General features: G+C 46.0%; 2 protein-coding genes across 2 annotated transcripts; both read right to left on the minus strand.

The window, feature by feature from the left end:
- Window positions 1-32,861: 32,861 nt before the first annotated feature.
- On the minus strand, window positions 32,862-33,767 carry LOC141147411 (taste receptor type 2 member 40-like). The gene has a single exon (XM_073634645.1). It carries the CDS (start codon window positions 33,765-33,767, stop codon window positions 32,862-32,864), a length of 906 nt encoding a protein of 301 aa, XP_073490746.1.
- A 27,883-nt stretch (window positions 33,768-61,650) lies between these two features.
- LOC141147412 (taste receptor type 2 member 7-like) lies at window positions 61,651-62,556 on the minus strand. The gene has a single exon (XM_073634646.1). The coding sequence runs from the start codon at window positions 62,554-62,556 to the stop codon at window positions 61,651-61,653; it is 906 nt and encodes a 301-aa protein (XP_073490747.1).
- Between the last annotated feature and the right edge of the window lie 9,533 nt (window positions 62,557-72,089).

Genomic DNA, 72,089 nt, shown 5'->3' on the forward strand with positions numbered 1-72,089 from the left:
TATAGTCCATATACAATTTACCTTGAGGGTATTGATTGCTTTGATTCCGTGGGGTATGAGGAGGTCTAGTTCCTCTATTATCTTTGTTGAAGCCTGAAGCCTGTGTTCTACCTGGATTTTTCCGATAATGATTATTAGGGGAATGTTGATAATAGTTATTTGAGGGGTCTGAATTGGTTTTCGGAGCTTTAATTAATCTCTTCACCTGATACGAAGAACGTTCTTTTCCCCCTTTCGGTGGTCCCATATCCCGGTGTGCAGGAGTCCGCAGCCCCATTTCCCCATTATTGTTATTTGAGAGAGGGAAAGAATGAGTCCCACCACTCGCCTCCATATTTTCAACCCCTTCCATATCATTAGTAGTGTTATCTTTATATAATTCTTGCCACTTAAAAACATTATTGGTCTTATAATCCTCAACGTCTCTGAGATATTTTTTCCTCTTTTTTATCCGTTGTTCCTCCTCTTCCTCTATCATAATCTCTCTAAGTTCTTTGATATAAACCTGATATATACCTTCTTTATTAAATGGCAAGAGTTTTTCCTTGATTTCGCTAATCTCTTGCTGTAATCTAGCAGCCTAATTCTGTTTTTTGGCTAACAAAAAATCCAAAAAAGTAAGACCCACACCATTAAAATAAAGAAACCATTCCTGGGGTTCCTGATCCCCTTTATCTGGATAAACATGCCACCGCAGGCTTCTAGGGATCATCTTCTCCTTCAAATATCTTTCCAAGAAGACTATATCCCAGGAGGCATGTAGTTCAGCAATCAAGACATTTTTATGTCTCATAAAGATACCTCTAATATTATCTGACTCCAGAGCAGTCTGATCAAAGACTTCCTCTGGGTTAATTTTCCTACTTTTATGGTATTCAAAGATATCCATAATGTGAAAAAAAATGATATATGTGTTAAGATGAGAACCACAACAAAAAACTTCACATATATGTGTATATGTGCTAGAAATGGAAAGCTGCCAAAAAAAAAGTGTATTTTAAAAAACAAGAAATATCGGAAAAGTGTATTTTGCGCTAACCATATATGCAATGAAAACACACAGTGCAGCTGCTCGTGTAAGCCCAAAATACAAAAAGACCCAAAACTGTCAAAAAATAGTATAAGCGTGCATCCGCAGGGGATATTTTGATACAAAAATGTTTTTTTCGCTATATACTGGGACTATTGTTTATTTATTTACATTTCATTTGTTTATATAATATTTTTTTTGAATCTATAATGTGATTTGTATCAATGTATTTCACATTACAATTGGTTACTTTTATTTTGTAAATATTTTTTCATTCATCACTTATCACGTCAAGATTTGTGTTTGCATATTTTATCTGATATAGCAACATTGTTGCTTATCCTTCACTTATACATTTACTGTGTCACATATACCTTTTTGTATCAAAATATCACCTGCGGATGCGCGCTTGTACTATTTTTTGACAATTTTGGGTATTTTGTTACTTTTTTGTATTTTGGGCTTACACGAGCAGCTGCACTGTGTGTTTTCATTGCATATATGGTTAGCGCAAAATACACTTTTCCGATATTTCTGGTGCCATAGTCGCATAGGTACTCATTGATGGCCCTCTGCTGCATGTGAAGCCGCTGCAGCATGGCCAACGTTGAGTTCTACCTGGTGGGCATGTCACAGATTAGGCGGTTCTTGGGCAGGTTAAATTCCTTTTGGAGGTCAGCCAGCTGAGCACTGGCATTATATGACCTGCAGAAATGCACACAGACTTTCCTGGCCTGCCTCAGGACATCCTGTAAGCCTGGGTACCTGCCCAAGAACCACTGCACCACCAAGTTAAGGACGTGAGCCAAACAGGGCACATGGGTCAGTTGTCCCTGTCGGAGGGTGGAGAGGAGGTTGGTGCCATTGTTGCAAACCACCATTCCTGCCTTAAGCTGGCATGGCGTCAACCACCTCTGAACCTGCCCCTGCAGAGCTGACAGAATCTCTTCCCCAGTGTGGCTCTTGTCCCCCAAGCACACCAGCTCAAGCACTGCATGGCATCTTTTTGCCTGCGTACTGGCGTAGCCCCTTGAACGCCTACGGAGCACCGCTGGTTCCGAGGACAAATCAGCACAGGAAGAGGCCATGGAGGAAGAAGAAGAGGAGGGGGTGGAGGAGAGAGGTGTGGCAGAATCACAACTAGTAGAATTTTGGAGGCGTGGTGGCGGAACAACCTCCAACACTACTACACCTTGTCCTGCATCCTTCCCAGCTGCCAGCAGAGTCACCCAGTGCGCAGTGAAAGATAGGTAAAGTCCCTGTCCATGCCTGCTGGACCATGAGTCAGGGGTAATATGCACCTTACCGCTGACCGCCCTGTCCAGCGAGGCCAAGACATTGCCTTCCACATGCCGGTAGAGAGCTGGAATCGCCTTCCGTGAGAAAAAGTGGCGTTTGGGAACCTGCCACTGAGGAACCGCACATTCCACAAACTCACGGAAGGGGGCAGAGTCTAACAACTGAAAAGGCAGCAGCTGAAGTGCTAGCAATTTTGCCAAGCTAGCATTCAACCGCTGGGCATGTGGATGGCTGGGAGCAAACTTCTTTCTGCGGTGCAGCAGCTGGGGCAGGGAAATTTGCCTGGTACAATCTGATGTTGGTGTACCGATAGCAGATTGCCTGCAAGTACTTGGCTGTGACACACCTAATTCTACACCTTCATTCCTCTCAGTGCAGGTCTCAGAGAGGACTGAAGGTATAGTGGGGTTGGAGATCCCAGCTGATGGGGAGCAAGGAGAGGTCCTCTTTGTTCTTTGGTGTGGGTCTTTTAGGTACGCTTGCCAATGAACTGCATGGCAGGTCAACATATGTCTGGTCAAGAATGTGGTGCCCAAGCGGGAGATGTTTTGCCACGCGAGATACGCTTGAGACATATGTTGCAAATAGCAGTGGTGGGATCTGATGCACTCGTCTCAAAAAAGGCCCACACCAAAAAACTTTTGGAATAACGCGCAGAGGCAGCAGCGCCCTGCACATGCAGAGCTTTGGGGTGTGATGCAGTCAGTGTGCTGCCCTTAGGCTGGCCCCTGGAGGGCATCCTGCCTCGTTGGGGATGTGCCTCCTCCTCCTCTCTGCTATCAGGCACCCATGTTGAGTAAGTGACCTCATCATCCCCTCCCTCCTCATCACTGGAGCAAACTTGGCAGTATGCTGCAGCAGGGGGAACACGACTGCCAGATTGCTGTCCTTCTTGGGCACCCCCTCTGTCTGGGCTCACGTTACTGCCTTCCTCTAGCTGAGTACCATCATCGGAGCCTTCAAAATGCTGGGCATCCTCCTGGAGCATGTACCCAACACTGTGGTCAAACAGTTCGGGGGACTCCTCAGGAGGACATGGTGTGGCTAGGGAAGGAGTCACTAATGCCATTGAGCCGAGGGAAGAGGCCGCTGCTTTCCCAGACAAAGTGCCCTGAGCCTGGGTGGGAGAGGATGAGGAGGATGAGGACAGCTTGGTCATCCACTCGACCAAGTCTTCCTCATGTTGTGGCTCAACACGGTCACATGCCAAAAAAAAGGCCAAGCATGTCCCATGGCCACGTGCTGATGAGGATGCACCGTGTCCACGACCAGCACTGTTGCCTCTAGACACAGAGCCTGCTTGCCCTCTTTTATTAGCTTGTGACTGTCTGCCTCTCCTTGTTGGCCTTCCAGACATACTATTGGCCTGCAGTGAGATGTAGCTGCACAAAACTGGGATGTATATATATATATATATATATATATATATATATATATATATATATACCGATTATACTGCAGCTAGCAGAATCAACTGCCTGCCTGTAGTATTATTAGTATGAGAACACCAGCACTTGTCTTCAGGTAGCTATACTGTAGGTGCAACTGTGCAGGGTACACAGTACAGTAACTGGAAATACTTTAAAAACACCTGCCTGCCTGTATATATATATATATATATACAACACCTGGGATGCATATGTATACACAATAATCTGTAAGTGCAGCTAACTGACTCGACCTGCCTACTCTATCTAACTTAAATCAAATGACACTGTCTCTCTGTCTATCTATCTCTCTCCAGTCTCCACCGCAACACACTACACAAGGCCGCCACAGAGGCGGCCTTATATAGTGTGGGGCGTGTACTAAACCCTCTGAGCCATAATTGGCTTTGGACAATTACGGCTCTCTGTACACACATTATGCATGCTTGGCCAATCATCAGCCAGCAATGCTCTGCGATGCAGCAGTGAATTATGGGCCGTGACGCGCCACTCGAATTTGGCGCGAACGGCCCATAACTTTCGTAATTCGGCGAACGACCAAACACACGATGTTCGAGTCGAACATGCATTCGATTTCAACACGAAGCTCATCCCTAATTAACACACATAAATGCTGCTTATGTAAACTTACATCCACAGCCACCACAAAACAGCAGATTGGTGGCGGGACCTCAGTCGTATATACTCACTTGCTCTAAACACAAATAAATGCTGCTAATGTAAATTTTTATCCACAGCTAGGGATGAGCCGAACACCCCCCGGTTCAGTTCGCACCAGAACCTGCGAACGGACCGAAAGTTCGCACGAACGTTAGAACCCCATTGACGTCTATGGGACTCGAACGTTCGAAATCAAAAGTGCTCATTTTAAAAACTAATTTGCATGGTATTGTCCTAAAAAGGGTTTGGGGACCCGGGTCCTACCCCAGGGGACATGTATCAATGCAAAAAAAACTTTTAAAAACGGACGTTTTTTCGGAAGCAGTGATTTTAATGATGCTTAAAGTAAAAAAAAAAAAAGTGAAATATTCCTTTAAATATCGTACCTGGGGGGTGTCTATAGTATGCCTGTAAAGTGACGCGTGTTTCCCATGTTTAGAACAGTCCCTGCACCAAATGTCATTTTTAAAGGAAAAAATCTCATTTAAAACTGCTTGCGGGTTTAATGTAATGTCGGGTCCTGGCAATATGGATGAAAATCAGTGAGACAAACGGCATGGGTACCCCCCAGTCCATTACCAGGCCCTTTGGGTCTTGTATGGATATTAAGGGGAACCCCGCACCCAAATTAAAATAAGGAAAGGTGTGGGGCCACCAGGCCCTATATACTCTGAACAGCAGTATACAGGCGGTGCAAACAAGACAGGGACTGTAGGTTTGTTGTTAAGTAGAATCTGTTTGTAATTTTGAACGGGTACATTTTTAACGTGTTTAGCTCCAGCCAAAAAAATCTTTTTTAAGCTTTTTGGAAAACATAGGGAAGGGTTATCACCCCTGTGACATTTGTTTTGCTGTCTTTCCTCCTCTTCAGAACATTTCACCTCACTTTTTGTCCCAATGGATTGGAAAGCATCAGTGGAAAGGAGAAATGTTTTTCCCATATTAACTCTTACAGGAGAGAATTTCCCTTCCTAGGGGTAGATTTCATCTCACTTCCTGTTGTCTCCTTCCGTTTGCAAGTAGGAGTCGTTTGTAAGTTAGTTGTTTGAAAGTAGGGTCCTGCCCTATATACTCAGCAGAAATTTGGGCCTTAGGTGTTGCTGTGGCCACAACACTGTAAGCCCTCACAGGCCCCTGCTGTGAAATATTAGATCAAGAATTGTAATTACATGCCCCTGTTGAACAGGAGCTGAAAAATTAGGCCTTAGGCACTGGTGCTGGTGCCACAACACTGCAACCCCTCACAGACACTCTAGTTGGAACGCAGGAACGAGCCCTGCTGCAAAGTATTACATCAAAAATTGTAATTACACGCCCCTGTTAAACAAGGGCTGAAAAATTGGGCCTTAGGCACTGGTGCTGGTGCCACAACACTGCAACCCCTCACAGACACTCTAGTTGGAACGCAGGATAGAGCCCTGCTGCAAAGTATTGCATCAAAAATTGTAATTACACGCCTCTGTTAAACAGGGGCAGAAAAAATGGGCCTTAGGCACTGGTGCTGGTGCCACAACACTGCAACCCCTCACAGACACTCTAGTTGGAATGCAGGAATGAGCCCTGCTGCAAAGTATTACATCAAAAATTGTAATTACACGCCCCTGTTAAACAGGGGCTGAAAAATTGTGCCTTAGGCACTGGTGGTGGCGCCCAGAACCAAAAATGTTCTTACAAGCTATCAGCGTGATGATTGAGGAGGAAGAGGATAATTACTCAGGGATAGTCACTCAGCATCAGCATAGGCAGTCTTTGAAGGGATCTGAGATTTCAAAAAAAATTATTCGGTTACATCAGCATCAGGTGCTTGGTAGCTGGTGGTGATCCAAGACTCATTCATTTTTATGAAGGTCAGTCGATCGACCGAGTCAGTGGACAGACGCACCCTGTGATCGGTTACCACGCCTCCAGCAGCACTGAATGTGCGTTCCGAAAGAACGCTGGATGCAGGACAGGCCAGTAGCTCAATTGCATACTGTGCAAGCTCTGGCCAGTGATCCATCCTCAAGACCCAGTAACCCAGAGGATTTTCGGTGGGAAAAGTGTCCAAGTCTGATCTTGCCCCTAGGTATTCCTGCACCATGTAAAACAGACGCTCGCGATGGTTGCTGGAACCAATCATACCTTGGGGCTGCGGACCAAAAAATTGTCTGAACGCATCGGTCAGACGGCCACCTTCTCCACCGCTCCTTCTTTGACTGACCGAAGCCTCAGCAACACGTTGTCCAGAAACAGGAGTTTGTAACCTCCCAGTCTCTGGAAACGCGTTGCACAGACCTTTCTGCAAGGCCTCCCGAAGATGTTTCATCCTCTGCTCCCTCTGCGATGGCAAGATAAGGTCCGCAACCTTACCCTTGTAACGTGGATCAAGGAGGGTTGCCAGCCAGTATTGGTCCTTCTCCTTGATACCACGAATACGAGGATCCTTACGCAGGCGTTGCAGGATCAGGGAGGCAATGCAGCGTAGGTTTGCTGAGGCATTCGGTCCGGAGTCCTCTGGGTCACTAAGGACAACATGGTCCGCAGCCACCTCCTCCCAGCCACGTACAAGTCCATGTGTTTCTTGGGACTGATCCCTTAAAGACTGCTGCTGATGCTGAGTGCCAGGCTCCACCTCCATACTGACACAATCTTCCTCCTCCTCCTCCTCCTCCTCATCCTCTTCCTGTGTGATCGGCGGGCACACAGGAACACTGTCTGGATAAAGGGGGCCTTGAGAGCTAAGGAAGTCCTCCTCTTCCTGCCTCTGTTCTGCCTCAAGTGCCCTATCCATTATTCCACGCAGCGTGTGCTCCAACAGGTGGACAAGGGGGACAGTGTCACTGATGCATGCACTGTCACTGCTCACCATCCTCGTGGCCTCCTCAAATGGTGACAGGACAGTGCATGCATCCCTGATCATGGCCCACTGGTGTGGGGAAAAAAAACCAAGCTCCCTTGACCCTGTCCTGGTGCCATAGTCGCACAGGTACTCATTGATGGCCCTCTGCTGCATGTGCAGCCGCTGCAGCATGGCCAACGTTGAGTTCCACCTGGTGGGCATGTCACAGATTAGGCGGTTCTTGGGCAGGTTAAACTCCTTTTGGAGGTCCGTCAGCCGAGCACTGGCATTATATGACCGGCGGAAATGCACACAGACTTTCCTGGCCTGCCTCAGGACATCCTGTAAGCCCGGGTACCTGCCCAAGAACCGCTGCACCACCAAGTTAAGGACGTGAGCCAAACAGGGCACATGGGTCAATTGTCCCTGTCGGAGGGCAGAGAGGAGGTTGGTGCCATTGTCGCAAACCACCATTCCTGCCTTAAGTTGGCGTGGCGTCAACCACCTCTGAACCTGCCCCTGCAGAGCTGACAGAACCTCTGCCCCAGTGTGGCTCCTGTCCCCCAAGCACACCAGCTCAAGCACCGCATGGCATCTTTTGGCCTGCGTACTTGCGTAGCCCCTTGAACGACTACGGAGCACCGCTGGTTCTGAGGAAGAGGCCATGGAGGAAGAAGAAGAGGAGGGGGTGGAGGAGAGAGGTGTGTCATAATCATTAGCATTTTGGAGGCGTGGTGGCGGAACAACCTCCAACACTACTGCACCTTGTCCTGCATCCTTCCCAGCTGCCAGCAGAGTCACCCAATGCGCCGTGAAACTTAGGTAACGTCCCTGTCCATGCCTGCTGGACCATGAGTCAGCGGTAATATGCACCTTACCGCTGACCGCTAGGGATGAGCCGAACACCCCCCGGTTCGGTTCGCACCAGAACCTGCGAACGGACCGAAAGTTCGCACGAACGTTAGAACCCCATTGACGTCTATGGGACTCGAACGTTTGAAATCAAAAGTGCTAATTTTAAAGGCTAATTTGCATGGTATTATCCTAAAAAGGGTTTGGGGACCCGGGTCCTACCCCAGGGGACATGTATCAATGCAAAAAAAACTTTTGAAAACGGCCGTTTTTTCGGGAGCAGTGATTTTAATGATGCTTAAAGTAAAAAAAAAAAAAGTGAAATATTCCTTTAAATATGGTACCTGAGGGGTGTCTATAGTATGCCTGTAAAGTGACGCGTGTTTCCCGTGTTTAGAACAGTCCCTGCACCAAATGTAATTTTTAAAGAAAAAAATCTCATTTAAAACTGCTTGCGGGTTTAATGTAATGTCGGGTCCTGGCAATATGGATGAAAATCAGTGAGACAAACAGCATGGGTACCCCCCAGTCCATTACCAGGCCCTTTGGGTCTTGTATGGATATTAAGGGGAACCCCGCACCCAAATTAAAATAAGGAAAGGTGTGGGGCCACCAGGCCCTATATACTCTGAACAGCAGTATACAGGCTGTAGGTTTGTTGTTAAGTAGAATCTCTTTGTAATTTTGAACGGGTACATTTTTAACATGTTTAGCTCCAGCCAAAAAATCTTTTTTAAGCTTTTTGGAAAACATAGGGAAGGGTTATCACCCCTGTGACATTTGTTTTGCTGTCTTTCCTCCTCTTCAGAAGATTTCACCTCACTTTTTGTCCCAATGGATTGGAAAGCATCAGTGGAAAGGAGAAATGTTTTTCCCATATTAACTCTTACAGGAGAGAATTTCCCTTCCTAGGGGTAGATTTATTCTCACTTCCTGTTGTCTCCTTCCGTTTGCAAGTAGGAGTCGTTTGTAAGTTAGTTGTTTGAAAGTAGGGTCCTGCCCTATATACTCAGCAGAAATTTGGGCCTTAGGTGTTGCTGTGGCCACAACACTGTAAGCCCTCACAGGGCTCTGCTGTGAAATATTAGATCAAGAATTGTAATTACATGCCCCTGTTGAACAGGAGCTGAAAAATTAGGCCTTAGGCACTGGTGCTGGTGCCACAACACTGCAACCCCTCACAGACACTCTAATTGGAATGCAGGAACGAGCCCTGCTGCAAAGTATTGCATCAAAAATTGTAATTACACGCCCCTGTTAAACAAGGGCTGAAAAATTGGGCCTTAGGCACTGGTGGTGGCACCCAGAACCAAAAATGTTCTTACAAGCTATCAGCGTGATGATTGAGGAGGAAGAGGATAATTACTCAGGGATAGTCACTCAGCATCAGCATAGGCAGTCTTTGAAGGGATCTGAGATTTCAAAAAAAATTATTCAGTTACATCAGCATCAGGTGCTTGGTAGCTGGTGGTGATCCAAGACTCATTCATTTTTATGAAGGTCAGTCGATCGACCGAGTCAGTGGACAGACGCACCCTGTGATCGGTTACCACGCCTCCAGCAGCACTGAATGTGCGTTCCGAAAGAACGCTGGATGCAGGACAGGCCAGTAGCTCAATTGCATACTGTGCAAGCTCTGGCCAGTGATCCATCCTCAAGACCCAGTAACCCAGAGGATTTTCGGTGGGAAAGGTGTCCAAGTCTGATCTTGCCCCTAGGTATTCCTGCACCATGTAAAACAGACGCTCACGATGGTTGCTGGAACCGATCATACCTTGGGGCTGCGGACCAAAAAATTGTCTGAACGCATCGGTCAGACGGCCACCTTCTCCACCGCTCCTTCTTTGACTGACCGAAGCCTCAGCAACACGTTGTCCAGAAACAGGAGTTTGTAACCTCCCAGTCTCTGGAAACGCGTTGCACAGACATTTCTGCAAGGCCTCCCGAAGATGTTTCATCCTCTGCGATGGCAAGATAAGGTCCGCAACCTTACCCTTGTAACGTGGATAAAGGAGGGTTGCCAGCCAGTATTGGTCCTTCTCCTTGATACTACGAATACGAGGATCCTTACGCAGGCTTTGCAGGATCAGGGAGGCCATGCAGCGTAGGTTTGCTGAGGCATTCGGTCCGGAGTCCTCTGGGTCACTAAGGACAACATGGTCCGCAGCCACCTCCTCCCAGCCACGTACAAGTCCATGTGTTTCTTGGGACTGATCCCTTAAAGACTGCTGCTGATGCTGAGTGCCAGGCTCCACCTCCATACTGACACAATCTTCCTCCTCCTCCTCCTCCTCCTCATCCTCTTCCTGTGTGATCGGCGGGCACGCAGGAACACTGTCTGGATAAAGGGGGCCTTGAGAGCTAAGGAAGTCCTCCTCTTCCTGCCTCTGTTCTGCCTCAAGTGCCCTGTCCATTATTCCACGCAGCGTGTGCTCCAACAGGTGGACAAGGGGGACAGTGTCACTGATGCATGCACTGTCACTGCTCACCATCCTCGTGGCCTCCTCAAATGGTGACAGGACAGTGCATGCATCCCTGATCATGGCCCACTGGCGTGGGGAAAAAAAACCAAGCTCCCCTGACCCTGTCCTGGTGCCATAGTCGCACAGGTACTCATTGATGGCCCTCTGCTGCGTGTGCAGCCGCTGCAGCATGGCCAACGTTGAGTTCCACCTGGTGGGCATGTCACAGATTAGGCGGTTCTTGGGCAGGTTAAACTCCTTTTGGAGGTCCGTCAGCCGAGCCCTGGCATTATATGACCGGCGGAAATGCACACAGACTTTCCTGGCCTGCCTCAGGACATCCTGTAAGCCCGAGTACCTGCCCAAGAACCGCTGCACCACCAAGTTAAGGATGTGAGCCAAACAGGGCACATGGGTCATTTGTCCCTGTCGGAGGGCAGAGAGGAGGTTGGTGCCATTGTCGCAAACCACCATTCCTGCCTTAAGTTGGCGTGGCGTCAACCACCTCTGAACCTGCCCCTGCAGAGCTGACAGAACCTCTGCCCCAGTGTGGCTCCTGTCCCCCAAGCACACCAGCTCAAGCACCGCATGGCATCTTTTGGCCTGCGTACTTGCGTAGCCCCTTGAACGACTACGGAGCACCGCTGGTTCCGAGGAAGAGGCCATGGAGGAAGAAGAAGAGGAGGGGGTGGAGGAGAGAGGTGTGTCACAATCATTAGCATTTTGGAGGCGTGGTGGCGGAACAACCTCCAACACTACTGCACCTTGTCCTGCATCCTTCCCAGCTGCCAGCAGAGTCACCCAATGCGCCGTGAAACTTAGGTAACGTCCCTGTCCATGCCTGCTGGACCATGAGTCAGCGGTAATATGCACCTTACCGCTGACCGCCCTGTCCAGCGAGGCATGGACATTGCCTTCCACATGCTGGTAGAGAGCTGGAATCGCCTTCCGTGAGAAAAAGTGGTGTTTGGGTACCTGCCACTGAGGAACCGCACATTCCACAAACTCACGGAAGGGGGCAGAGTCTACCAACTGAAAAGGCAGCAGTTGAAGTGCTAGCAATTTTGCCAAGCTAGCATTCAACCGGCATGTGGATGGCTGGGAGCAAACTTCTTTCGGCGGTGCAGCAGCTGGGGCAGGGAAATTTGCCTGGTACAATCTGACGTCGGTGTACCAAAATCAGATTGCCCACAAGTACGTGGCTGTGACACACCTAATTCTACACCTTCATTCCTCTCAGTGCAGGTCTCAGAGAGGACTGAAGGTCTAGTGGGGTTGGAAATCTCAGCTGATGAGGAGCAAGCAGAGGTCCTCTTTGTTCTTTGGTGTGGGTCTTTTAGATACGCTTGCCAACGAACTGCATGGCAGGTCAACATATGTCTGGTCAAGCATGTGGTACCCAAGCGAGAGATGTTTTGGCCACGCGAGATACGCTTGAGACATATGTTGCAAATAGCAGCGGTGCGATCTGATGCACTCGTCTCAAAAAAGGCCCACACCAAAGAACTTTTTGAATAACGCGCAGAGACTGCAGCGCCCTGCACATGTGGAGTTTTGGGGTGTGATGCAGTCAATGTGCTGCCCTTAGGCTGGCCCCTGGAGGGCATCCTGCCTCGTTGGTGATGTGCCGCCTCCTCCTCCTCCTCCTCCTCTCTCCTATCAGGCACCTACGTTGAGTCAGTGACCTCATCATCCCCTCCCTCCTCATCACTGGAGCAAACCTGGCAGTATGCTGCAGCAGGGGGAGCATGACTGCCAGATTGCTGTCCTTCTTGGGCACCCCCTCTGTCTGTGCTCGTGTTACTGCCTTCATCGAGCTCAGTATCATCATCAGAGCCTTCCAGACGCTGGGCATCCTCCTGGAGCATGTACCCAACACTGTGGTCAAACAGTTCGAGGGACTCCTCAGGAGGACATGGTGGGGCTAGGGAAGGAGTCACTGATGACATTGAGCCGAGGGAAGAGGCCGCTGCTTTGCCAGACAAAGTACCCTGGGCATGGGTGAGAGAGGATGAGGAGGATGAGGACGGCTTGGTCATCCACTCGACCAAGTTTTCCACATGTTGCGGCTAAACATGGCCAGCTGCCGAAAAAAAGGCCAAGCGTGTCCCATGGCCACGTGCTGATGAGGATGCACCGTCTCCACGACCAGCACTAGACACAGAGCCTGCTTGCCCTCTCTTATTGGCTTGTGACTGTCTGCCTCTCCTTCTTGGCCTTCCAGACATACTAATGGCCTGTAGCTGCACTAAGCTGGGATATATATATATATATATATATATATATATATATATATATATATATATGTACTGATACTGCAGCTAGCAAAATCAACTGCCTGCCTGTAGTATGAGAACACCACCAACCTTCTACAGGTAGCTTTAGCTGAACACTGTGAGGTGGACGCACCTCACTAACTTGTAGGTTTAGCAGAACACTGTGAGCAGGACGCACTGCACTAACTGTAAATAGTCTAGCTGCCTGACTGTGGTAGTAATAGGATCAAAAGAACATCAGTAATTTTCTTTAAAATACTGTAACAAGACAAGCCTGCCTGTCAGTAAGAAGATAACAGGAACGGATCTAGCTGAACACTGTGAGCAGGACGCACCCCACTAGCTTGTAGGTTTAGCTGAACACTGTGAGGTGGACGCACCCCACTAACTTGTAGGTTTAGCTGAACACTGTGAGCAGGACGCACTGCACTAACTGTAAATAGTCTAGCTGCCTGACTGTGGTACTAATAGGATCAAAAGAACACCAGTAATTTTCTTTAAAATACTGTAACAAGACAAGCCTGCCTGTCAGTAAGAAGATAACAGGAACGGATCTAGCTGAACACTGTGAGCAGGACGCACTGCACTAAATGTAAATAGTCTAGAAGATAACAGGAACGGATCTAGCTAAACTGAATACAGTGTATATATATATATATATATATATATATGCAACACCTAGGATGCATATATATACACAATACACTTTAAGTGCAGCTAACTGACTGACTGTCCTGCCTAATCTAGCTAACTCAAATGAAATGACACTGTCTCTCTCTCTCTCTATTTCTCAGCACACCGGAACACACTGCACAGGGCCGCCGTGCAGGCGGCCTTATATAGTGTGGGGCGTGTACTAAATCCCCTGAGCCATAATTGGCCAAAGCCTCCTTGGCTTTGGCCAATTATGGCTCTCTGTTAAGGCGGCGCTGTGATTGGCCAAGCATGCGGGTCATAGTGCATGCTTGGCCAATCATCAGCAAGCAATGCACTGCGATGCCGCAGTGAATTATGGGCCGTGACGCGCCACACGAATTTGGCGCGAACGGCCCATATCGTTCGCAATTCGGCGAATGATCGAACACCTGATGTTCGAGTCGAACATGGGTTCGAATCGAACACGAAGCTCATCCCTACTGACCGCCCTGTCCAGCGAGGCATGGACATTGCCTTCCACATGCTGGTAGAGAGCCGGAATCGCCTTCCGTGAGAAAAAGTGGCGTTTGGGTGCCTGCCACTGAGGAACCGCACATTCCACAAACTCACGGAAGGGGGCAGAGTCTACCAACTGAAAAGGCAGCAGTTGAAGTGCTAGCAATTTTGCCAAGCTAGCATTCAACCGCTGGGCATGTGGATGGCTGGGAGCAAACTTCTTTCTGCGGTGCAGCAGCTGGGGCAGGGAAATTTGCCTGGTACAATCTGACGTCGGTGTACCAAAATCAGATTGCCCACAAGTACTTGGCTGTGACACACCTAATTCTACACCTTCATTCCTCTCAGTGCAGGTCTCAGAGAGGACTGAAGGTCTAGTGGGGTTGGAAATCTCAGCTGATGAGGAGCAAGGAGAGGTCCTCTTTGTTCTTTGGTGTGGGTCTTTTAGATACACTTGCCAACGAACTGCATGGCAGGTCAACATATGTCTGGTCAAGCATATGGTACCCAAGCGGGAGATGTTTTGGCCACGCGAGATACGCCTGAGACATATGTTGCAAATAGCAGCGGTGCGATCTGATGCACTCGTCTCAAAAAAGGCCCACACCAAAGAACTTTTTGAATAACGCGCAGAGACTGCAGCGCCCTGCACATGTGGAGCTTTGGGGTGTGATGCAGTCAATGTGCTGCCCTTAGGCTGGCCCCTGGAGGGCATCCTGCCTCGTTGGTGATGTGCCGCCTCCTCCTCCTCCTCCTCTCTCCTATCAGGCACCCACGTTGAGTCAGTGACCTCATCATCCCCTCCCTCCTCATCACTGGAGCAAACCTGGCAGTATGCTGCAGCAGGGGGAGCATGACTGCCAGATTGCTGTCCTTCTTGGGCACCCCCTCTGTCCGTGCTCATGTTACTGCCTTCATCGAGCTCAGTATCATCATCAGAGCCTTCCAAACGCTGGGCATCCTCCTGGAGCATGTACCCAACACTGTGGTCAAACAGTTCGAGGGACTCCTCAGGAGGACATGGTGGGGCTAGGGAAGGAGTCACTGATGACATTGAGCCGAGGGAAGAGGCCACTGCTTTGCCAGACAAAGTACCCTGGGCATGGGTGAGAGAGGATGAGGAGGATGAGGACGGCTTGGTCATCCACTCGACCAAGTCTTCCGCATGTTGCGGCTCAACATGGCCAGCTGCCGAAAAAAAGGCCAAGCATGTCCCATGGCCACGTGCTGATGAGGATGCACCGTCTCCACGACCAGCACTAGACACAGAGCCTGCTTGCCCTCTCTTATTGGCTTGTGACTGTCTGCCTCTCCTTCTTGGCCTTCCAGACATACTAATGGCCTGTAGCTGCACTAAGCTGGGATATATATATTGTGACAGCAGGCAGGTAAAATCACCTGGTTGCATCCAGGATGGAAAATATGTATGCCCTAGATTCAGGCTTTATGCTGACTTATACCACTAGGGGGAGTGCTGGGAGTCCTGCAGGGGAAGAGTTAATGAGCCCAGCTGAAGTAAGTGGGCTCATTAAGACCTATAGAAAACACCCCAGCAGGCTTAGGGAGATGCTCCATCCTGGAACCAGTTCTGTGATTGTGTAGACTGGGGAGTGTGGTATCTGAGCTTTGCGGTGAGTTAACGCCTGTGTGGCAAAACTTCTCAAAGAGAGATAGGGTCTGGGGCAGCACAAGGCTGCACCCAGTTGTTAGTTAGGGACACTACGTGTGTAGTAAGCGGTCAAGCTGACCAGGATTTCTTTTCATGTTTCTTTTGTTTTTCTGTTAATTTTTTTCAATGCATCTAGTCTGAATAAACCGCACCTTTGTTTTTGTTTCACCTACCAAGCTGTCTGCTGTGCCTGATTTTGTGTGGTGAACCCATCCAGGGGGTCACACACACCCGCTGCCGAGCTAACCCCTCACAGTTGGTGGAGAAGCAGGGGCAGTTTTTTTTAAAGGCCAGCATGGAGGAGATACTGAGACAGCTGGTTCTAGCAAATGCAAATCAGCAGCAGACAAATGCAGGTTTGCAAAAGAGCCTTGCAGCTCAACAACAAAGCCAGCAGCAGATAAATGCAACTTTTCAGCAGAGTCTGGAAGCTCAGCAGAAAGCTCAACTGCAGAGTCTGGACGCTCAGCAACAAGCCCAGCAGCAATCTGAGGCCCGCTTCATAGAGCTGTTACAAAAGCAAGAGCAGAGACTCCAACAACAAATCGAGACATTAATGCAGCAACGGCCGCAGACCAGGGAGGCAAGTGGTTCCACTAATACTGCATCCTTTGGTGTGAGCCGTTTACTGACAAAAATGACTGGAGAGGATGATCCGGAGGTGTTTTTGACCACATTTGAAAGGACTGCTGAAAGGGAAAAGTGGCCTAAGGAGCAGTGGGCTGGACTTGTGGCCCCTCTGTTAACAGGGGAATCGCAGAAAGCCTATTATGACCTAGAGCCGGACCAAGCAAAAGACTATGTGGTGCTAAAAACAGAAATATTGGCACGGCTGGGTGTCACCCTGGCCGTCCGGGCTCAGCGTGTACATAACTGGACTTTCCGGCTTGGAAAACCCCCCAGGTCTCAAATGTATGATCTCATTCACCTGAGCAGGAGGTGGCTGCAGCCAGAGACTTTGACCGCACCAAACATTGTGGAACGTGTTGTTATGGATCGTTTCCTGAGAGCTCTTCCTACTGCCATCCAAAAGTGGGTAAGCCATGGAGACCCAGAAACTGCAGATAAGCTTGTGGATCTGGTTGAGAGGTACTTGGCTACAGAGAACCTGACCACCTCTTCCAGGGACTCACGGACTTTCCACCCTAAGACCAGACCATTCCCCGTGGCGGGTAAGATGACTCCAAGGGGTGAGGGTGGAGAGAGTGAGAAGGTGGGGGTTCAACCTAATGTCTGGCGGGAGCAGCCCGGGAAGCCCAGGCCGCAAGAGGCAGCGAAAAAGATTATTTGCTACCGCTGCCGGCAAGAGGGACATATTTCAGCTAATTGCCCAGTTGTGGATGAACCTATGCAATGTGACTTTATAAGGGACAGACGTCAGTCGATGTTTGCGACAGTCGCTTGTACTGCCGTTCGGGGACCTGAGAAACATTTATGTAAAATGTGTATTAATGGTAGAAATGTGGATGTGTTGCTGGATTCAGGTAGCCTGGTGACATTGATAAAGGCTGAATTAGTTACTACAGTGGTCTCTGGGAATAACAAGGTGGCTGTTATTTGTGTGCATGGGGACACCCGAGAGTATCCTGTAACTTCAGTGTTTTTTGAGACCCACAAAGGTAACCTCTCTCATCAGGTGGGGTTAGTGTCTCACTTACCACATGATGCCATTGTGGGAAGGGATTTTCCAATGTTCTGGGAACTCTGGGATTGTCCTGAGCCCCCCACTGGTGCCCCTATAGACCAGAATTCCTCTGAGAGTGGTGAGGACTCTCCAGAATTTCCCTTGTCGGTATTGGCAGGGGAAACTCGAGAAAAAGGGGAGGAGCCAACATCCTCAGATGAAAACATGCCGTCTGTGGAATTTTCAGATCTTGAGGTTCACAGGGAAAATTTTGCCACAGAACAGTTAAAAGACCCCACCCTAATAAAGGCACGGGAAAATGTGGTGAAAATAGATGGCGAGTTAGTGAACCCAGAAAAAACTTGCACTTACCCGTACTTCACTGTGGAAAGGGACCTACTGTATCGAGTGGCTCAAAGGGCAGAAGAAACCGTTGAGCAACTTGTGGTGCCCAAACCTTACAGGAAGTTGGTGTTGGAATTGGCCCATGGGCACATTCTTGGAGGTCATCTGGGGACAGAGAAAACCAGAGAGAGAGTATTGCAGAGATTCTATTGGCCTGGGGTCATGAAGGAAACAGAAAATTATTGTTCCTCCTGCCCTGTGTGTCAGAAGTCGGCACCTATGCCACATTTCCGTAACCCGCTGGTACCTCTTCCTATCATTGAGATCCCCTTTGAGAGGATCGCAATGGATTTGGTAGGTCCGATAATGAAGTCCGCTAGGGGGCATCAGTACATTTTGGTTATAATGGACTATGCCACCCGTTATCCGGAAGCGATTCCTCTTCGAAATACCTCGGCCAAAACCATAGCCAAAGAACTATCACTTGTTTTTAGCCGTGTGGGTATTTGTAAGGAACTGCTTACGGACCAAGGTACACCTTTTATGTCCCGAGTTATGAAAGAACTATGCAAGTTGTTCAAAGTGACACAATTACGTACGTCTGTGTATCACCCCCAAACAGATGGGTTGGTTGAAAGATTCAACAAAACCCTAAAACAAATGTTAAAGAAGGTGGTGGATAGAGATGGAAAGAATTGGGACTGTCTAATACCCTATTTGATGTTTGCCATTAGGGAGGTACCCCAATCCTCTACGGGTTTCTCACCCTTCGAGTTACTCTATGGGAGACACCCAAGAGGACTGCTGGATATCGCCAAGGAAACTTGGGAAAATGAGAGTTCTCCCCACAGGAGTGTGATTGAGCATGTCGCCCTGATGCAAGATAGAATTGCACAGGTAATGCCAATCGTAAAGGAACATTTGGCCCAATCGCAGTTAGCACAGCAGAGAGTGTACAACCGTGGGGCCAAGACCCGTACTTTTTCCCCGGGGGATAAGGTATTGGTGCTAGTCCCTACGGTTGAAAGCAAATTCATGGCCAAATGGCAAGGTCCATACGAAGTTCTTGAAAAATTGAGCGAGGTGAACTATAGGGTCAGACAGCCAGGAAGGCGAAAGCTGGAACAGGTATATCACGTCAATCTGCTGAAAGCCTGGAGGGATAGGGAATCCCTAGTTGCAGAGACTTTGTCACCGGTCCAGTCTGATTGCTTTGTTCCTGAGGTTGGAATCGCAGTCACCTTATCGAAACCCCAAAAACAGGAGGTTAAAGAGTTTGTACTTCGCAACAAAGAGATTTTCTCTGAGCTGCCGGGAGAAACATCTGGCGTAGAGCATGATATTATTACCCCGCCAGGAGAAAGGGTAAAACTAAAACCTTATAGAATACCAGAGGCCCGACGGGAGGCAATACGTGGGGAGGTTCAAAGGATGCTGGAATTGGGTGTGATAGAGGAGTCCCAGAGTGACTGGTCCAGTCCTATCGTACTAGTGCCCAAACCTGATGGGAGCTGGCGGTTTTGTAACGATTTTCGACAATTGAATAAAGTTACAAAATTTGACACCTACCCCATGCCGCGTATAGATGAGTTGATCGACCGGCTGGGAACAGCCCGATACATGACAACTCTCGATCTCACCAAAGGGTATTGGCAAATTCCCCTGGCCGAGTCGGCCAAGGAGAAAACTGCGTTTGTAACCCCAGATGGGGCGTTTCAATACAAGAGAATGCCGTTTGGGTTACAGAATGCACCTGCAACATTCCAGCGGAAAATGGACAAGATTCTGAGGCCCCATCAGAAGTATGCTGCAGCTTACCTGGATGATGTGATTATCCATAGCACAGATTGGGTCTCACATCTGCCAAAAGTGCAAGCAGTCTTAGACTCCATTCGGGAAGCTGGGTTTACGGCCAATCCAAAGAAGTGTACCATTGGACAGGAGGAGGCCAAATATCTGGGGTACACTATTGGGAGGGGAGTGATAAAGCCTCAAGTCAATAAAGTCGAGGCCATACAGAGTTGGCCACGTCCCAACAGCAAGAAACAGGTACGAGCCTTTCTGGGAATCGCTGGCTATTATCGGCGATTCATCCCCCATTTTGCTTCTCAGGCTGTGCCCCTCACCAACCTGACAAAAGGGAAAGAGTCTGTCATGGTCAAATGGTCCCCGGAGGCTGAAGCAGCATTCCAGTCATTAAAAACTGCCTTATGTAGCCAGCCAGTGTTGTACTCCCCAGACTTCTCTAAGGACTTTGTTGTACAAACTGATGCATCAGACGTTGGGTTGGGAGCAGTGTTGTCCCAGGTCTGGAACGGGGAAGAGCACCCAGTCATTTACCTCAGCAGGAAATTGAAGTCCCATGAGGTAAATTACGCCACAATTGAGAAGGAGTGTTTAGCTGTGAAGTGGGCTCTAGATTCCCTTCGGTACTATCTATTAGGTAGGCACTTTGACCTGGTAACTGATCACGCTCCTTTAAAGTGGATGGCTCAAAACAAGGAGACCAATAGAAGGATAAATAGGTGGTTCCTGGCCCTACAGGAATTCAACTTTACAGTAAAGCATCGCCCTGGCGTTAAAATGGGGAATGTGGATGCTTTGTCTCGAGTACATGCGTGCCTGACTGCGTGTGTTCCAACCCCAAGGTTGAAACAAGAGGGGGGGGTATGTGACAGCAGGCAGGTAAAATCACCTGGTTGCATCCAGGATGGAAAATATGTATGCCCTAGATTCAGGCTTTATGCTGACTTATACCACTAGGGGGAGTGCTGGGAGTCCTGCAGGGGAAGAGTTAATGAGCCCAGCTGAAGTAAGTGGGCTCATTAAGACCTATAGAAAACACCCCAGCAGGCTTAGGGAGATGCTCCATCCTGGAACCAGTTCTGTGATTGTGTAGACTGGGGAGTGTGGTATCTGAGCTTTGCGGTGAGTTAACGCCTGTGTGGCAAAACTTCTCAAAGAGAGATAGGGTCTGGGGCAGCACAAGGCTGCACCCAGTTGTTAGTTAGGGACACTACGTGTGTAGTAAGCGGTCAAGCTGACCAGGATTTCTTTTCATGTTTCTTTTGTTTTTCTGTTAATTTTTTTCAATGCATCTAGTCTGAATAAACCGCACCTTTGTTTTTGTTTCACCTACCAAGCTGTCTGCTGTGCCTGATTTTGTGTGGTGAACCCATCCAGGGGGTCACACACACCCGCTGCCGAGCTAACCCCTCACAATATATATATATATATATATATATATATATATATATATACTGATACTGCAGCTAGCAAAATCAACTGCCTGCCTGTAGTATGAGAACACCACCATCCTTCTACAGGTAGCTTTAGCTGAACACTGTGAGGTGGACGCACCCCACTAACTTGTAGGTTTAGCTGAACACTGTGAGCAGGACGCACCCCACTAACTTGTAGGTTTAGCAGAACACTGTGAGCAGGACGCACTGCACTAACTGTAAATAGTCTAGCTGCCTTACTGTGGTACTAATAGGATCAAAAGAACACCAGCAATTTTCTTCAGGTAGCTGTATTTACTGTAACAAGACAAGCCTGCCTGTCAGTAAGAAGAGAACAGGAACGGATCTAGCTGAACACTGTGAGCAGGACGCACTGCACTAAATGTAAATAGTCTAGCTGCCTGACTGTGGTACTAATAGGATCAAAAGAACACCAGTAATTTTCTTCAAAATACTGTAACAAGACAAGCCTGCCTGTCAGTAAGAAGATAACAGGAACGGATCTAGCTGAACACTGTGAGCAGGACGCACTGCACTAAATGTAAATAGTCTAGAAGATAACAGGAACGGATCTAGCTAAACTGAATACAGTGTATATATATATATATGCAACACCTGGGATGCATATATATAGACAATACACTTTAAGTGCAGCTAACTGACTGACTGTCCTGCCTAATCTAGCTAACTCAAATGAAATGACACTGTCTCTCTCTCTCTCTATTTCTCAGCACACCGGAACACACTGCACAGGGCCGCCATGCAGGCGGCCTTATATAGTGTGGGGCGTGTACTAAATCCCCTGAGCCATAATTGGCCAAAGCCTCCTTGGCTTTGGCCAATTACGGCTCTCTGTTAACGCGGCGCTGTGATTGGCCAAGCATGCGGGTCATAGTGCATGCTTGGCCAATCATCAGCAAGCAATGCACTGCAATGCCGCAGTGAATTATGGGCCGTGACGCGCCACACGAATTTGGCGCGAACGGCCCGTATTGTTCGCAATTCGCCGAACGGGCGAACAGACAATGTTCGAGTCGAACATGGGTTCGACTCGAACACGAAGCTCATCCCTATCCACGGCCACCACAATGGAGCAGAGTGGTTGGGGGGCAGACATTCTATCATGCTCTACAGCGAGCCCTCAGGAGCTTCTTTGTATATTGTCCAAAAACATCTGTCATAGTGTACCAGTGTCCCATCAACATCTGTCACAGTGTACCAGTGCACATCAACATCTATCACAGTGTACCAGTGCACATCAACATCTATCACAGTGTACCAGTGCATACCAACATCTGCAATAGTGTCCCACTGCAATAACAGGACTGGCAGTGTCCTATTGCAGCATCAACACATGTTGATGTAGCTAGTGGACCATCCAGTGTTCCTAGTGGACCTTCAACATCTGTCAGTGTACATAGTAGACCATCAATATCAGTCAGTGTCCCTGGTGGACCTTCAACATTTGTTGGTATCCCTAGTGGATGTCAATATCTGTAGGTGTCCCAGTGGATCAGCAACATCTGTCAATGTCCCTAGTGGACCATCAACATCTGTCAGTGTCCCAGTGCACCATCAGCATCTGTGGGTGTCCCCCTGGACTGTCAATATTTGTCACAGTGTCCTAGGCAAGGTACTAGTAGTGGGGTGTCATGTCAGCCACATAGAATTAGGGTTGATATGACATGTGATATTGCCATACTCGGGAGTAGTAGCAGAGTGTTTTCTGAGGTGTAATTCTAAGTATGCCTGTGCTGTGTATTGACATGACATGTAGAAAAGACTTATTATGCCTCATCGAAATTGTGATAGGTAGTCAGGAAATTATATTTTTAACCACTTCAGCCCCGGACCATTTGGCTGCCAAATTTGGGCACTTTTTGCGATTCGGCACTGCATCGTTTTAACTGACAATTGCGCGGTCGTGCGACGTGGCTCCCAAACAAAATTGACGTCCTTTTTTTCCCACAAATAGAGCTTTCTTTTGATGGAATTTGATCACCTCTGTGGTTTTTATTTGTTGCGCTATAAACAAAAATAGAGCGACAATTTTTAAAAAAAGCAATAATTTGTACCTTTTTGCTATAATAAATATCCCCATTTTTTTTTAAAAAAGCAAATTTTTTCTCAGTTTAGGCCGATATGTATTCTTCTACATATTTTTGGTAAAAAATCGCAATAAGCGCATATTGATTGGTTTGCGCAAAAGTTATAGCGTCTACAAAATAGGGGATAGTTTTATGGCATTTTTATTAACAATTTTTTTTTTACTAGTTATGGCGGCGATCTGTGATTTTTATCATGACTGCAACATTATGGCGGACAAATCAGACATTTTTGACACTATTTTGGGACCATTGTCATTTATACAGCGATTGATGCTATAAAAATGCATTGATTACTGTGTAAATTAAACTGGCAGTGAAGGGGTTAACCACTAGGGGGGGTTAAGTGTGTCCTAGGGAGTAATTCTAACTATTAGAGGTGTGGCTTACTGTAACACGTCACTGATCGCTGCTCCCGATGAGAGGGAGCAGACGATCAATGTTGTGTTACTAGGCAGAACAGGGAGATGCCTTGTTTACAAAGGCATACCCCCCGTTCTGCCATTCTGAAACCCGATCGTGGGTCACCGACAGACATCGAGTCCACGGGTCTCACGGGCAGGGCCACGGAGATCGCAGCGTGCCTGCTAGGGGGCAGGTTCAAAGCAACGTATATATATGTTGCTTTGCCTGCCCGTGCCATTCTGCCAACATAAATGTACATGAGGCAGTCGGCAAGCAGTTAATATATGCCCCTATAACGACTGAAGACGGTATCATCATATTTAAAAGGAGTAGCAGAAAGTGTTTTGGTGTGTAATTCTTAGTATGTCCATGCCATGTGTTTAAAATATCTTATGCATTGACAACTTTGTGTAAATAAACGTGTTTTAATTTTCTTTGCATATTTTCTAAAAGCTTGCGGCAAAAAATGGCATTTTCAAAAGACTCATTATGCCTCATAGAAAATACATTGGGGTATTTGCTTTCTAAAATGCGGTTATTTTGGGGGGCGTCTCCATTGCATTGGTGCTCCAGGGCCTTCACAAGTGTGATAGGTAGTCAGGAAATTAGATGTATTTACATTATGCTTCTTGAAAGCCTAAAGGTGCTCCTTGGATTTTGGGCCCCTCTATGTAGTTGGCCTGCAAAAATATCTCACAATCCCTTACCTGGGAGGAGTAGCAGAATGTGTTTTGGAGTGTAATTTCAAGCATGACTATGCTTTGTGTGAGAAATAAGTGATTAAAATGACAACAATGTGGGAACATGTTTTTTTTTTCATTTTCCAAAGAATTGTGGGAAAGAATTACAACTTCAAAAAAACTCACCATGCCTCTTACTAAATCCTTTGAGATGTCTACTTTCCAAAAAATTATTTGTACTGTATTTTAGGGCCTCAGGAAGTGAGATAGGACGGTACTACATCAGGATTGATCAATTTTTTTATATACCTTTACAGGTGTATATACACGAGGGGTCTTCAAAAAGTTTTTGCACTTTTATATTTTCGTTGGAAATGATGAGGGCGGGAGGAGTAGTAATTGGTCGTGTCTGAGAGAATCATGTTATTAGTCCATCTTGCAAGCCAGCTCACCTTGCAGTTTAGTATAAGAGGTGCCACTCTGTGGTGAAGATGGCCCTGAAACTCATAAAAAAAGTGTGTAAACTTTTTGAAGAACCCATATATAACAGGAACAAGAGCCGCATGGCTCCTCTGTCATTTGAAAAAAAGTTTTAGTGCATTACTACTTATTTGCCAGGGCAATGCCCACCCCTGTGCTATTTTTGACATGCCCTTGCATATAAGCCAATAACATGTGCATTTCTTTAATTTGACAGATTTGGTTCCTATTGACTTCAGTGGGGCACAGGTTGATCATCTGGACATTTTTGAGAGAATCCCTGCTGAAACAGACACAGGGCAGTTTGGTTCATCACTGCTTATCAATGAGAAACCTGAGCCTGGGACAATGCATATAACCACCTTGATGATATTACCTTCACATCAGAAGCCCCTTCACATCAGAAGCTCCTTCACATCAGAAGCCCCTTCACATCAGAAGCCCCTTCACATCAGAAGCTCCTTCACATCAGAAGCTCCTTCACATCAGAAGCCCCTTCACATCAGAAGCTCCTTCACATCAGAAGCCCCATTCACATCAGAAGCTCCTTCACATCAGAAGCTCCTTCACATTCACAGCCCAATAACCTCTTTGATCACAGATCCCGGTGTGTATTGTGTGACAATCTGTCAAAGTGTTTTTTTTATAATGGCACTTTTTAATTATTTTACTGTGTGCCATTATACAAAAATATATTAGTGTCGGAAGTGGCCACAGTGGAGGGACACCAGAGCCCGCTTGCAAGTGTGAACCTGGATTAAGAGCATCATGGGCCTGGAGCTGAGGATTTTGGTGGGCCCTGGATTATGAAGCCCCTTGCCCTGTATGCAACATTAAATTTCTCTCCACAGCCCCGTCTTTATTAACCACCACTCCTTCCATCACCACCCACTGCACCTGGGACCCCTTTCCTCACCACCCACAATGCCTAGATACACCTTATCTCATCACCTACCATGCTTGTAGTCCCCTTTTATTGCAGAAATACTGCAGAAGATGGTCAGATACTGGAAAACGTACTACAGGAGAAGGTCAGAGACTGGAAAATGTACTACAGGAGAAGGTCAGATACTGGAAAACGTACTACAGGAGAAGGTCAGATACTGGAAAACGTACTACAGGAGAAGGTCAGAGACTGGAAAATGTACTACAGGAGAAGGTCAGAGACTGGAAAATGTACTACAGGAGAAGGTCAGAGACTGGAAAATGTACTACAGGAGAAGATCAGATACTGGAAAACATACTACAGGAGAAGGTCAGAGACTGGAAAACAGACTACAGGAGAAGGTCAGAGACTGGAAAATGTACTACAGGAGAAGGTCAGAGACTGCAAAATGTACTACAGGAGATGATCAGAGACTGCAGACATAGTACAGGAGATGATCAGAGACTGCAGACATAGTACAGGAGATGATCAGAGACTGCAGACATAGTACAGGAGATGATCAGAGACTGCAGACATAGTACAGGAGATGATCAGAGACTGCAGACATAGTACAGGAGATGATCAGAGGCTGCAGACATAGTACAGGAGATGATCAGAGACTGCAGACATAGTACAGGAGATGATCAGAGACTGCAGACATAGTACAGGAGATGATCAGAGACTGCAGACATAGTACAGGGGATGGTCAGAGACTGCAGACATAATACAGGAGATGGTCAGAGACTGCAGACATAATACAGGAGATGATCAGAGACTGCAGACATGATACAGGAGATGATCAGTGACTGCAGACATAGTACAGGAGATGATCAGAGACTGCAGACATGATACAGGAGATGATCAGAGACTGCAGACATAGTACAGGAGATGATCAGACACTGCAGACATAGTACATGGGATGATCAGAGACTGCAGACATAATACAGGAGATGATCAGAGACTGAAGACATAGTACAGGAGATGATCAGAGACTGCAGACATGATACAGGAGATGATCAGTGACTGCAGACATAGTACAGAAGATGATCAGAGACTGCAGACATGATACAGGAGATGATCAGAGACTGCAGACATAATACAGGAGATAATCAGAGACTGCAGACATAGTACAGGAGATGATCAGAGACTGCAGACATGATACAGGAGGTGATCAGAGACTGCAGACATAATACAGGAGATAATCAGAGACTGCAGACATAGTACAGGAGATGATCAGACACTGCAGACATAGTAGGTGAGACATGTGGTGAGCGGTGTGTGGTGTGCAGTGTGTGGTGAGCAGTGTGCAGTGTGTGATGTGCAGTGTGTGGTGTGCAGTGTGTGGTGTGCAGTGTGTGGTGAGCAGTGTGTGGTGAGCAGTGTGCAGTGTGTGGTGTGTAGTGTGCAGTGTGCAGTGTGTGGTATGCAGTGTGTGGTGAGCAGTGTGCAGTGTGTGGTGTGTAGTGTGCAGTGTGCAGTGTGTGGTATGCAGTGTGTGGTGAGCGGTGTGCAGTGTGTGGTGTGTAGTGTGCAGTGTGCAGTGTGTGGTATGCAGTGTGTGGTGAGCAGTGTGCAGTGTGTGGTGAGCGGTGTGTGGTGTGCAGTGTGTGGTGTGCAGTGTGTGGTGAGCAGTGTGTGGTGAGCAGTGTGCAGTGTGTGGTGTGTAGTGTGCAGTGTGCAGTGTGTGGTATGCAGTGTGTGGTGAGCAGTGTGCAGTGTGTGGTGTGTAGTGTGCAGTGTGCAGTATGCAGTGTGTGGTGAGCAGTGTGCAGTGTGTGGTGAGCGGTGTGTGGTGTGCAGTGTGTGGTGTGCAGTGTGTGGTGAGCAGTGTGTGGTGAGCAGTGTGCAGTGTGTGGTGTGTAGTGTGCAGTGTGCGGTATGCAGTGTGTGGTGAGCAGTGTGCAGTGTGTGGTGTGTAGTGTGCAGTGTGCAGTGTGTGGTATGCAGTGTGTGGTGAGCAGTGTGCAGTGTGTGGTGTGTAGTGTGCAGTGTGCAGTGTGTGGTATGCAGTGTGTGGTGAGCAGTGTGCAGTGTGTGGTGAGCAGTGTGTGGTGTGCAGTGTGTGGTGTGCAGTGTGTGGTGAGCAGTGTGTGGTGAGCAGTGTGCAGTGTGTGGTGTGTAGTGTGCAGTGTGCAGTGTGTGGTATGCAGTGTGTGGTGAGCAGTGTGCAGTGTGTGGTGTGTAGTGTGCAGTGTGCAGTGTGCAGTATGCAGTGTGTGGTGAGCAGTGTGCAGTGTGTGGTGAGCAGTGTGTGGTGAGCAGTGTGCAGTGTGTGGTGTGTAGTGTGCAGTGTGCAGTGTGTGGTATGCAGTGTGTGGTGAGCGGTGTGTGGTATGCAGTGTGTGGTGTGCAGTGTGTGGTGAGCAGTGTGCAGTGTGTGGTGAGCAGTGTGTGGTGAGCAGTATGCGGTAGGCAGTGGGCGGTGTGGAGTGTGTGCGGAGGGCAGCAAGCGGTGGGTAGTGTACAGTGAGCAGTGTGTGTGGTGGGCAGCGAGCAGTGTGCGGTGTGGAGTGTGTGCGGTAGGCAGCAAGCAGTGGGTGGTGTGCAGTGTGTGGTGGGCAGTGTGCGATGTGCAGTGAGCGGTGTGTGGTGGGCCGTGTGCAGTGAGCAGTGTGTGGTGGGTAGTGTGTGGTGGGCAGTGTGCAGTGAGCGGTGTTTGGTGGGCAATGAGCGGTGTGTGGTGGGCAGTGTGCAGTGAGCAGTGTGTGGTGGGTAGTGTGTGGTGGGCAGTGTGCAGTGAGCAGTGTTTGGTGGGCAATGAGCGGTGTATGGTGGGCAGTGTGCAGTGAGCGGTGTGTGGTGGGCAGTGTGCAGTGAGCGGTGTGTGGTGGGCAGTGTGCAGTGAGCGGTGTGTGGTGGGCATTGAGCGGTGTGTGGTGCGGAGTGTGCAGTGAGTGGTGTTTGGTGGGCAGTGAGTGGTGTGTGGTGGGCAGTGTGCAGTGAGCGGTGTGTGGTGGGCAGCGAGCGGTGTGTGGTGGGCAGTGTGCAGTGAGCGGTGTGTGGTGGGCAGTGTGCAGTGAGCGGTGTGTGGTGGGCATTGAGCGGTGTGTGGTGCGGAGTGTGCAGTGAGCGGTGTGTGGTGGGCAGCGAGCGGTGTGTGGTGGGCAGTGTGCAGCGAGCGGTGTGTGGTGGGCAGTGTGCAGTGAGCGGTGTGTGGTGGGCAGTGGTCAGTGTGCAGTGTGTGGTGGGCAGCGAGCGGTGGGCAGTGAGCAGAGGGAAATCATCCCTCGATCGGTGTGATCGTTGCCTATTCTGTACACAGGATGGGAGAACTTACTGGTGATTAGACTTCTGCAGCCGCAGTCACCAGTGAGCGATGTTTGATGGCAATGTGATCGTACCTTCTTCATACTCAGGTATGGATCCTTTCCATCCTGCCCTGCTCTGGTCACTAGCATCTTCTGGTCCAATATGGGAGGGAGAGGGGGAAAGCCGCACTCAGCTCTGAAATTGCTACCATCTGCCTGCTGCATCGAACTCCATGCTGTTCAGGCCCCCCTATCAGCGGTCCTACGGGAACCTGGGATGGGCAACGAGGAGGAGGAAGAGGTAAGGCAAGGGTCAGCTGTGCCCCTAGGCGGCTGCCTAGTTCACCTAGTGGGAGTGCAGGCCCTGGCTAGGAGACACCCACTGGAGGTCAACGGAACAACAACCTGCTGCTCTTGGAAGCACAATGCCACTGCCGGGTAATTCAGGTCTTGACTGTGGAGGTATGGTCATAAATATGAAGATTTAAAAAAAATGTTTTATTGTTTCTCAATTGATTGAAACTTTTTCAGAGTAACAATGTAATTATGTATATTGAAAAACCCTCAGCACCTAGATCTGACCCTCTACCTCCAGCAGGTTCAACAGGTCCTTCCTGTGGTCTCCTGTATTGTCTGCAGCCTGTCCAGTGATGAGCACTATCTTCCCAGGCTTGAATGAGGAATACCCAAAAAACAGGAGATTCATCCCATTCAACTCCATAGGATGTATTTGTGCAGGTGGGGGCACCCCGGTACTATATATTTTTTTTGTCTTAACATCAGGTAGTGAGGGGAGAGGTAAGCATGGTCTTACTGGAGGAGGAAACCACATGTAATCATTGAGGAGTCTAGAGAGGCCAGTTTCTTAGACATGGTATGGTAAACCCTGCTTAGAGAGCTGTCAACATAACAGTTGTGCTCAATGGATGATTTCCCCTCTATCCCTGCTCTGCTGACAACTCCAGATTTAGGATTTTCTCATCACTTTCTGCCCCAGTGTAGCCCTGGGCCCAACTTTCCGGGAGCCCGATGGTGACTACTGGGTGTAGGGATGGCTGACATACATCCTCAGGGTGCAGGTTTGTAGGCATGGTGGGTGATGAACAAGAAAGATGTTGGGCGCCTTTTATGCTTTAAACAATAGAGAAGTTTAATTCTCAAACAGGAAAATGTGGGAGAGAGGGAAATAGGATACAGGAGAACCTTAGTAACGATCAACAATAGGCAAATTGGCAGTAAGGATGAGCCGGATGTTCGTCCGTTCACTGAATTTAGAACATTATGGGGCATTCGCAGGAAATTTGTGTGCCTGCGGAACACCCCACAATGCACTATGAGATTGCAGTGCATTGATGGCTGCAGATTTGCCAAAGCATGCACCTGACCTGCATACTTTGGCCAATCACAGCGCACTCTGCTGTGAGAGCCATGATTGGCCAAAGGCAGGGTGCAAAATAAAAAGAAATGGCGTGGGGGTCACCCCTAAAATCCATACCAGGCCCTTCAGGTCTGGAATGGGTTTTAAGGGGAACCCTGTGCCAAAATAAAAAAAAATGGCATGGAAGTCCCCCCCAAAATCCATACCAGACCCTCATACCTGAGAACACAAGAAATAGGGGGGGTGAGAGAGCCCCCCCTCCTGAACTGTACCAGGCCACATGCCCTCAACATGGGGAGGGTATTTTGGAGTCCCCCCCAAAAAAGCATTGTCTCCATGTTGATGGGGACAGGGGGCCTTTTTCTCCACAATCCTTGCCCATTGGTTGTGGGGGTCTGTGGGCGGGGGGCTTATCTGAATCTGGAAGCCCCCTTTAACAAGGGGACCCTTCCAGATCCCTCCCCCCCTATGTGAATGGGTATCAGGTATATTGTACCCCTACTCATTCACCAAAAAAGTGTCAAAAAAGTAAAAATGACAGGAGACAGTTTTTGACAATTCCTTTATAAAAAAAAAGAAAAAAAAAGTCCCATGATGTAATTCCACCTTCGATCGCAGCGCCGACATCCTGAAAAACAAAAACGGAAAAACTCTGCCTCGATGGGAGGCGTCCTGCGACTGACGTCTTTTTGCTATGACAGCTCTTATATAGCTGAGGGCAGGGCAACATGGTGGTGTAAATGGGTGACCCCACCCCCTCTGACATTACGTGATGTCACATGACGTCAGAAGGGGAGTCACCCATTTACGTCACTGGGTATATAAGCTATATAAGAGCTGTTACTGCAAAAAGGATGCAGCCGCGAGGATGCTTTCCATCGAGGAAGAGTTTTTGAGCTTTTTTTTTTCTCGGGTCATCTGCGCTGTGATCAAAGATGAATAGACATCGAGGGACATTTTATTTCTTCTTTTTTTAATATAGGAATTGTCAAAAACTGTCTCCTGTCATTTTTACTTTTTTGACAAACTTTTGGTGAATGAGTAGGGGTACAATGTACCTGATACCCATTCACATGGGAGGCTGGATCTGGGGGCCCCCTTGTTAAAGGGGGCTTCCAAATTCCGATAAGCCCCCCCCCCGCAGACCCCCAAAACCACCGGGCAAGGGTTGCGGGGAAGAGGCTCTTGTCCCCAAAACAACCTCTCCATGTTGAGGGCATGTGACCTGGTAAGGTTCAGGGTGGGGGTGCGCTCTCGTCCCCCCCTTTTCCTGCGGCCTGCCAGGTTGCATGCTCGCATAAGGGTCTTGTATGGATTTTGGGGGGACCCCATGCCATTTTTTTTTTGGCGCAGGGTTCCCCTTAATATCGGTATGGATTTTGGGGGGACCCACATGCAATTTTTTAATTTTTGGTGCCAAATTTTTATCTATATTGCCCGAGACTACATTACAGCCGCGAGCAGTTTTAAATGACATTTTTTCCTTTAGAATTGTCATTTTGCTGTGGTACTGTTATAAACATGGGAAAGATGCGCTACTTTAAAGGCAGATTGAGGAGACCCCCCAGGCACGATTTTTAAAGGAATATTTAATTTTTATGGTTTCACTTTGGGCATTATTAAAATCATTGCTCCTGAAAAAACGTCAGTTTTTAAAACTTTTTTTTTGCATTGATCCATGTTCCCTGGGGCAGGACCCAGGTCCCCAAACACTTTTTATGGCAATATCTTGCATATATAAGCCTTTAAAATGAGCACTTTTGATTTTTTCATGTTCGTGTCCCATAGACTTTAACGGTGTTTGCGTGTTCACACAAATTTTTTGCCTGTTCGCAAGTTCTAGTACGAACCAAACCGGGGGGGGGGGGGGGGCGGGGGGTGTTCGGCTCATCCCTAATTGGAAGACTCCTTAGACAAAAATAGGTGAAGTAAGGCAGACAGCAGTACAGGAGTAAAAGCCCTTAAGCTGAACCAGCACATCTGTACTTTGTAGGACAAGCTGTCTCCTCTAGCAACTAAACTTTACTCACTGCTTCATGCACGGATTACCTTGGATGAGTTTTCTCTGAAGTCCGCCCAGCCAGTTCATAGCCTCTCGCTCATGAAAAGTGTCCCCTCTGGTGCTTCTTTAGAACTCAATTCCTCTAGCATCATTACGGGATAGGCCTCGGTAAGGCCTAGCAGCCGGCAACCTCCTGGATAGGCCCCAGGCTTTGGACCTAGCATCCATGAACTCTACACACACCATCCACCCAGGCCGTAGCCCTGGGAGCGGGAACACTACCTGATCACCTGACTTCATTCCATTAAATATCTTTTCCCAGCATGCTTAGCCACACATATTATTGGCTGGGAACAGTATGTTTATCATAACCTAATCTTCACTGTAGCTCATCACTCTAATGTCAAGGGCAACAACACCACCTACTGACAAAAGGGAGAAGCCAAACTCAGAATAGGAATAAACAAAAGTCATGTAATCACTGAATACTACAAATTAGACAGACTGACTACAATCTGGCACACTAAATTTACTTGTAGCCCTGTTCTAGGGACAAGAGTGCTACACCAGTGACAATGATCCCCAGGACAAACCAAGAGGGGGAATGACCCAAGTGAGGAACACAGACAGCAATTTGAACAAGGCAAGAGATATAACCTTTCCACACTCCATACAAAGCAAAAATCTATCACTATCACACTATCAAACCAAAAGGTTATAGTATATATATTTAAACATTTAAGTTAAAGATCCTCTATATTTTAGGTCTCTGTGTTCTGGCTTCTGGTCCAGAATCTTCTCAGAATGATCCTTCTCAACTTGTTGCTGGCCTGGAAGATGACGGCAGCCTCCACCGGTGGAGATAATATTTGTAAATTCCAACAGACTGCTGGGAATGTTTGGGAATTTTGAAAAAAAACGTCCAGTTGAGACATGCAGAAGAATGTGGAAATGAGAAGTAAGAAGAAGATTGTCCTCAGTGCAGTGACATGAGCCTGAAGATTTGGACGTGTTGATCCAGAGTCATTATTCTTCACCCTCCAGACGTGTCTGAGCAGAAAGGAGGAAGTGAGGACCAGGCACAGAAGACTAAGGCAGAATGGCAGAATGATGCCTAGGAAGTTTGCAGGCACACGATAGGAAAATATTTCATGGAACATTTTACCAGAGTCTTCTGTTCTGTTCTCAGAAGGCTGGATACTTTCTGCATTGACAACTAAGGAGCCCGGAACTCTCACAATGAACATCCCAAGTGCTGTCAGGAATAGAAGTTGATTCAGGAAATTTGACACAATTCTCTTTAACCAGATGAAGAACCCATAGCTGAGGTTGGTGATGCTGGTACAGTAATGAGCCGAGAGCCAGAAGGTCAACCAGAAGTTATAATACATTAGGACGTAAAGTGATGTGTTCAAAAATCCACTTAATTCTTTAACAGATAAGAATGCCCAACACAAGACATAGATCATTCCCTCTATACTCAGCACACACTGGAGGAGAATATTCACAATCCCCTTAGCCAGAAAGATCACATCAGTGGGACTCAACTTCCCTTTCTTTCTGATGATGTCCAGGTTACCCATCACAATACAAGTGTTAGAAGGGATTGCCAAGCCGAGTCCCAAGACTGAAGAGACTAAAATAGATATAGAGTCCGGAGACAACATGTTGAGGTTTGGTGTGATCTCCGGACAGAGATGACGGGACACATCCAGTGAAAGCAGACAGAATGATATATTTAGAGTTGGAATTATGGAAAAAGCCTTCAGAGATCCGTCTCATGAGTGACTTTGCATAAATGTGATGGATTTCATTTCAATGCCGACACCTAAAGCACCGAGCAACCCGTGTAATACAATCTCTGACTCATTTCCATTATACAGAAATAGATAACCACTTCAGAACTGGCAGCTTTATGTCTCTTATTGACTATTATATACACTCAGCACTATGATTATTATATACACTCAGCACTATGATTATTATATACACTCAGTACTATAATTATTATATACACTCAGTATTATGACTATTATATACACTCAGTACTATGATTATTATATACACTCAGTACTATGATTATTATATACACTCAGTACTATGATTATTATATACACTCAGTACTATGACTATTATATACACTCAGTACTATGACTATTATATACACTCAGTACTATGACTATTATATACACTCAGTACTATGATTATTATATACACTCAGTACTATGATTATTATATACACTCAGTACTATGACTATTATATACACTCAGTACTATGACTATTATATACACTCAGTACTATGATTATTATATTATCAGAAACCCATTGCTCCCAACTGTCCCTGATTTTGAGGGACTGTCCCTAATTTGGAGCAATGTCCCTCTGTCCCTCATTCCTCCTCATTTGTCCCTCATTTTGGTCTGATCCACATAGATGTATATAAAATGCACTTTTTATCTATCAAAAAGTGTTTCCCAGCGCTAAACCTTTCATCTGATTTCTAAATTGCTGCATTTGTAAATTCTAAAAGCCAATATAAAGGAATAGTCGTGATAAAAAAAAGCACTTGTGGGTTTAACCAATCTTTGTTTTTTTGCACAATTCTCCTTTAAGGGGGCGTGGCAAGGGGTGTGTCCTATGCCTGTACACTTTTGCTTATAGGTGTCCCTCATTCCCATCTCAAAAAGTTGGGAGGTGTGAGAAACTATGAATCAGACTGAGACAGAAGTGCAGTTAAATCACCACTAGGCTTGAGGGGAAAACGTTTATGGAATGTACATCTGAGAATGAGACCCAAGAGTGTTCCTCCGGACCGTACCCTTTCCAATGCACCGGGTACTGTATGCGCCCACGGAACCTACGGTAGTCAACAATAGACTGATGCCTCTGTACGGCATGTGATGTCTCTGTACAACATGTGATGACTCTGTACGGCATGTGATGACTCTGTACAGCATGTGATGGCACTGTACGGCATGTGATGGCACTGTACGGCATGTGATGGCACTGTACGGCATGTGGTGACTCTGTACGGCATGTGATGACTCTGTACAGCATGTGATGGCACTGTACGGCATGTGATGGCACTGTACGGCATGTGGTGACTCTGTACGGCATGTGATGACTCTGTACAGCATGTGATGGCACTGTACGGCATATGGTGACTCTGTACGGCAAGTGATGGCACTGTACGGCATGTGATGGCACTGTACGGCATGTGGTGACTCTGTACGGCATGTGATGACTCTGTATGGCATGTGATGGCACTGTACGGCATGTAATGACTCTGTACAGCATGTGATGGCACTGTACGGCATGTGGTGACTCTGTATGGCATGTGATGACTCTGTACGGCGTGTGGTGACACTGTACGGCATGTGATGACTCTGTACGGCATGTGGGAATATGCAAGTTATTGTCATAAAAAGTGTTTGGGGACCCGGGTCCTGCCCCAGGGGACATGGATCAATGAAAAAAAAAGTTTTAAAAACGGACGTTTTTTCGGGAGCAGTGATTTTAATGATGCTTAAAGTGAAACAAAAAAAGTGAAATATTCCTTTAAATATCGTACCTGGGGGGTGTCTATAGTATGCCTGTAAAGTGGCGCATGTTTCCCGTGCTTAGAACAGTCCCTGCACAAAATGTAATTTTTAAAGGAATAAAAGTCATTTAAAACTGCTTGCGGGTTTAATGTAATGTCGGGTCCTGGCAATATGGATGAAAATCAGTGAGATAAACGGCATGGGTACCCCCCAGTCCATTACCAGGCCCTTTGGGTCTTGTATGGATATTAAGGGGAACCCCGCACCCAAATTAAAAAAAGAAAAGGCGTGGGGCCCCCAGGCTCTATATACTCTGAACAGCAGTATACAGGCGTTGCAAACAAGACAGGGACTGTAGGTTTGTTGTTAAGTTGAATCTGTTTGTAATTTTGAACTGGTACATTTTTAAAGTGTAGCTCCAGCCAAAAAATCTATTTTAAAGCTTTTTGGAAAACATAAGGAAGGGTTATCACCCCTGTAACATTTGTTTTACTGTCTGTGCTCCTCTTCAGAATATTTCACCTCACTTTCTGTCCCAATGACAAATGTTTTTTGAAAATTTGGGTTTTTTAAGGGAAACAAGGATTGGTGATAAATCAGTGGAGGAGACACCTTTTTCCCATATTATCTCTTACATGAGAGAATTTCCCTTCCTAAGGGTAGATTTCCTCTCACTTCTTGTTGTCTCCCTTCGTTTGCAAGTAGGAATCGTTGTAAGTTGGATGTTTGAAAGTAGGGGCTTGCCCAATATACTCAGAAAATTGGGCCTTTGGTGGTGGTGGTGTTGTCACAACACTGTAAGCCCTCACAGTTACTCTTGGTGGGCGCTGGAACGGGCCCTGCTGTGAAATATATCAAGAATTGTAATTACACGCCCCTGTTGAACAGGGTCAGAAAAATTGGGCTTTAGGCACTGGTGCTGGTGCCACAACACTGCAACCCCTCACAGATACTCTAGTTGAGTGCAGGAACAAGCCCTGCTGCAAAATATTACAGCAAAAATTGTAATTACGCGCCCCTGTTAAACAGGGGCAGAAAAATTGGGATTTAGGCACTTCTGCTTGTGCCCAGAACCAAAAATGTTCTTAGAAGCTAGCTACATGAACATTGAGGAGGAAAAGGATAGTCACTCGGCATACCAGGATAATCAGTCAGCATCGGCAGTCTTCAAGGGATCTCACATTCATAAAAAAATTATTTACTTACATCAGCATCAGGTGCTTGGTAGCTGGTGATCCGAGACTGATTTATTTTTATGAAGGTCAGCAGATCAACCGATTCGGTGGACAGACGCACCCTGTGATCGGTTACAAAGCCTCCAGGGGCACTGAATGTGCGTTCCGAAAGAACGCTGGATGTAGGACAGGCCAGTAGCTCAATTGCATACTGTGCAAGCTCTGGCCAGTGATCCATCCTCAAGACCCAGTAACCCAGAGGATTTTCGGTGGGAAAGGTCTCCAAGTCTGATCTTGCCCCTAGGTATGCCTGCACCATGTACAACAGACGCTGGCGATGGTTGCTGGAACCGATCATACCTTGGGGCTGCGGACTAAAAAATTGTCTGAACGCATTGGTCAGACGATCGCCTTCTCCACCGCTCCTTCTGTGACTGACCGAAGCCTCAGCAACACGTTGTCCAGGACCAGCAATTTGTACCCTCCCAGGCTCTGGAAAATCATTGCACAAACCTTTGTGCAAGGCCTTCCGAAGATGTTTCATCCTCTGCTCCCTCTGCAATGGCTGGATAAGGTCCGCAACCTTACCCTTGTAACGTGGATCAAGAAGGGTTGCCAGCCAGTATTGATCCCTCTCCTTGATCACACGAATCCGAGGGTCCTTTCGCAGACTTTGCATTATCAGGGAGGCCATGCAGCCTAGGTTTGCTGAGGCATTTGATCCGGAGTCCTCTGGGTCAATAAGGACGACCTGTTCCGCAGCCACCTCCTCCCAGCCACGTACAAGTCCATGGGTTTCTGGGGACTGTAAATGACCCCTTGAAGACTGCTGCTGATGCTGAGTGCTAGGCTCCACCTCCATGCTGACACAATCCTCATCCTCATCCTCCTCCTCCTCTTCCTGTGAGATTGGCGGGCCCGCAGGTATACTGTCTGGATAAAGGGGGCCTTGAGAGGTAAGGAAGTTCTCCTCTTCCTTCCTCTGTTCTGCTCACCATCCTCGTGGCCTCCTCAAATGGTGACAGGACAGTGCATGCATCCCTGATCATGAGCCACTGGCGTGGCAAAAAAAGCCAAGCTCCCCTGACCCTGCCCTGGTGCCATACTCGCACAGGTACTCGTTGATGGCCCTCTGTTGCATGTGCAGCCACTGCAGCATTGCCAACGTTGAGTTCCACCTGATGGGCATGTCACAGATGAGGTGGTTCTTGGGCAGGTTGCATTCCTTTTGAAGGTCAGCCAGCCGAGCACTGGCATTATATGACCAGCGGAAATGCCCACAGACTTTCCTGGCCTGCCTCAGGATATCCTGTAAGCCTGCGTACCTGCACAAGAACTGCTGCACCACCAAATTAAGGACGTGACCCACACAGAGCACATGGGTGAAGTGTCCCTGTCGGAGGGTGGAGAGGAGGTTGGTGCCATTGTCGCAAACCACCATCCCTGGCTGAAGCTGGCATGGCGTCAACCGCCTCTGAGCCTGCCCCTGCAGAGCTGACAGAATCTATGCACCAGTATGGCTCCTGTCCCCTAAGCAGACCATCTCAAGCACTGCATGGCATCTTGTTGCCTGAGTGCTTGCGTAGCCTCTAGAATGACTACGGAGCACCGCTGGTTCTGAGGACAAATCTGCACAGGAAGAAGAAGAGGAGGGGGTGGATGAGAGAGGTGTGGCAGAATCACCACTACCAGCATTTTGGAGGCGAGGTGGTGGAACAAGCTCCAACAATACTGCACCCTGTCCTGCATCATTCCCAGCTGCCAGCAGGAAAGGTAACGTCCCTGTCCATGCCTGTTGGACCATGAGTCAGTGGTAATATGCACCTTACCGCTGACTGCCCTGTCCAACGAGGCCAAGACATTGCCTTCCACATGTCGGTAGAGAGCCGGAATTGCCTTACGGGAAAAAAATTGGCGTTTGGGTACTGCACATTCCACAAATTCTCGAAAGGGGGCAGAGTCTATCAGCTGAAAAGGCAACAATTGGAGTGCTAGCAATTTAGCCAAACTAGCATTCAGCCACTGAGCATGTGGATGGCTGGGAAAAAATTTCTTTCGCCGGTTTAGCAGCTGGAGTAGGGAAATTTGCCTGCTACAATCAGACGTTGGTGTAGCGATAGCAGATTGCCCGCAAGTACTTGGCACACCTAATTTTACACCTTCATTCCTGTCAGTGCTGGTTTCTGAGAGGACTGAAGGTATAGTGGGGTTGGAGATCCCAGCTGATGAGGAGCAAGGAGAGGTCCGCCTTGTTCTTTGGTGTGGATCTTTTAAGTACTGTTGCCAACGGACTGCATGGGAGCTCGACATATGTCTGGCCAAGCATGTGGTGCCCAAGCAGCAGTTCTTTTGGCCACGCTTGATATGCTTCAGACATACGTTGAAAACAGCAACAGTGCAATCTGCATCACACGTCTCAAAAAAAGCCCACACCAAATATTTTTGGAAAAACGAGTCAGCAGCGCCCTGCACATACGGAGCTCTGCGGTGTGATGCAGTTGGTTGGCTGCCCTTAAGCTGGCCCCTGGAGGGCATCCTGCCTCATTGAAGATGTGCCTCCTCCTCCTCTCTTCTATCAGGCACCTATGTAGAGTCAGTGACCTCATCATCCCCTCCCTCCTCGCTACTGGAGCAAACCTGGCAGTATGCTGCAGCTCGGGGAACATGACTGCCAGTTTCTTGTCCTTCTTGGGCACCCCCTCTTCTCTCTGGGCTCATGTTACTGCCTTCATCCTCAACCTGGGTACCATCATCAGAGCCTTCAAAATGCTGTGCATCCTCCTGTACCCTCTACTGTAGTCGAACAGTCCCGGGGACTCCTCAGGGCATGATGGTGGGGCTAGGGACGGAATGACTGATGACATTGACCCGATGGAAGAGGCTGCTTTGGCAGCTACATTGACAGACAAAGTACCCTGAGCCTTGGTGACAGAGGATGAGGAGGACGAGGACGGCTTGGTCACTCACTGTACCAACTCTTCTGCATGTTGTGGCTCAACACGGCCAGCTGTGTCCCACAGCCACGTGCTGAGGATGCACAGTGTTCACGACCAGCACTGTTGGCTGTAGACACATAGCCTGCTTGTCCTCTTTTAGTGGCCTGTGAGCATCTGCCCCTCCTTGGTGACCTTCCAGACATACTGTACAATTAGATTAGCAAAACAATGCCCGAAGTTTACTAAAAACAGTACACGAGGAATGGCCTACAGTCAGGTATAGGCTTGGCTGGACTACAATGCAGTGGATATATATTTTATGTACTGCAGCTCAGTGAGTCACCTGCCTGCCTGAAAGTGTCTTTGAACATGCACTCAGGCAATGGCCTAGTCAGGTATAGGCTTGACTAGACTATATATATTACAAGCCTGTGTGTATGTGTGTGTGTATAGATGTATATTAAATGAACTGCAGCAATGGCATAGTCAGGTATAGGTTGCATCTTTCCCAAAAAGACTCATGGCTGTATTAGATCAAAAGGGTGCTTCTGCTAAATATTGAGCAAAGGGTCTGAATACTTAGGACCATGTGATATTTCAGTTTTTCTTTTTTAATAAATCTGCAAACATGTCAACAATTCTGTGTTTTTCTGTCAATATGGGGTGCTGTGTGTACAATATGGGGTGCTGTACATTAATGAGGAAAAAAAATGAACATACATGATTTTAGCAAGTGGCTGAAATATAACAGAGTGAAAAATTTAAGGGGATCCGAACACTTTCCGTCCCCACTGTCTATATACAAAGCCGGAATGTGTGTGTGTATGTGTAGATATATATATATATATATATATATTTTTTTTTTTTTACTAAATACACAGCAGCTAACTGTCTCACCTCCTTGCCTGAAGTATATTAGCGACAATACACCAGCAACGGTCTGCAGTGAGTTCTAACTAAACTGTATACAGTGTGTGTGTGTGTGTATATATATATATATATATATACCGGGATGCATGTATATATATATTGTAACAAGCCCCTTTGCTCGCTCGGTTCCACTCTCCGACACTCCTCTGCAGCTATTGAATCAGATTGCAACGTCTGATGGTTCGGTCAGCCGATGCTCCGGGACTAGAACTACAGCTCTGTGCCATTCCAACCCAGTTGTGATAGCTCAGAACAAACACCAGGCAGGCTGTATGTAAGTTCAAACAGGAATATCCTTTATTGCAAGATACAGGCTTTTATACACTCAAAGTGGAGGTGCAGACCTCCTGCTCATATTACTCTAACAATACAGCTGTAACCTAATTAACCTAATTAACATGAGCTAATTAACTAATCCCTTTAGACAGCCTAGATGACTCAGACATGACCGTTAGGCCAGACTGGCCGTCTTGTAGTTCAGAAAATCCAATCAACATTATCACAATCAACATAGACTCTTCTTCACACAATAGCAGAGTTAATTAACACAAATAACAATGGGGCTCTAATGACTCTTAGATCCCATAGTAGACTTATTTACAATACACATTTTAGCAGACAATAGACAGACAGGTGTTGGAATTTACATCAGCATCTGTCTGTCAGTATCTGTCCCAGCATTATGAATCAGCCACTATTTCAATATGGCAAATCCAGGGTCCCCAGAGTCTGTGTGTCCTGGGGGACCAGGACCCGAATCCACAGTAATACCACCTCAAGGATCCCCAGGCATACAGCTCACAAAGAGCACCGTTCCCCCAAATGCAAGGGCCCCCGATCGATCTGCAAGAGGCTAGCATACAGTCCCCTCCAAAAGTCTCTTTCCCGGCTAGGTCTGTCACATTTCTCCCCTTTCGGCAAGAGACTAACACAGGAGGAGACCCCAGACGGGTTGACTCCAAAGTTAGTCAGTAGTTCTAGTCCTCTAATGCCTGTACCCACACAGTACCCCAAACAAATTGTTCCAAACAAAGCATTACTCACCCAGCCAACCTCTGCCTCTCTCAGAGAACATATCTGCCGCTGGGGAGAGGCCTGGACTGGCCCTTCTCTCTGGAGTCCTTTGCCGCTGGAGAGAAGACAGGGTGTCTGGGCTCACTCCGTCATGCTGTTGGGGATCTGGGCCGACTACCCAGCATCCCTGGGGTATACAGGTGGAGACTGAAGTCCCATCCACCTTCACAGGACATCCATCCTCTGTTAGTTGAGGGCAGAGTCCAGCAGTACTCGGCCCTGTTGCCAGCCCTTCTGCTGGAAACCCCACACCATCTGCTCCAGCTAACGACGAACACCTCCTCTCCCTTCTCCCCCTGTATCCTGATCTGCTGCTGGGAAGTGACCACCTCCTTCTCACCCTGAGCCTCCGGAACCGCCGCAGGTGTAGGGCAGAGATCTTAGACCCTCTGTCCGGTTGCCAGCGCTTCAGCTGGGCAAGTTCCTTGTGACTTCACAGGTACCTCTGTTGGTGCTGGGCAGAGCATAGTGAAGTTTGGCCCTAATAACAGCTCCTCTTCTGCTGGAGGCTCACCAGGTTGTTCTTCCTCAGCAGAAAAGTCTATCAAATCCCCTGTCTCTGCAACTGGTGTCTGGGGATAAAGGTTTACCATCTCATCTCCGTGGAACCCAGAAGATGCTATCAGTGCTGGGCAGAGGTTAGCAGAGCTCTGCCCTGTTGTCAGCACTTCAGGTTTGGGGACGGCAATCTTCAGATTTTCCACTGCCGATTCTCTAGCATTCTGCTGGACAGGCACATTCCTCCATCCAAGATCATACAATGCAGAAATAGGTTCATCAAGGTCAGTCAGCACTTGCTGCATCCACCATAAGACCTCCGCCTCCATAGCTGGTTGGCAAAGCACACATTGCCACATTGTCAACTCTTCAGCCAGGGTTTCAGAGTTAACTGGTATTTCATGATAGTCCCAGCCAAAGGGAGCACCACCCTGCTGCTGAGCAGAGTCTGTTTGTAGGTAAACTCCAACTCCCATTCCTGAACGGCCAGAAACTCCAAATCTTCCAGTGCCCAGTGCACTTCTGAGACATTCAGTCTCCGCTCTCTGTGCTCCATTATTTCCTCCAAACGCCACTCCCAATCACTTCCAAAGTCAGGGTCCCTGGACAGCCTCCAGTATAACAATCCCAGGCCATCGTAGTCAAAGCCTTCTGTGGGGCTGTCATCCGCTGTCCACAGGCCCATTGGGCTACATACCACTGGAGGGCTCTGTAGCTCTCGTCCAACCGCATTTCTGCCCAGATCAGCCTGCTTAACTCGGCTGTCCACTCCTGGTTCGGCTGTTCCCCCAAAAACAGCATTCGCACTTCATACTGCGACCAGCACCTTAAATGGATGGAGGGGAAAACTTTTCCCTGGTGTCGCTGCTCACGGGCTAGAGCTTCCTTCCAGAGTTCACAGCGGATAGAATCAAACCATCCTAGCAGGACTTGCTCTGATACTGGTCCTCTATGCTGTATCTCCTCTCGCAACCTCCTTATGAATTCCCCATTCATGGTGCCTGGTATTTCTCCTCTTCTGCTATCCTGCTACCTTGGATCCAGGTGATGGTTTGGATGTGTTCACGGCAAGGAAGCACGATCCCACCATTCCCTCCACGGCTCTCAAGTAAGTCTTTCAGCGTGGCTCTCCTGCAGGCTGGTTTGGAGTGTCCCAGTAACTGGAGAGCAAATCCCATGGCTGCCAACCAATGTAACGAGCCCCTTTGCTCGCTCGGTTCCACTCTCCCGACACTCCTCTGCAGCTATTGAATCAGACTGCAGATCGCAACATCTGATTGCTCGGTCATCCAATGCTCCGGGATTAGAACTACAGCTCTGTACCATTCTAGTCCAATTGTGATAGCTCAGAACAAACACCAGGCAGGCTGTATGTAAGTTCAAACAGGAATATCCTTTATTGCAAAATACAAGGCTTTTATACACTCAAAGTGAAGGTGCAGACCTCCTGCTCATATTACTCTAACAATACAGCTGTAACCTAATTAACATGAGCTAATTAACTAATTCCTTTAGACAGCCTAGATGACTCAGACATGACCGTTAGGCCAGACTGGCCGTCTTGTAGTTCAGAAAATCCAATCAACATTATCACAATCAACATAGACTCTTCTTAGACTCTTCACACAATAGCAGAGTTAATTAACACAAATAACAATGGGGATCTAATGACTAAAACATTGATAAAACATTACTGGATCTACTGATTACCAACAATACAGACCTGATCACGGATGTGGAAATGCGGGGCAATTTAGGTAACAGCGATCACAGGTCAATTAGTTTCAGTATAAATCACACAAATAGGAAACATAAAGGGAATACAAAGACACTGAATTTCAAAAGAGCCAACTTCCCTAAACTACAAACCTTGCTAAAAGGCATAAACTGGGATAAAATATTAGGAACAAAGAACACGGAGGAGAGATGGGTTTGCTTTAAGAGCATATTAAATAAGGGCATTAGCCAATGTATCCCATTGGGTAATAAATTTAAAAGAGCGAACAAAAGTCCTGGATGGCTTAACTCCAATGTAAAAATGCATATAAAAGCAAAGGAGAAGGCCTTAAAAAAATACAAGGTTGAGGGATCATCCTCAGCATTCAGACTTTATAAAGAATGCAACAGGAAATGTAAGGGTGCAATTAGGACAGCTAAGATAGAACATGAAAGACACATAGCGGAGGAGAGCAAAAAAAATCCCAAGAAATTCTATAAGTATGTAAACAGTAAAAAAGGGAGGACAGACCATATTGGCCCCATAAAGAATGAGGAAGGACATCTGGTTACAAAGGATGGGGAGATGGCGAATTTATTGAATTTATTCTTCTCCTCAGTCTTCACGAGTGAATCGGGGGGCTTCAGTAACCAAAACTGCAGTGTTTATCCTCATGACACAACACAGGAAGCATCTCCATGGTTAACAGAGGACGGAATTAAAATTAGACTTGAGAAACTTAACATTAATAAATCACCGGGACCAGATGGCTTGCATCCGAGGGTACATGGGAACTCAGTCAAGTGATTGCCAGACCGTTGTTCCTAATTTTTACTGATAGTCTACTGACTGGAATGGTACCAGCTGATTGGAGAAAAGCCAATGTAGCACCTATATTTAAAAAGGGCCCAAAATACATCCCTGGGAATTACAGACCAGTTAGCCTAACATTGATAGTATGTAAACTCCTGGAGGGGATGATAAGGGACTATATACAGGATTTTAGTAATACAAACTATATCATTAGCAGTAATCAGCATGGATTCATGAAGAATCGTTCTTGCCAAACCAATCTATTAACCTTCTATGAGGAGGTGAGTTGCCATCTAGATAAAGGAAGGCCTGTAGACGTGGTGTATCTGGATTTTGCAAAAGCATTTGACACAGTTCCCCATAAACGTTTACTGTACAAAATAAGGTCCGTTGGCATGGACCATAGGGTGAGTACATGGATTGAAAACTGGCTACAAGGGCGAGTTCAAAGGGTGGTGATAAATGGGGAGTACTCAGAATGGTCAGGGGTAGGTAGTGGGGTTCCCCAGGGTTCTGTGCTGGGACCAATCCTATTTAATTTGTTCATAAACGATCTGGAGGATGGGATAAACAGTTCAATCTCTGTATTTGCGGACAATACTAAGCTAAGCAGGGCAATAACTTCTCCGCAGGACGTGGAAACCTTGCAAAAAGATCTGAACAAATTAATGGGGTGGGCGACTACATGGCAAATGAGGTTCAATGTAGAAAAATGTAAAATAATGCATTTGGGTGGCAAAAATATGAATGCAATCTATACACTGGGGGGAGAACCTCTGGGGGAATCTAGGATGGAAAAGGACCTGGGGGTCCTAGTAGATGATAGGCTCAGCAATGGCAGGCAATGCCAAGCTGCTGCTAACAAAGCAAACAGAATATTGGCATGCATTAAAAGGGGGATCAACTCCAGAGATAAAACGATAATTCTCCCGCTCTACAAGACTCTGGTCCGGCCGCACCTGGAGTATGCTGTCCAGTTCTGGGCACCAGTCCTCACGAAGGATGTACTGGAAATGGAGTGAGTACAAAGAAGGGCAACAAAGCTAATAAAGGGTCTGGAGGATCTTAGTTATGAGGAAAGGTTGCGAGCACTGAACTTATTCTCTCTGGAGAAGAGACGCTTGAGAGGGGATATGATTTCAATTTACAAATACCGGACTGGTGACCCCACAATAGGGATAAAACTTTTTCGCAGAAGAGAGTTTAACAAGACTCGTGGCCACTCATTAAATTTAGAAGAAAAGAGGTTTAACCTTAAAGCGTTTGTAAAGGTGTTTTTTTTTTTTTTTAAAATAACAAACATGTTATACTTACCTTCACTGTGCAGCTCGTTCTGCACAGAGTGGCCCCGAACCTCGTCTTCTGGGGTCCCTCGGCGGCTGTTTCAGCTCCTCCCCGCAAGCATTCACCACCTTAATGCGAGCTCCCTCGCACGGTGGTGAGTGCTTGCGGGCGCGCTCCCGTGATACAGCCGGCGGCTATAGCCGCTCGCTGTATCACTCGGCCCCGCCCCCCGGCGCGCCGCGTCATCGGATGTGATTGACAGCAGCGCGAGCCAATGGCTGCGCTGCTTTCAATCCATCCACTGCAGCCAATCAGCGGCCAGGGTGAGCGGAGGAACAGATGTCGGGAACGCGAAGCTGACTTTCGAGGCGTCAGGTAAGTAAAACGGGGGGGCTGGGGGCGGCGGTTCTGTCAGAAGTTTTTTCACCTTAATGCATAGAATGCATTAAGGTGAAAAAATTTTTACCTTTACAACCCCTTTAAACTACGTAGAGGGTTCTTTACTGTAAGAGCGGCAAGGATGTGGAATTCCCTTCCACAGGCGGTGGTCTCAGCGGGGAGCATTGATAGCTTCAAGAAACTATTAGATAAGCACCTGAATGACCACAACATACAGGGATATATAATGTAATACTGACACATAATCACACACATAGGTTGGACTTGATGGACTTGTGTCTTTTTTCAACCTCACCTACTATGTAACTACTATGTAACTATGACTCTTAGATCCCATAGTAGACTTACTTACAATACACCTTTTAGCAGACAATAGACAGACAGATGCTGGAATTTACATCAGCATCTCTGAACAGTATTTGTCCCAGCATTATGAATCAGCCACTATTCCAATATGGCAAATCCAGGGTCCCCAGAGTCTGTGTGTCCTGGGGGACCAGGACCCGAATCCACAGTAATACCACCTCAAGGGTCCCCAGGCATACAGCTCACAAAGAGCAACGTTCCCCCAAATGCAAGGGCCCCCAATCGATCGGCAAGAGGCTAGCATTCAGTCCCCTCCAAAAGTCTCTTTCCCGGCTAGGTCTGTCACATATATATATATATACACAATACACTGCAGCTATCTAACTGTCTCGCCTGCCTGCCTGAAGTATATTAGCAGCAGAACACCAGGAATTGACTGCCTGCTCAAACTAAATAAAAATGAAATGACACTCTCTCGCCTCTCTCTGAACAAATGCCACCAACACACTACATGAGGCCGACGTGCAGGCGGCCTTATATAGCGTGGATCGTGTACACCTGTGGCCAATTATGGCTCTCTTTGCTGACAGCGCTGTGATTGGCCAAAGCGTGAGGGTCATAGTGCATGCTTGGCCAATCATCAGCCAGCAATGCACTGCGATGACGCAGTGTATTATGGGCCATGACGTGCCGCTCGAATTTGGCGCGAACGGCCCATAATGTTCAAAATTCAGCGAACAAGCGAACGACCGAAGTTCGAGTCAAACTCATGTTGTACTCAAAGAGACAGCCCATCCCTAGTGATGACACTGTATGGCATGTGATGACTCTGTACGGCATGTGATGGCACTGTACGGCATGTGATGGCTCTGTACGGCATGTGATGGCACTGTACGGCATGTGATGGCACTGTACGGCATGTGATGGCTCTGTACGGCATGTGATGGCTCTGTACGGCATGTGATGGCTCTGTACGGCATGTGATGGCACTGTACTGCATGTGATGGCACTGTACGGCATGTGATGACTCCTTACGGCATGTGATGGCTCTGTACGGCATGTGATGGCACTTTTCGGCATGTGATGACTCTGAACGGCATGTGATAAGCGTATGGCATGTGATGACACTGTACGGCATGTGATGGCACTGTACGGCATGTGATGGCACTGTACGGCATGTGGTGACACTGTACGGCATATGATGGCACTGTACGGCATGTGGTGACACTGTATGGTATGTGATGGCACTGTACGGCATGCAATGGCACTGTACGGCATGTGGCGACTCTGTACAGAATGTGGTGGGGGAATTTAAGCATGAAGCTAGCCAATACACTATTAATTTTTTAGATTTAAAGATCTGGTGTGTGGGTGATGAATTGTTGGTTCCCTACTTATTTTAAAACTACTGATCACAATTCTTTCATCCCCCCGTGACAGTTGCCATCATAGCTCCTGGCTGGACTCGGTTCCTAAAAGCCAGTTTGTGCGAATGAGACGCAACTGTACGAGAGTGGAGGATTTCAATATACAGGCCACATTTCTGATGGACAGGTTCATTGAGAAGAGGGTATGCGGCCCCTACTCTTAACCAAAAACATCTGGAGGTCCAAGCGTTGGATCACAATCACTTACTGGGTGATAAACCTCAAGTGGCCAGACATGAGAATCATTTCTCCTGCCCATTCATTACCGGTTACTTTTTTTACTATTTTCTGGTCAAAAAGCTTTTATGCAAGCACTGGCATATACTAAAAAATGATCACCTACTTGGATCTATTCTTCCTGAAAAACCACAAGTAGTTTTCAGGGGTGTTAACTCAATTAAAGCACTTGTAGCCCCCAGTGCTTGTGACCCCCCTTGTAGCAAACCAATGTTTTTTCAGAACCCAGTGGGTTATTATAGATGTAAGAACTGTTCTGTATGTTCTATTAGTACCAGTTGGCATAAGAAAACCACTAAATTCACTTCCTTGAGTACCTCTCAGGAATTTCCAATAAAATCATTTATTACTTGCTCTACTCCCAGTGTTGTCGACCTTCTGACCTGCCCTCGTGGGTTCCAGTACATGGGATGTACAGTACGACCATTGCAGGTCAGGCTGAATGAACACATTGGGAATATCAAGAGAGGCTTTAAGGTTCACCCTGTCTCCAGGCGTTACTTTGAGTTACACAATCAGAACCCTAATGCCGCGTGCACACGATCGGACATTCCGACAACAAAATCCCGGATTTTGTTGGCTCAAACTTGTCTTGCATACACACGGTCACACAAATGTTGTTGGAAATTCAGAACGTAAAGAACGCGGTGACATGCAAGACGTACGACGAGCCAAGAAAAATTAAGTTCAATAGCCAGTGAGGCTCCTTCTGCTTGATTCCGAGCATGCGTGGAATTTTGTGCGTCGGAATTGTCTACGCACGCTCGGAATTCACGACAACGGATTTTGTTGTCGGAAAATTTCAGATCCAGCTCTCAAATTTTTGTTTGTCGGAAATTCTGACAGCAAATGTCCGATAGAGCCTACACATGGTCGGAATTTCCGACAACAAGCTCACATCGAACGTTAGTTGTCGGATATTCGGACCATGTGTACGCGGCATAAGGGTACTTCTTGTACTGGGATTGACAGGATCACACTACCTTGGAGAGGGGGACCCAAGAGATGTGCCATCTCCAAGTTAGAAATGAGCTGGATATTTAAAATCAGATGCCTTATGCCTTTGGGCCTGAATGCAGACATAGAAATTATTGCTTTTATTGACAATGCTTAGTATCGTTTTCCGTATCATCTGTCTTGGATTATTGCTCCTTTGATTTTTTTATTGTCCTTATTTGTACTGTTTGAAAACATTGCTTCGATATGATACTTTTGGTTGCTGACGAGTCATTTTTTCCTCCCTGTGCATTTTTGGTAATTGTTCCATTTACCACATGGGATTTAATTTTTTTTTTACCTTAAAATATTTTTATATACATTTAGATACTTTGCTTGTGGAATTTTTAAGTGATTGGATTACATTGTGGTGATATAAATAATTTAATCACCTTTGAATATATTATAATTAAGCTTCTCTTTCGAATTGACCTCTCATTGGCCATGTTTATCAGATCGAGGCTTGGTGTTCTCTAGTTAAAATATGTACATTTGTGAGTCACAATATGGCGTGCAGTCGAAAAATGAGGTCTGGTTGTCCATAGGTGATATAAAAGGTGATGGCTTAGCGTGTCGCCCGTGCCCCAGGAAGACGTCACGTATGACAGAACATGTGGGGCGGTGCTACGCGCTGACATCATTACGCCCCACGCGACCCGGGAATTACGGGTGTTTCTGTTTTTTAAGCTTGCCGGCTGTTTATGTCTTCTGTGGTTGTATCCGCTCATTTTAAGCAATAATGGCTACATACTTTTTAATAATACTACACTATTGGAGTGTGTTTTGTCCTTTTGCACTGGTGACTTTTGTCATAGTGCGCCTCCCAGACCGGACTTTCCATTTCCAATTGGGATACCGTGGAGGATTCCTTGCTGTATCTGAAGGGCTTCATGAAGATGGAGGTTCGCTGGACCCAGCAGAGGGCTAAATCTGCTGGCACATATGACCTTGCTCTTTAGCGGGTCCACCAGTTCAGATAAGGATCCCCACACACTGAGTGGGGTTCTTTCGATTCAAGAATCTCCCCCCACTCTTCTTCTCTTCTCTTTTGGTGAAGGTGGAAGGAATCTGGATCTTATCACCTCATTGGAATTATCATCTTCCACACTGTTGATTAGGGATGAGCTTCAAGTTTGAGTCGGAATCATGTTCGACTCGAAAATTGGCTGTTCGCAAGTTCGCCGAACAGCGAACAATTTGGGATGTTTGCGACAAATTTGAAAGCCGCGGAACACCCTTTAAAAGTCTATGGGAGAAATCAAAAGTGCTAATTTTAAAGGCTTATATGCATGATATTTTCATAAAAAGTGTTTGGGGACCTGGGTCCTGCCCCAGGGGACATGGATCAATGCAAAAAATAGTTTTAAAAACTGCCGTTTTTTCGGGAGCAGTGATTTTAATAATGCTTAAAGTCAAACAATAAAAGTGTAATATCCCTTTAAATTTCGTAGCTGGGGGGTGTCTATAGTATGCCTGTAAAGGGGCGCATGTTTCCTTTGTTTAGAACAGTCTGACAGCAAAATGACATTTCAAAGGAAAAAAAGTCATTTAAAACTACTCACGGCTATTAATGAATTACCGGTCCGACAATACACATAGAAGTTCATTGATAAAAACGGCATGGGAATTCCCCACAGGGGAACCCCCGAACCAAAATGTAAAAAAAAATGGTGTGGCGGTCCACCTAAATTCCATACCAGGCCCTTCAGGTCTGGTATGGATATTAAGGGGAACCCCACACCAAAATTTAAGAAGAAAAAGGCGTGGGGGATTTCTGCACAAATTGGTCATAAAACGTGATCTGATCTTCATCTGATCTTTATCTAAGTCACAGCAATAGACAATCACGGTCTGCTTAAACTAATAACACACAAAGAATTAAATGTTACCATGTTTTTATTGAACACACCATGTAAACATTCACAGTGCAGGTGGAAAAAGTATGTGAACCCTTGGATTTAGTAACTGGTTGAACCTCCTTTGGCAGCAATAACTTCAACCAAAAGTTTCCCGTAGTTGCAGATCAGATGTGCACAACGGTAAGGAGTAATTTGTGCAGAAATCCATATCATTCCAAAAGGGTTCACATTCTTTTTATTGCAACTGTATCTTCTTTCTTCTATCTTTCTTCGGTTTCTTCCTCCATCTTCTACATCCTCTTGTCTTCTTCCGATCATCTGCTTCTTGGTCCGTTTTAACATTTTTGACACTTTGTTTGTGAAATGGTAGGGGTACAAGTACCCCCTTACCATTTCACACGGGGGGGTGGGATCTGGGGGTTCCCCTTGTTAAAGGGGGCTTCCAGATTCTGATAAGCCCCCTGCCCGCAGACCCCCACAACCACCGGGCAAGGGTTGTGGAGATGAGGCCCCTGTCCCTATCAACATGGGGACATGGTGCTTTGGGGGGGACCCCAAAGCACCCTCCCAATGTTGAGGGCATGTGGCCTGGTATGGTTCAGGAGGGGGGGGCGCTCTCTCATCCCCCCTCTTTTCCCGCAGCCAGCCAGGTTGCGTGCACGGATAAGGGTCTGGTATGGATTTTTGGGGGGATCCCACGCCATTTTTTTTTATTTTGGCGCAGTGTTCCCCTTAAAATCCATACCAGACCTGAAGGGCCTGGTATAGATTTTAGGGGGACCCCCCACACCATTTTTTTTTTTTTACATTTTGGTTCGGGGTTCCCCTGTGGGGAAATCCCATGCCGTTTTTTTCAATGAATTTCTATGTGTATTGTCTGACCGGCAATTCACTAATAGCCGCAAGTAGTTTTAAATGACTTTTTTCCTTTGAAATGTCATTTTTCTGTCAGACTGTTCTAAACATGGGAAACATGCGCCCCTTTACAGGCATACTATAGACACCCCCCAGGTATGAAATTTAAAGGGATATTACACTTTTATTGTTTCACTTTAAGCATTATTAAAATCACTGCTCCCGAAAAAGCGTCCATTTTTAAAACTTTTTTTTGCATTAATCCATGTCCCCTGGGGCAGGACCCGGGTCCCCAAACACTTTTTATGACAATAACTTGCATATAAGCCTTTAAAATTAGCACTTTTGATTATTCATGTTCATGTCCCATAGACTTTAACGTTGTTCGCGTGTTTGAACAAATTTTTTGCCTGTTCGCATGTTCTGGTGCGAACCGAACAGGAGGGTGTTCGGCTCATCCCTACTGTTGATTTTTCCTGTTATGTTGACTTAATTGTCATTTTTTTACTTTTGCTGATGAAGAGTTTTTCATATAGACTTTTACATACAGACTTTCTCTTTTTCAGCTTTTACTTATTGTTCTTTTTTTCATTTAGAACGTTTTGCACTTCACTAGTATTGTACTTTTTTCTTCATTTACCATATGTGATCACTCATGTTATATGAGCGCAACTTATTTGTATACAATTTCTTACGGCACGTGGTGACACTGTACAACATTTAATGATGGGGGAGGGGGGAGGAGGGAGCAGCTACGCTCTGCGAAGTCTTGGGAGCGAGCAAAGAGCAGAGAGCCAACATCAATCAAGCAAGATGACAGGAAAGTGGGTGGATTCAGACTCCAGAGCCAGACCATTGTCGATATGAAAGTCTGTAGCCCCTCCCACAGGTATTTAGCCTGATTTTAACAGAATGGGGGCACATCTGAGAGGGCTGAAAAGATTTTAACATATCAGCAGCTCACATAGAATAGATGTAAGCAAAAAAAAAAAGAAACCTATACTTCTCTTTTAAGTAAAAAATCACGTACCTGTATGTGATTTTTTTTTCAAGGGCTCTGGGGCACACACGCTCTCTGCCGGAGCTCTGTTCCTGCTGTTATTGGACACAGCAGGAGCCAATCAGCAGGTCTGGTGGGCCCCATGTCCGCCGGAAACCCGATGATCGTTCAGGGAGAGGCAGAACGGCAGTCTGCTAGTAAGGAAAGTGGAGATCTTGTGTTTCTGCTAAGCAGGAACACAGATCTCTGTCTTCCAACAGTGCATCCATCTCCCACAGTTAGCAATCACTCCCTAGGGACACATTTAACCCTTTGATTTCATTTATTTGTTACTTTTACCTCTACCATACATTGTGATCCACCCTTGACCCCTTTTTTATAAGTTACATGGCACTTGTATTTATTTCCTGCCGGCATGGCTGCTCTCAGTGTGTCTACTATTAAAAAGGGGCGGTCCACTGGTCTTATTGGCCCGCCCTGCTGGCTTTATTTAGCCACAACAAAAATGGCCAACGGCATTGCCTGACAAAGGATCATGCATGCTCCCAGCGTGTGCACGGACCCAGCCTGTTCCTCACAGAGACTTCCTGCTGACACCTTTCTCCTGCTCCTCTCCTATCCAGCCCAGGAGACTGGAAACCACCATCGCCACCAGGCGAGGTGACTCTGCGCCTTCCAGCTGCCTCCCTGGATCTCTGCATTACCTGGCTGAGGATTACTGATGTGCCCTTCACTTACTATTGTCTAGCCAGTTTCCGACCGGCGCAGGAAAAAGTACGTCGGCAGAATGGCACAGCTGGGCAAGTGGGCGTACCTGTACGTCCCTTTAAATCTTCCACCGTGCCATTGCGCCGACCGGGAGCTCTGTGAGTCGGGTCATGGGTCCCGCGGACTCGATCGCCGCGGGAATACCCGTGATCGCCTCACTGAGAGGACGAACAGGGAGATGCTAATGTAAACAAGCATCTCCCCGTTCTGCCTAGTGACAGTGTCACTGATCTTTGCTCCCTGTGATGGGGAGCAGAGATCAGCGACGTGTCACATGTAGCCACGCCCCCCCACAGATAGAAACACTCCCCAGGACATATTTAACCCCTCCCTAGCCCCCTAGTGGTTTACCCCTTTACTGCCAGTGTCATTTACACTGGAATCAGTGCATTTGTATAGCACTGATTGCTGTATAAATGACAATGGTCCCAAAAATGTGTCAAAAATGTCCGATGTGTCCGCCATAATGTCGCAGTCATGATAAAAATCGCTGATCGCCGCCATTACTAGTAAAAAAAATTAATAAAAATGCCATAAAACTATCCCCTATTTTGTAAACGCTATAACTTTTTTGCAAACCAATCGGTAAACGCTTATTGCGATTTTTTTTTTTTTTTTACCAAAAATATGTAGAAGAATACGTATCGGCCTAAACTGAGGAAAAAACACTTTTTTAAAATATTTTTTGGGGATATTTATTATAGCAAAAATTTTAAAAATGTGTTTTTTTCAAAATTGTCGCTATATTTTTTTGTTTATAGCGCAAAAAAGAAAAACTGCAGAGGCGATCAAATACCACCAAAAGAAAGCTCTATTTGTTGGGGAAAAAAGGATGTCAATTTTGTTTGGGAGCCACGTCGCACGGCCGCGCAATTGTCAGTTAAAGCGATGCAGCGCCGAATCGCAAAAAGTGCTCTGGTCAGGAAAGGGGTAAATTCTTCCGGGGCTGAAGTGGCTAGTGAGTGCGTTACTTTTATTAAATACCATTTGCTATATTGTTACACTTAGATTGGAGCTGCTCCTCTCTCTTTGCTTCCCATTTACAGAGTTCTTTCTGCTCTCAAGCAGGCTGCCTCTCAAGTGTGTGCACAATGATTCCTGCTCTATTTTCCTGTGTTTACCATCCGGCATACATGGACGATTTTTATGCATGGACTTTAACTCCAACCCCTAATCTTGGTTTAATAATTTATTTAACATCCATTGTGGTATACATGCCTTACCCCCAATGTTCTCGCTCCAGCCATAGAGTGCCTAGCGATCCAATCACCCTTGTTTTTATTGCCAGCCAACCAACCTATCCACTGCAGCACCAAACAACCTATCCACAGAAGTACCAACCAACCTATCCACAGCAGCACCAGCCAACCTATCCACAGCAGCACCAGCCAACCTATCCACAGCAGCACCAGCCAACCTATCCACGGCAGCACCAACCAACCTATCCAGGGCAGCACCAGCCAACCTATCCACAGCAGTACCAACCAACCTATCCACAGAAGCACCAACCAACCTATCCACAGCAGTACCAACCAACCTATCCACAGCAGTACCAACCAACCTATCCACAGCAGTACCAACCAACCTATCCATAGTAGCACCAGCCAAGCTATGCACAGCAGCACCAGCCAACCTATCCACAGCAGCACCAGCCAACCTATCCACAGCAGCACCAACCAACCTATCCAGGGCAGCACCAACCAACCTATCCAGGGCAGCACCAACCAACCTATCCACAGCAGTACCAACCAACCTATCCACAGCAGCACCAGCCAACCTATCCACAGCAGCACCAACCAACCTATCCACAGCAGCACCAACCAACCTATCCACAGCAGCACCAACCAACCTATCCACAGCAGCACCAGCCAGCCTATCAACATCAGCACCAGCCAGCCTATCAACATCAGCACCAACCAGCCTATCCACAGCAGCACCAACCAGCCTATTTACAGCAGAACCAACCAACCTATCCACAGCAGCACCAACCAACCTATGCACATCAGCACCAACCAACCTATGCATAGCAGCGCCAACCAACCCATCCACAGCATTACCAACCAACCCATCCACAGCAGCACCAACCAACCTATCCATAGCAGCACCAACCAACCTATCCAGAAGAGCACCAGCCAACCTATCCAGAGCAGCACCAGCCAACCTATCCAGAGCAGCACCAACCAACCTATCCAGAGCAGCACCAACCAACCTATCCAGAACAGCACCAACCAACCTATCCAGAGCAGCACCAACCAACCTATCCAGAGCAGCACCAACCAACCTATCCTCAGCAGCACCAACCAACCTATCCATAGCAGCACCAACCAACCTATCCACGGCAGTACCAACCAACCTATCCACAGCAGCACCAACCAGCCTATCCACGGCAGCACCAACCAACCTATCCACGGCAGCACCAACCAACCTATCCACGGCAGCACCAACCAACCTATCCACGGCAGCACCAACCAACCTATCCATAGCAGCACCAACCAACCTATCACACAGCTCACTACAGCAACCACCTGGTGCTGGTTACTCACCAATCCAGGCCACCCAGGATAGTTATCAGAGTTACTACAAGCTCCACTAACACTCATATGATTCTTTTCAGTAATGAAGCTACGGGAGCTCCCCACCCCTAGATTTTACTTCCCCTGTTTAATCATGATCTGTGAAAAAAATGACAAGACTTTTTTTTTGTCTTATGCATGCAACTTAATGCTTTAGAAGTGCAATTTTTGAAAGATTATAGTGTTTTATGTTATAGGATGTTTTATGCTGTAGGATATTGGGCATTCTTAGGGTGCAACTCACTTCCATTGCATACCCTGGTTTAGGGTGTATGATTTACTCCCATTTTGTTCATTTATATTATTTTATTTACATATTGCATTTTCAATTATAGATATATGTGAGGTCACAATGATCTACGATCTTCCATGTACACCTGCTTTGTGATTGTTTTTTGAAAGTGCACTTTTTAGTATTGGACCAAACCTTATCCGATACCCTGTGATGTGACCCAAATTTCTGTTTTAAATAAAAGAATAAAAAAAAGGCTGTGAATGCATACAATGTGTGTGTTTTTTATGTATGTGTATATGTGTGTATGTATGTGTGTATGTATATACAGTGGGGACGGAAAGTATTCAGACCCCCTTGCATTTTTTCATTCTTTGTTATATTGCAGCCATTTGCTAAAATCATTTAAGTTCATTTTTTTCCTCATTAATGTACACACAGCACCCCATATTGTACACACAGCCCCCCATATTGTACACACAGCACCTCATATTGTACACACAGCACCCCATATTGTACACACAGCACCCCATATTGTACACACAGCACCTCATATTGTACACACAGCACCCCATATTGTACACACAACACCCCATATTGTACACACAACACCCCATATTGTACACACAGCCCCCCATATTGTACACACAGCACCCCATATTGTACACACAGCACCCCATATTGTACACACAGCACCTCATATTGTACACACAGCACCCCATATTGTACACACATCACCCCATATTGTACACACAGCACCCCATATTGTACACACAGCACCTCATATTGTACATACAGCACCTCATATTGTACACACAGCACCCCATATTGTACACACAGCACCTCATATTGTACACACAGCACCCCATATTGTACATACAGCACCCCATATTGTACACACAGCACCTCATATTTTACACACAGCCCCCCATACTGTACACACAGCCCCCCATATTGTACACACAGCACCCCATATTGTACACACAGCCCCCCATATTGTACACACAGCACCCCATATTGTACACACAGCACTCCATATTGTACACACAGCCCCCCATATTGTACACACTGCACCCCATATTGTATACACAGCACCCCATATTGTACACAGGGCACCCCATATTGTACACACAGCACTCCATATTGTACACACAGCTCCCCATATTGTACACACAGCACTCCATATTGTACACACAGCCCCCCATATTGTACACACAGCCCCCCATACTGTACACACAGCACCCCATATTGTACACACAGCTCCCCATATTGTACACACAGCACCCCGTATTGTACACACAGCACTCCATATTGTACACACAGCCCCCCATATTGTACACACAGCACCCCATATTGTACACACAGCACCCCATATTGTACACACAGCCCCCCATATTGTACACACAGCACCCCATATTGACAGAAAAACACAGAATTGTTGACATTTTTGCAGATTTCTTAAGGAAGAAAAACTGAAATATCACATGGTCCTAAGTATTCAGACCCTTTGCTCAGTATTTAGTAGAAGCCCCTTTTGATGAGTCTTTTTGGGAAAGATACAACAAGTTTTTCACACCTGGATTTGGGGATCCTCTGCCATTCCTCCTTGCAGATCCTCTCCAGTTCTGTCAGGTTGGATGGTAAACATTGGTGGACAGCCATTTTTAGGTCTCTCCAGAGATGCTCAATTGGGTTTAGGTCAGGGCTCTGGCTGGGCCATTCAAGAACAGTCACGGAGTTGTTGTGAAGCCACTCCTTCATTATTTTAGCTGTGTGCTTAGGGTCATTGTCTTGTTGGAAGGTAAACCTTCGGCCCAGTCTGAGGTCCTGAGCACTCTGGAGAAGGTTTTCGTCCAGGATATCCCTGTACTTGGCCGCATTCATCTTTCCCTCGATTGCAACCAGTCGTCCTGTCCCTGCAGCTGAAAAACACCCCCACAGCATGATGCTGCACCACCATGCTTCACTGTTGGGACTGTATTGGACAGGTGATGAGCAGTGCCTGGTTTTCTCCACGCATACCGCTTAGAATTAAGGCCAAAAAGTTCTATCTTGGTCTCATCAGACCAGAGAATCTTATTTCTCACCATCTTGGACGCCTTCAGGTGTTTTTTAGCAAACTCCATGCGGCTTTCATGTGTCTTGCACTGAGGAGAGGCTTCCGTCGGGCCACTCTGCCATAAAGCCTCGACTGGTGGAGAGCTGCAGTGATGGTTGACTTTCTACAACTTTCTCCCATCTCCCGACTGCATCTCTGGAGCTCAGCCACAGTGATCTATGGGTTCTTCTTTACCTCTCTCACCAAGGCTCTTCTCCCCGGATAGCTCAGTTTGGCCGGACGGCCAGCTCTAGGAAGGGTTCTGGTCATCCCAAATGTCTTCCATTTATGGATTATGGAGGCCACTGTGCTCTTAGGAACCTTAAGTGCAGCAGAAATGTTTTTGTAACCTTGGCCAGATCTGTACCTTGCTACAATTCTGTCTCTGAGCTCTTCGGGCAGTTCCTTTGACCTCATGATTCTCATTTGCTCTGACATGCACTGTGAGCTGTAAGGTCTTATATAGACAGGTGTGTGGCTTACCTAATCAAGTCCAATCAATATAATCAAACACAGCTGGACTCAAATGAAGGTGTAGAACCATCTCAAGGATGATCAGAAGAAATGGACAGCACCTGAGTTAAATATATGAGTGTCACAGCAAAGGGTCTGAATACTTAGGAGCATGTGATATTTCAGTTTTTCTTTTTTAATAAATCTGCAAAAATGTCAACAATTCTGTGTTTTTCTGTCAATATGGGGTGCTGTGTGTACAATATGGGGTGCTGTGTGTATAATATGGGGTGTTGTGTGTACAATATGGGGTGCTGTATGTATAATATGGGGTGTTGTGTGTACAATATGGGGTGCTGTGTGTACAATATGGGGGGCTGTGTGTACAATATGGGGTGATGTGTGTACAATATGGGGTGATGTGTGTACAATATGGGGTGCTGTGTGTATAATATGGGGTGTTGTGTGTACAATATGGGGGGCTGTGTGTACAATATGAGGTGCTGTGTGTACAATATGGGGTGCTGTGTATACAATATGGGGGGCTGTGTGTACAATATGGGGTGCTGTGTGTACAATATGGGGTGCTGTGTGTATAATATGGGGTGATGTGTGTACAATATGAGGTGATGTGTGTACAATATGGAGTGCTGTGTGTACAATATGGGGTGCTGTGTGTACAATATGAGGTGCTGTGTGTACAATATGGGGGGCTGTGTGTACAATATGGGGTGCTGTGTGTACAATATGGAGTGCTGTGTGTACAATATGGGGTGCTGTGTGTACAATATGAGGTGCTGTGTGTACAATATGGGGGGCTGTGTGTACAATATGAGGTGCTGTGTGTACAATATGGAGTGCTGTGTGTACAATATGGGGTGCTGTGTGTACAATATGAGGTGCTGTGTGTACAATATGGGGTGCTGTGTGTACAATATGAGGTGCTGTGTGTACAATATGGGGTGATGTGTGTACAATATGGGGTGCTGTGTGTACAATATGAGGTGATGTGTGTACAATATGGGGTGTTGTGTGTACAATATGGGGTGCTGTGTGTACAATATGGGGTGCTGTGTGTACAATATGGGGTGCTGTGTGTACAATACGGGGTGCTGTGTGTACAATATGGGGTGCTGTGTGTACAATATGGGGTGCTGTGTGTACAATATGGGGTGTTGTGTGTACAATATGGGGTGCTGTGTGTACAATATGGGGTGCTGTGTGTACAATATGGGGTGTTGTGTGTATAATATGGGGTGCAGTGTGTGTACAATATGGGGGGCTGTGTGTACAATATGGGGTGTTGTGTGTACAATATGGGGTGCTGTGTGTACAATATGGGGGGATGTGTGTACAATATGGGGTGTTGTGTGTACAATATGAGGTGCTGTGTGTACAATATGGGGTGCTGTGTGTACAATATGGGGTGATGTGTGTATAATATGGGGAGCTGTGTGTACAATATGGGGAGCTGTGTGTACAATATGGGGTGATGTGTGTATAATATGGGGAGCTGTGTGTACAATATGGGGTGCTGTGTGTACAATATGGGGTGATGTGTGTATAATATGGGGAGCTGTGTGTACAATATGAGGTGCTGTGTGTACAATATGGGGTGCTGTGTGTACAATATGGGGAGCTGTGTGTACAATATGAGGTACTGTGTGTACAATATGGGGTACTGTGTGTACAATATGGGGTGCTGTGTGTACAATATGGGGTGCTGTGTGTACAATATGGGGTGTTGTGTGTACAATATGGGGTGCTGTGTGTACAATATGGGGGGCTGTGTGTACAATATGGGGGGCTGTGTGTACAATATGGGGTGCTGTGTGTACAATATGGAGTGCTGTGTGTACAATATGGGGTGCTGTGTGTACAATATGGGGGGCTGTGTGTACAATATGGAGTGCTGTGTGTACAATATGGGGTGCTGTGTGTACAATACGGGGGGCTGTGTGCACATTAATGAGGAAAAAAATTTACTTAAATGATTTTAGCAAATGGCTGCAATATAACAGTGAAAAATTTAAGGGGGTCTGAATACTTTCCGTCCCCACTGTATATGTATGTGTGTATATATATATATATATATATATATATATATATATATATATATATATATATATATATATTTTGGGGGGGGGGGGTTAAATGCTATCAAACATCTATAGTACTATCTACCTTTTACTACAATAATTAGTCAAATTAAGTCAGAGCTGCAGAGTTTGTTTTTATCTACAGACACCTCTTATCTGTATAGGCAGTTTTTTTGTAAAGGTGAACTAACCCTTTAAGTAACATTTTACGTTGATCACTTTCACACTAAAAGGTTACAGTGACTATTTAAACATTCAAGCTGAGCATTCTCCACATTTTAAGTCTCTGTGTTCCTCCAGCTTCTGGTCCAGAATCTTCTCAGAATGGTCCTTCTCAGCTTGTTGCTGGCCTGGAAGATGACGGCGGCCTCCACCGATGGAGATAATAATTGTAAATTCCAAAAGACTATATACAGTGGGGAATTTTGAAGAAAAATGTCCATCTGAGACACGCAGAAGAATGTGAAGATGAGAAGTAAGAAGAAGATTGTCCTCAGTGCAGTGACATGAGCCTGAAGATTTGGACGTGTTGATCCAGAGTCGTTATTCTTCACCCTCCAGACGTGTCTGATCAGAAAGGAGAAAGTGAGGACCAGGCACAGAAGACTAAGGCAGAATGGAAGAATGACACCTAGTGTGTTTGCAGTCACAGAATAGGAAAAAAAAGCATAGAACACTATACCAGAGGCTTCTGTACTGTTCTCAGAGGAGGGGATACTTTCTGCATACACAATCCAGAACCACGAGACACTCACAATGAACATCCCAAGTGCTGTCAGGAATAGAAGTTGACTCAGGAAATTGGACACAATTCTCTTTATCCAGATGAAGAACCCATAGCTGAGATTGGTGATGCTGGTACAGTAATGAGCCGAGAGCCAGACGGTCAACCAGAAGTTGTAATAGACTAAGAAGTAGTATGATGTGTACAGAAATCTACGTACTACTGTCATATAACAGACTTGCAGACACAAGACATAGAGCATTCCCTGTAGACTCAGCACACACTGGAGGAGAATATTCACAATCCCCTTAGCCAGAAAGATCACATCGGTGGGACTCAACTTCCCTTTCTTTCTGATGATGTCCAGGTTACCCATCACAATACAAGTGTAAGAAGGGATTGCCAAGCCGAGTCCCAAGACTGAAGAGACTACAATAGATAAGGAGTACGGAGACAACATGTTGATGTTTGGTGTGATCTCCGGACAGAGATGACGGGACACGTCCAGTGATAGCAGACAGAATGATATATTAAGAGTTGGAATTATGGAAATAATCTTCAGAGATCCATTTCATGAGTGACTTTGCATAAATGTGATGAGTTTTATTTCAGTACCAATATCCAAAGTACAAACTGCGTAAGCAATTTTTGAATATTTTCCATTCTACTGATGCATTTAACCACTTCAGGGCTGGCGGCTGTTTGTCTCTTATTGACTATTATATACACTCAGCACCATGACTATTACAGTGCCTTGAAAAAGTATTCATACCCCTTGAAATTTCACATTTTGTCATGTTACAACCAAAAAAGTAAATGTATTTTATTGGGATTTTATGTGATAGATCAACACAAAGTGGCACATCATTGTGAAGTGGAAGGAAAATGATAAATGGTACAAATACATATGTGAAAAGTGTGGGGGGGGCATTTGTATGGCGCCCCCCTGAGTCAATACTTTGTAGAACCCCTTTTCCTACAATTACAGCTACAAGTCTTTTTGGGGATGTCTCTACCAGCTTTGCACATCTAGAGAGGGACATCTTTGCCCATTCTTCTTTGTAAAATACAGTCAGGTCCATAAATATTGGGACATGGACACAATTCTAATCTTATTGGATCTATACACCACCACAATAGATTTGAAATGAAACGAACAAGATGTGCTTTAACTGCAGACTTTCAGCTTTAATTTGAGGGTATTTACATCCAAATCAGGTGAACGGTGTAGGAATTACAACAGATTGTATATGTGCCTCCCACTTTTTAAGGGACCAAAAGTAATGGGACAATTAGCTGCTCAGCTGTTCCATGGCCAGGTGTGTGTTATTCCCTCATTATCCCATTTACAAGGAGCAGATAAAAGGTCCAGAGTTCATTTCAAGTGTGTTATTTGCATTTGGAATCTGTTGCTGTCAACTCTCAATATGAGATCCAAAGAGCTGTCACTATCAGTGAAGAAAGCCATCATTAGGCTGAAAAAACAAAACAAACCCATCAGAGAGATAGCAAAAACATTAGATGTGGCCAAATCAATTGTTTGGAACATCCTTAACCACTTCAATACCAAGGACGTCATATGACGTCCTTGGCTTTGAGCGCTTATATCTGAATGATGCCTGTAGTTACAGATATCATTCAGATATTGCCGGTTTCAGCTGGCGAATCTCTACACCATAGGAACGATCATAGCGGCTGTTCCGCCGCTTGATCGTTCCTATGGGAGGCGAGAGGGGACATCCCCCCCATCCCGCCGCCCTCCGGTGCCTTCTCCGACTCACCGTTATGATCGGTGAGGCGGAGAGTAGATCTGCCGGCGCCGGATGTAGATCATAGAGATTTCCGGCGGACCAGATGGTCCCCAGAGTCTCTATGATCGTCGGAGGCCGGGCGCAATGTTATGACGTCACGCCCGGCCTCTCCATTAAAAAAAACGGCGCCGCTTCGGCTTGGAAGCGGCGATCGTTTTATTCTTTTTTTTATTTCAGGCTTCCCAGCCTAGTGGTGAGATATGGGGTCTTATTGACCCCATATCTCACTATTAAGAGGACCTGTCATGTCATATTGCTATTACAAGGGATGGACTTTGCTCTGCACTGCGGTCCAGGCTGGTTTGTAGTCCTTCAGCATTGACATCACTTCTGGGTCCTCCTGCTCTCCTCATGATTGACGTCTGTTCCTACAGTGCTCCAGCGTCTCATCCTACTGCGGACTGTGATTGATCCAGTGTGTCATACATCCATAAGCCTGAGGACTTCCTCCCGCCGTGACCCCTTCCAATGCTGTAGAACGCATCTATCCATACACTCCCATGATGTGCCTGTTTTATCTCTTCATACTGTAAGTGTTCTTAACCCTTTTGGGATATTAAAACATGTTTTCTTCTGCACTTAGAGGCGCCTTTTGTTTGCTTGTGTTATTATAGTATTCATACATGTGGTATTTAAGTCTCTCACAAAAATATGTCCAAACTCCCTCACTAAGCCAACTAAAGAAAGACGGACATTATCCAGCACAACCCTGAGCATGAAAGTGTCATAAACCATGAATCAGACTGAGACAGAAGTACAGTTAAATCACACTTGTTTAATAATAATAATAAAAAGGTAAACAGAGTAAAAGTGGTCAAAACATAGCCACAGTTCAGGGACCAGAACGGATAGTCAGACAAGCCAGAAAGTCAGGAAGCCAGGGAACAGCATAGTAGAACAGCAAGCAGGATCTGGAGCCAGAAGGAATGTCAGCCAAGCAAGTCTTTAACAGGAACACAGGAGAGTGTCTCTAGAGATGTGACCAAGGCGAAGGCAGAGATCATCTGGACTGGACGGCTTAACTAGCCAGGACTGATGAGCAGGATGAGCAGGATAGGAGCTGGCAATTAGCCGACAGCTGAGCAGCCAGCTCAGAGAAGGAAGGGCTGAGCCCAGCCCTGACAGAAAGTGCCTAAAACTTTATATATATTTTGGTCAGATTGGTCAGCGTATGGTAAGCGAAAAATAAAAGATACCATGTTTAAGAAATATTGACATATCCATGTAATAATAAATATCCCTGTACAGAAGAGTATCAACTCAGTATTCTTGGGCTGAATGTGCACATGTATGTTAATACTTATCCCTCTAGAAAATACATTTATATTGTTTAAATAAATTTGTGTTTTTTCTTGCATAAATATAAGTTGTATTTTGATATAGCTGTTATATATATTTTTCTTCATTAGAAGGCTTGTACCTCAAGTGAACAGCATCCCCTGAGGAAGCCCAGGATGTGGGCGAAACATGTTGGGAATTCCATCTAAAGTGCTGTATCCATAAGAATTATGTTTTGTGTACTTTCCACAATTGTTTTTAGACATTTTTTTAATCTCAAAATGCTTAAATATAAAAATAATTTTATATTATTTTTCGAGATTGTTGTATCTTACTTCAACCTTACAAAACCCACAAATTCTTCTGTATCTAGAAGAGTATCAACACCAACATGTATGTCCCTTACCACCAAAATATTTCTAATAGGGTTCCATTGTACAGGAGATGCTCCCCATTAACACCCCATCCCCCGGGAAATTCTATAAACACTTTATTACCAGTTCTTAGGGCCCTTTCACACTGGGGTGGGGGTGACGTCGGCGGTAAAACGCTGCTATTGTAAGCGGTGCTTTACCGTCGGTGTGCGGCCACTAACGGGGCGGTTTACCCCTGCTAGCGGCTGAGAAAGGGTTAAAGACCACTGCAAAGTGCCTCTGCAGAGGCGCTTTGCCTGCAGTATAGCCACGCTGTCCCATTGATTTCAATGGGCAGGAGCGGTGAAGGAGTGGTATACACTCCACTCCTTCACCATTCCGAAGATGCTGCTAGTAGGACTTTTATTCCCGTCCTGCTAGCGCACCGCTCCAGTGTGAAAGCCCTCGGGGCTTTCTCACCGGAGACAAAGCAGCGGCACTTTTGGGTCGGTTTGCAGGCTCTATTATTAGCGCAATAGCGCCTGCAAACCATCCCAGTGTGAAAGGGCCCCTACAAATAATTTAAATGATACTAACAATAAAATATACATGGATGAATACAGTAGATTGTTAAGAAAGGATAAATCCTCAAAGATAGATATAGATATAGAGAACAGTAATGGATCTGGACTAGGGATGAGCTCACGATGCAGTTCGAATGACGAATGTGCCAGCTTCCAGCTGTCAATGGTTGGTTAGGAAGCAACGGCTGCTTTAGCTACTGTGTCCTTACCAACCCTTCATGTCCCCAGCCCATTCACTAATCACACAGCCATATTTGGCCAATATTTTCAATGGTTGTTAAGGAAGTGGTGGCTGCTGGCAGCCCCGCTATGTCCTTACCAACCACTGACATCTCCTGACCCACTCACTTCCTCCATAGCCGGGAATGCCTGTCTCTGTAAACAAATGGGACCAAGGACAGGGGTGATATGGCTATGGCCATATTTGGGCAATGGTGTGACCACAATCCCAGCCCCTTTCTTTATGCATTACAATAATTCCTGTGTCATGACCTCCAGTCCGTAAGGACATAAGACAGAAGCAATAGATGGGTTTGGAAACATGGATGGAGGACAGTAAGGTTCGTGTCTGTAGATTTTATGGAAAGCTTTGGTATTTTTGCAAAAAAAGTACATGAATGCTATATTGGTACATAGGAGAGCTGGAATTTAGAAAAGAAAAAAAAAGTGAACTTAGCCTTTAAGGGTCTGGTATGGATTTTCTGCGGGATCTCAAAATTGGTACTGGATTCAAAACATCTATTATGTATTTGGGGGGAACTTTGCCTATTTTTTTTTAATTCTTGTTGTGTACTGTGCTACAGTAAAAATTATATTAACAAAAAAGAAAAATGAATCACCTTAAATTGCCAGCAAATGACATTTCATTGCCAAATTCTTTAACCTTTTCCCATCCAGCGACGTACCGACACGTCACCAGACTTTGAGTGCTTGTACAGAGATGAATTCTGCAGTAAATCTCTTCCCAACTTTTCTTCTGTTCCTAACTTTTACTCCTAAAATCTGACGGCTCCTCTCTAGAAAGGCTTGTTTAAGGTTCTCATTTGTCTTGCAGTCCCACAGAAAATCGTGGGCTTTAACCCCCCTCACGTAATGGTGGGAGTTGCCCAGTCTCTATGCATTGGCATTCCTGAGGAGTGGGCAAGAACAATGTGTGAAACCATTTAACGTATAGAATATAAGTTTCCTTTAACATCTAAATCAAATAATATATAAGGCCCCTTTCACACTGGGGCGGCGTCAGCGGAGAAGCGGTGCTATATTTAGCGCCACTTTACTGTCGTTTTAGCAGGGGTATTTGGCCACTAGCGGGGCAGATTTACCCCCCCACTAGCGGCCGAAAAAGGGTTAAAACTGCCCGCAAAACCAGTGGTATAGCCGTGCTGCCCCATTGATTTCAATGGGTAGGAGCGGTGAAGGAGCTCCTTCACCACTCCAAAGATGCTGCTAGCAGGACTTTTTTCAGCATCCTGCCAGTGGCTGTGTCAAGGCACTTTGCAGGTGCTATTTTTAGCACTGTAGCGCCTGCAAATCGCCCTAGTGTGCAAGGGGTATAAATCAGTTTGTATATTATATTCATTGAAAACCCAATGTTCTTATTAATATCCTAACCAAGAAATATTTAAGTATATAAAACTTAAATTCTCATATATACACAACCTTTTTCTTCTTAAGAAATGTGAAACCTTTCTTCTCACGTGATGGGGGAAGGTGAAGGAAACCAACTCAAGACCCCTAATTACTAACACATGTTTGATTCTCCATAGGAATGTTTATGAAACTTATAGCAATATGTATACTTTCACAAGTATACAAGTCTATATAATTTCACTTTATCCATAACTAAAAGATATATATATATATATATACATACAACTCAATTATTCTGTAAAGATCTAATCCATTCATGCATTTGTTAATATTTGTTAATTGATGTATATTAGATATTAGATTAAAGAAACTTTCTAACAACCAGCATGTCTTTGGAGTGTGGGAGGAAACCCATGCAGGCACAGGGAGAACATGCAAACTCAAGCAGGTAGTGTCGTGGTTGGAATTCGAAACAGCAACCCTTCTTACTGCTAGGCAAGAGTGCTATCCACTACACCACTGTGCCGCCCCAAGTATATGACTAAAATATAGATATGTCGGGGAACCAGAGTGAGTTAAATCATCATTTCCACTCGTAAAAACCATAACCGAGGACCACTTAGTCTAACTATCTTAGCAGACAACTAGGTCCACATTTATCAGACCGTCCTCTTTGCTTCTCTGCAGCAGAATAAAGGGACTGAGTCTACAGGCTGTGTTACTACAGCTTAGATTTAATTATTTAAACCCTAGGGGTTATGATACCGTAAGCAGGATATCACATCAAACTAGCAAACATCTATCACTCAGATAATAACACACAGTTGCTTAACCTCAGAAGAAAGATGGAATTTCTCCAATTCAATTATGGAATTATACTTTACCAATCGTGTTATCTAGGCATGATTAGGAGCCACATCCAGTAAAAAACTGCTTAGATAAGACCTCGAGAACGAGGTGGTGATGGGTCAATATGGTGATTGTAATAAAGATGAATATGAAGCTTCACAGAGAGGATGATGGCCAAGATGAGATATCATAATGGATCAAGCTAGAGATGAATGGATCAAGATGGATGGATCAGGATAGATCTGAATGGATCAAGATTGGCCTGGATAAATCCATTTTATCTCTGAGCTTCTCATTTTATTCCCCAAAAACCCTTTCATCCAGGCATAGATGTGCACTATATTTATCCGGGGCGTTTGTGGTATTATTTGTTATTTTAATCTTTGATATATTCGCCTCTTAACCACTTGCCGACCAGCTGCCGTCCTTATACGGCGGCAGGTCGACTCGTTTCCACAAGTCACCGTAGGTGTACAGCTCCACCTTTACGGGTGGTAGCAGGTGCGTGCCTGCGCGCCGCCAAAGGGGCACGATTAGACATGTTCAATTTGTTTCGTTCCGAATTCGTTTTTTAACGATTTACGACAAATTCGTTAATTAGGAAATATCCAAATTAACGAAAACCCGTTTAACAAATTTTACCGAATATTTGTAAATTCGAATATTAGAAAATTTGTAAATTCATGCATTCGTAAATTCTTAAATTCATAAATCCGTACATTCGTACATTCGTACATTCGTAAATTCTTAAATTTGTACATTCGTAAATTTGGAAATTCGGAAATCTGAAATAATAATTACCTAATAATAACTTAGCTATTACTAACTATTAAATTATAGGTATTGTAATTTCCTTTCAAATTTGGCTGTTAGTGAATGTAACAAATTACAAATTTATGGGCGGCACAGTGGTGCAGTGGGTAGCACTCTCGCCTAGCAGTAAAAAGGGTCGCTGGTTCGTATCCCGACCACGACACTACCTGCCTGGAGTTTGCATGTTCCCCCTGTGCCTGCGTGGGTTTCCTCCGGGTACTCCGGTTTCCTCCCACACTCCAAAGACATGCTGGAAGGTTAATTGGATCCTGTCTAAGTTGACCCTAGTATAGGTATGAATGTGAGTTAGGGACCTTAGATTGTAAGCTCCTTGAGGGTATAGGGACTGATGTGAATGTATAATATATATATGTAAAGCGCTGCGTAAATTGACAGCGCTATAAAAGTACCTGAAATAAATAAATAAAATAAATAAATTTATCCGAAGTTATGAATTGTCCGAAATAACGAATGCTGTATCTAGACGAATGGAACGTAATGAATTATTAATAATAAATAATAATGATAAAAACTTTTTATTATTATTATTTATTATTAATTTGTCCGGTTACATTTGTATAGATGCGGCATTCGTTATTTCGGGTTAATTCGTAACTTTGGATAAATTTGTATTCGTTACGTTCCCTAACAGACAAATTTGAAAGGAAATTACAATATTTATATCTAATTTTATAGTTAGTTACTATTTCAGATTTTCAAATTTTCAAATTTTCGGATTTTCGAATTTACAAATTTACGAATTTACGAAATTTCTAATTTACGAATGTACGAATGTACGAATTTACAAATTGCGATCATAACAAATGACCAAAAAAATGAAAAGAAAAAAACAATGAAACGAAAACAAATGAATGAATTTTTTGGCAGTGCCCATGTCTGGGCACGATGCACATGGCCGACGGCCGTGATGTCCTATGGCCACATGCGATCGCCGGCACGAGAGCCAGAACGGGGATTTGTGTATGTAAACACACAAATCCCCATTCTGACAGAAGAGAAGGGACAGATCTGCTGTTCGTAGTAATTACGAACTTCGATATGTCTCCTCCTCTGGTCAGTCCCACCCCCCCCCCACAGTAAGAAACACTCACGAGGGAAAACATTTAACCCCTTGATTGCCCCCTAGTGTTAACCCCTTTCCCTGTCAGTGTCATTTATATAGGAATCAGTAATTCGGCTATAGCGCAAATCTGAACAAGTTATTCATCCAACTGGTTAGTTAATGCCCTCCAAAAAGAAGAGGATATGGGATTTTCTTTCCCGTAAACAGCGTTCATACTGCCTGAACCAGTTTGACTTTAAAAAAAATTCCTTTTTCTACAAATGATGTTTCCGGATAAACATGTCCACTGTATGAAATATGTCCTTGCAACTAATTGCTCCGTATGAAAAATCTGTATGTAGAACAAGCTTTAAGATAGATAAATATATATTTAATGAAGATATTTGCCTGCACACCATGAATCTTCAAGTTGAGTCCAAAACGGTTTTATTATTAAAGTATGATCACAGTCACGCAGGACCCCTTCGTCAGACATGTGATGATGATGACTGACAAAGGGGTCCTGCGTGACTCCAAAATGTTGCACTTTCATGTTTATGATTTGATCATGCTTTAATAATAAAACCATTTGGACTCAACTTGAAGCTCTATGGTGTGCTGGCAAATATCTTCATTGAGGCTTTTATGATCCAGTCTCCAGTGCTATAACACCCAGTACCATAGAGCTTTCTCCAGGAACGTGTGTGATGGGAATATGGATTATTACAGGTAAATATATACGTGACCCCAGAAAAGATGGGGATCATCTGAGAACTAGGCAACTTCACATTTCATCATTTAAAATCAGAAAAACCCTGAAACCACTATACACGAAAGCCCACTTCACATCAGTGTCCTCCATCACATCAGTGTCCCCCCATCACATCAGAGCTTCCCATCACCTAGGTCATCTAGGGACCCCAATTCCTCTTGTCCTCCCCCCCTCCACCCATATCACAACCTACCGGCTTCTCGGCTGAGATATCCATTAACCCTAATACCCCCCTACCCATTCCCCTTATCTAAGTCTACTTCTACTGCCTAGGTTTCACTCATATCACATTGGAGTCCCCCATAGCATCAGAGTCCCTGAAGACATAGCTCCACCCAAACAGTCTCTTCTTTACTGAGCCACTCAATCACACAGCTCTGCCTTTAAAGAGCCTCCCAATTAAGCAGTCCCCCATCACATGGACATTGGTCATTATGGTGCTGCTGCCTCGCCTGCCAACATCATGGTAACTCATCGCTGATTCAGAGGGTAACCCAGACAGCACCCCAGGGGGCCACAGCACACTGGTTGAGAAACACTGCCCTAGACTATGGATGTAGAAAGGGGAAAACCTCCAAAGGAATAGGGTGCCTAACTGACAGACTTTCGTAGGAGCTACTTCTAATCATCTCAGTTAATTGTTTAAAAAAAAGTTGGATGTTGTATTATATTAATATTTATAAGTGATAACACCATAGAATGTTGACTGTGTGCCTTAGAGGATCAGGGAGGAATGTTTCCCAGTTGAAGCAAATTGGACCATGCTTTATAAGGGTTTGCTTTATTTCCTCTAGATCAGGGATATGCAACTAGCGGACCTCCAGCTGTTGCAAAATTACAAGTCCCATCATGCCTCTGGGTGTCATGCTTGTGGCTGTCA

The sequence above is a fragment of the Aquarana catesbeiana genome, linkage group LG06 (assembly GCF_042186555.1).
Source record: "Aquarana catesbeiana isolate 2022-GZ linkage group LG06, ASM4218655v1, whole genome shotgun sequence".
In the NCBI taxonomy this organism is placed as follows: Eukaryota; Metazoa; Chordata; class Amphibia; order Anura; family Ranidae; genus Aquarana; species Aquarana catesbeiana.

Coding starts and splice junctions, on each gene's coding strand:
- LOC141147411 (XM_073634645.1), bottom strand. CDS start 33,767: ATGTTGTCTCCGGACTCTATATCTATTTTAGTCTCTTCAGTCTTGGGA.
- LOC141147412 (XM_073634646.1), bottom strand. CDS start 62,556: ATGTTGTCTCCGTACTCCTTATCTATTGTAGTCTCTTCAGTCTTGGGA.